Genomic DNA, 69,414 nt, shown 5'->3' with positions numbered 1-69,414 from the left:
GTCGGTTAAGCGGCCAACTTCAGCTCAGGTCATGATCTCGCGGTCTGTGAGTTCGAGCCCCGTGTCGGGCTCTGTGCTGACAGCTCAGAGCCCGGAGCCTGTTTCAGATTCTGTGTCTCCCTCTCTCTGACCCTCCCCCGTTCATGCTCTGTGTCTCTCTCTGTCTCAAAAATAAATAAACGTTAAAAAAAAAATTATAAAGCAGAATACCAGAGAGATGGGAACAATACAGAGAATGAGATTCAGAAATCTGCATGGGAGTTTCCCTGTCTTTGGTCAAATACAAAGCTGTACAAGAGTAGAATGGGACCCTATGAGGCTGAGCAAAGAAAACCTACTGGAGAACTGCAAGCTGAACAGCCATCAGAGAGACCTTGGTATTAAGAGATCTTGTTGGGAGACTGGTGTTGAGAGACTTTGATGACCTGATGCATTCAGTAGGACTAAGTTAGACCTATAGAAAAGGCTACTCTAGAGCTATCATCACAAAGCTTACAAATAGGGGTGCCTGGGTGGCTCAGTTAAGTGACCGGCTTTTGGTTTCAGCTCAGGTCATGCTCTCACATTTTGTGAAATTTTTTTTTTAATTTTTTTTTTAACGTTTATTTATTTTTTGAGACAGAGAGAGACAGAGCATGAACGGGGAAGGGGCAGAGAGAGAGGGAGACACAGAATCGGAAGCAGGCTCCAGGTTCTGAGCCCTCAGCCCGGCTCAGCCCAGAGCCGGACCCGGGGCTCGAACTCACGGACCGCGAGATCGTGACCTGGCTGAAGTCGGTCGCCCAACCGACTGAGCCACCCAGGCTCCCCGCACATTTTGTGAATTTGAGGCCCACATCAGCGCTATGTGCTGACAGTGTGGAGCCTGCTTGGAATTCTCTCTCCCTCTCTTTCTGCCCCTCCCCTACTCGTGCCCTCTGTCTAAATAAATAAATAAACAACTAAATAAAAGAAAAAGACGAAACAAACAACAAAACCCAGAAAGCTTAAAAACAAGCCTTGAAAGGACCACTCTGATTTATACTAAATAGCCTACCAAAATAAAATTCAATATTTAAAAAAAAAAATTTTTAATGTTTATTTATTTTAGAGAGAGACTCACACAGAGTGTGAGTTGGGGTGGGACAGAGAGAATGAGACACAGAATCCAAGGCAGGCTCCAGGCTCTGAGCCGTCAGCACAGAGCCTGACTTGGGGCTTGAATTCATGAACCATAGTTCATAATCTGAACTGAAGTTGGATGCTTAACCAACTGAGCCACTCAGGCGCCCCTAAAACTCAGCATTTTAAAAGGAACACAACAGGGGCGCCTGGATGGCGCAGTCGGTTGGGCATCCGACTTAAGCCAGGTCACGATCTCGTGGTCCGTGAGTTCGAGCCCTCTGTGAGTTCGAGCCCCCCGTCGGGCTCTGGGCTGATGGCTCGGAGCCTGGAGCCTGTTTCCGACTCTGTGTCTCCCTCTCTCTCTGCCCCTCCCCCGTTCAGCTCTGTCTCTCTCTGTCCCAAAAATAAATAAACATTGAAAAAAAAAAAAAAAGGAACACAACAAAATCCATAAATTCAACAATGTAACAGACATAATGACCAGAATCCAATCAAAATCACTAGATAATGGCAAGAATAGGCAAATTTATGGAGATAGGAAGTAGATTTGTGGTTGCCTAGGGCTGGGGGGTAAAAGGATTGGAGAGTGACTGCTAATGGCATGGGATTTCCTTCTGGGTGAATGAAAATGTTCTAAAATTAGATTTGGTGGTTGCAAAACTTTGTGAATATACTAAAATCTATTGAATTGTCACTTCAAATGGGTGACCTTTTTAAAAAATCCTCTAGATATTGAAGAATCAAGAAAATGACCTATATTTAGGAGAAAAATTAGGAGAAACAGAAGTTTATATGAAATATATGATAGAATTAAATGACATTTAGTGTCTGTTTTTATACTTATTTATTTAAATATTTTTATCTTTTTTTTTTTAAGTAATCTCTACCCTCAATTTGGGGCTCAAACCCATGACCCCAAGATCAAGAGTCACATGTTCTACTGACTGAGCCAGCCAGGGGCCCCTAAAATCTTTTTTTAAAAGAGCTATTATAAATGTTGTCAAGGAGGGGCGCCTGGTAGCTCAGTCAGTTAAGCGTCTGACATCGGCTCAGGTCATGATCTTGTGGACAGATTTCAGCTCAAGTCATGATCTCGTGGTTCGTGCGTTCCGGCCTTATGTCAGTCTCTGTGCTGACAGCTCAGAGCCTGGAGCCTGCTTTGGATTCTGTGTCTCCCTCTCTCTCTGTCCCGCCCCCACTCACGCTCTGTCTCTCTGTCTCTTTCTCAAAAATAAATAAACATTAAAAAATTTTAATAAATAAATGTTGTCAAGGATTTAAGGAAAAGATGAACAAATAAGGACAAATGAAAACTATAAAAAAAAACTTATGAACTGAATTGTTCCCCTCAACATTCACAAATTCACGCAGTGAACCCTTAATTCCAAATGTGACAGTATTTGGAAATAGGGATTTTATTTATTAAGTTTTATTTATTTATTTTGAGAGAGAGAGAGCATGAGCAGGAGAGGGGCAGAGAGAGGGAGAAAGAGAATCCTAAGCAGGCTTGTGCTGAAGCTGACAGCATGGGGCTCTATCCCACAAACCGTGAGATCATAACCTGAGTTGAAATCAATAGTTGGACGCTTAACCAACTGAGCTACCCAGCCATCCCTCAGAGTAGGGATTTTAAAGAGGTAATTAAGGTTAAATGAAGTCATAAGGGTGGGACCCTAATCCAATATGACTACTGTCCTTATAAGAAGAAGAGACACCAGAGAGGTGAATATACAAGAGAAAAGGCTAGGTGAGGACACAGCAGGAAGGCAGATAGATGTCTGCAAGCCATGGAGGATTTCAGGAGAAATCAAACCTGCAAAACCTTAATTTCAAATCAAACCTGCAAAACCTTAATTTCGGACCTCCAGCCACCAAAACTATGAGAAGATGAAATGCCATTCAGCCTATGTGTATTCTGTCATGGTAGCCACAGAAGACTAGCACATATGGCTAAACCACATTTTACCTATTCATCAACTGATGGACAACATCTGGGTTGTTTCTACTTTTTGGTTATTGTGAATAATGCTGCTATGAATATTCATTACAAGTTTTTATGGTATATACTTTTGATCAACCATGTTGAGTGTAATTTACATAAGTAAAAATTTAAGTTTATAGCTCAGTGAGTTTTGACAAATGTTTACAACCATTTATCTGCATTACTATCATAGAACCACTATCTCTCATGATAGATTAGTTTTGTCTATTCTTAAACTTCAGGAAAATAGAATCATACAGTATAGCCCCGTTTTTGCCCTTGGTATAATGATCTTGAGATTTTCATATTTTGTTATATTTATCCATGGGATATTCAATTTTTTTTAATTTTATTTTTTATTTTTTTTAATTTACATCTAAATTAGTTAGCATATAGTGCAACAATGATTTCAGGAGTAGATTCCTTAGTGCCTCTTACCCATTTAGCCCATCCTCCCTCCCACAACCCCTCCAGTAACCCTCTGTTCTCCACATTTATGAGTCTCTTCTGTTTTGTCCCCCTCCCTGTTTTTATATTATTTTTGTTTCCCTTCCTTTATGTTCATCTGTTTTGTCTCTTAAAGTCTTCATATGAGTGAAGTCATATGATTTTTGTCTTTCTCTGACAAATTTCACTTAGCATAATACCCTCCAGTTCCATCCACATAGTTGCAAATGGCAAGATTTCATTCTTTTTGATTGCCAAGTAATACTCCATTGTATATATATACCACATCTTCTTTATCCATTCATCCACCGATGGACATTTGGGCTCTTTCCATACTTTGGCTATTGTTGATAGTGCTGCTATAAACATGGGGGTGTATGTGTCCCTTTGAAACAGCACACCTCTATCCAGTGGATAAATGCCTAGTAGTGCAATTGCTGAGTGGTAGGGTAGTTCTATTTTTAGTTTTTTGAGGAACCTCCATACTGTTTTCCAGAGTGGCTGCACCAGCTTGCATTCCCAATGGGATATTCAATTTTAATGGTGAGTAATATTCCATTGTATGAATATACCACATTTTGTCAAGCTATCCACCGATTGGTGGAAACTTAGACTTGTTTCTAGTTCAAGCTATTATGAATAAAGCTGCTGTAAACATTCATGTATATTTGTAGATATACATTTTAATTGTTCAAGGGACACATGGCATATTAATTTCTTAGGACTGCCATAATGAAGTACCATAAACTGAGTATGTCTTAAGAATTTTCTGGAGGCTAGAAGTCTACAAACAAGGTGTCATCAGGGTCTGAAGCCTGTAGGGGAGAATACTTCCTTGCATTTTGCTAGTTTAGCAATCCTTGGCATTCCATGGTTTATAGCTATAGGATTACAATCTGCCTTTGTTATCACATAAGAGTCTGCCCTTATGTGTTGTCTGTGTGTTTATCTCTTCTCTTCTTATAAAGATGCTTACTATGGTCTGAATGTGTCCCCCTAAAATTTACATGTTGAAACCTAACCCCAAAGGTATTAAGAGGTGGGGTCTTGGGAATGTGCTTAGGTCATGAGGGTGGAGGCCTTATAAATGGGATTAATACCTTATAAAAGAGACTCCAGAGAAATCCCTAGCCTCTTCCACCATATGAAGACACAAGAAGGCACCAGCTATAAACAGGAAGAGGGCCCTCACCAGAAGGCAACCATGCTGGTGCCTTGATCTTGGACTCTACAACCTCCAGAACTGTGAGAAATAAATTTCTATGTTTATAAGCTAGCCTGTCTATGGCATTTTTTTTAATAGCAGTCTGACAGGACTAAGACAATACTAGTCTTACTGGATTAAAGTCCCACCCTAGTCCAATCTCATCTGTTTTATTTGTGAATGTATTTTTATTTCACCTTCAGTTTTTAAGGTTATTTTTGCTGGATAGAGAATTGTAGGTTGGTAGGCTTTTTCCCTTTGCTTTTGTTTTGTTTTATTGTTTTCAAATGTCAATCCAATTCCCTCTGGCTTGTATTGTCCCTTATGTGAAATCAGCAGAAATATTTATTTTTGTTTCTCTGTATGTAATGCATCTTTTTTCTTTGGTGCTGGTTTTTTTTTTTTTTTAATGTTTATTTATATTTGAGAGAGAGAGAGAGACAGTGCGTGAGCAGGGGAGGGGCAGAGAGAGATGAAGACAGAATATGAAGCAGGCTCCAGGCTCCGAGCTGTCAACACAGAGCCTGATACGGGGCTCAAATTCACGAGCTGTGAGATCATGACCTGAGCCGAAGTTGGACACTTCACTGACTGAGCCACCCAGGTGCCCCTCTTTGGTGCTTTTACAATGTTCTCTCCATCACTATCTTTCAACTATTTGATTTTGATGTGCTTTGGTATGGTTTTCTTTCTTTTTTTTTTTTTTCCAGTGTTATTGACAAATAAAATCGTAAGATATTTAAAGTGCACACTATGATGGTTTGATATACGCACACATTGTCAAAGGATTCTCTCCATGTAGTTCATTATCACGTCCATGACCTTACGTATTTAACTTTTTTTCCCAATGAAAACATTTAATTTCTACTCTCTTAGCAAATTTCAATTGCACAACAGTGTCATCGACTATAGTCACCTTTGGTATGCTTTTCCTTATATATATGATGCTTGGGCTTCTTTGAACTTCTTGAAATTACCTATGTCATCAAATCTGGAAATATTTCTTTCATCAAATCTTTTTTCTACCTCCCTCCCTCTCTTGCTATAACTCTAATATAGAAATGTGAGAATTCTTGATATTGTCTCACAGATCACTGAGACTCTGTTAATTATTTTTCGGCCTTACTTCTCTGTGCTTCAGTTTAAAGAGTTGTTATTGACCTGTCTTCAGCTTCATGGATCCTTTCTTTTTCATCTCTAGCTCCTAATTTATCCAGTGCCTTTTTAATTTCAGATGTGGCACATTTCAGCTCGAGAATTTCCATTTGTTCTTGTATTAGCCTCCTAGGGCTGCCATAACAGAATACCAGAGACTGGATGGCTTAAAAAACACAAATTTATGTGTCACATTTCTGGAGGCTGGAAGCCCAATATCAAAGTGTTTGTAGGTTTGTTTCTCCCAAGTCCTCAGTCCTTGGCTTGCAGGTGGCTGCCTCCTCATTGTGTCCTCATATGGCTTTTTCTCTTGTGCATGCACATCCCTGGTGTCTCTTTTTCTTATAAGGACACTAGCCTTATTGGATTAGGCCGCTACCCTTATGACCTCATATAACCTTAATTACCTCTCTCTTAGAAGTCCCTATTTCCAAATATAGTCACATTGGGGTAAAGGTCTTAACATATGAATTTTGAGGGATACAATTTAGTCCATCACCACATAATGGGATATTATTCAGCAATAAAAAGGAACGAAGTAGATATATGCTATAGTATGGATGAACCTTGGAAACATTATGCTAAGTAAAAGAAGCAGTCACAAAAGACTACATTGTATGATTCCACTTACATGAAATGTCTAGAATAAACAAATCTACAGAGACAAAATGTAGATAAATGGTTGTTGGTGCTGGGGCAGGGATGGGGGGATTAGGAAGAAGGGAGAGTGACTGCTGATGAGTACAGGGTTTCTTTTTGTGGTGATGTAAATGTTCAAAATTGATGGTGGTGATGATTGCACAATTCTGTGAGTATGCTAAAAACTCTTGAATTCACATTTAAAATGGGTCAGTTGTATGATATATGAATTATATATCCATAAAGCTATTAAAATATGTACCATATGATTCCATTTACAAAAAGGTCAAAAATAGGCAAAACTAATGTATAATGAGACATGGTAGTTATCTTTTGGGAAGAAAAGGAGAGCAATAGTAGGGAGGGGCCGTGAGGTCCGTGCCTATTCTGGCATGTAGGTAATATTTTATTTCTCAACTTTGGTTAAAGTTACATGAGAGTGTTCACTTTGTAATAAATCATTCAAAGGAAAAACACCCAAGCTCAATACTCTGGCACCAAATGTGTGGGGTTTTCCACACCAAGCAATTCTCCAGTCCTTGGCGATACTGACGTGTCCTACAATTTAATATAATTCTAAAACTAACTCCCCAGAGTTAGCACAGATCCCAGAGGTTAAGAGCTCAGTCCGACAAGACTGCCCCCACTTCAGAAGCCAGTCATAAGTCCCAAGTTGTCGTGTGTACTTCTGACTGATGATAAATCAGGGGTTCCCATTACCGCCTCCTCAAATTTGATAATTTATTAGCATGGCTCACAGAATCCAGGGAAACAGTTTACTCATTATTGCTGATTAATTACAAAAGATATATTAAAGAATATAAATGAATAGCCAGGTGAGAGATACCTAAGGTGAGGTCCAGAAGGGTCCCGAGTATGGGAGCTTCTGTCTCTGCGGAGTTTGGGCTACACCACTCTCTTGACATATGGCTGTGTTCTTGTCCAGCAACCCAGAAGCTCTCCAAATGCTTTTGGTTAGGATTTTTATGGAGGTTTCATTAGAGTGGGCATGATAGATTAAATTGTTGGCTATTAGTGATTAACTTAAACTTCAGGGGCGCCTGGGTGGCTCAGTCAGTTAAGCCCCTGACTCTTGATTTCCGCTCAGGTCATAATCTCACAGTTTGTGAGTTTGAGCCCCATATTGGGCTTTGCGCTGACAGTGCAGAACCTGCTTGGGATTCTCCCTCCTCTCCCTCTCTCTCTGCCCCTCCCCCGTTCATGCTCTGTCTCTCTCTGTCCCAAAAATTTAAAAAAAAAAAAAAAAACGAAAAAATAAATAAATAAATAAATAAATAAACTAAAAAAAAAAAAAAAAATTAAACTCCAGCCCTCTTCCCTCTCCAGAGGTTGAGGAGTGGGGCTGAAAATTCCAACTCTCCAATCACATGGTCAGTTCACTAGCTACCAGGCCTCATCCTTAGAAGCTTTCTAAAAATTGCCTCATTACCATAAACTGAGGTGTGGTTGAAAGGGGTTTGTTATAAACAACAAAAGGCACTCCTTCACTTTTACCATTCTAGAGCTATTTCAGTAACTAGGGGTAAAAACCAAATATTATAGTGAAAGATGCTCCTTTCACCTGTTTTAGGATCTGGGAACAAAAAATGTATGTAACAGAAGATGTTCCTATGGTTCTTATCTCTTAGGAAGTTACAAGAGTTTGATTATCTCTGTGCCGAGAGCTGGGACAAAGACCAAATATAAATTTCTTATTATATCACATCATAGTCATCAAGCTTATGACATAACAGTTTTCTGTGTATATGTTATACTTCAATTTTTAAAATGTCTTATTAGGGTGCCTGGGTGGCTCAGATGGTTGAGTGTCAGACTCTTGATTTCAGCTCAGGTCATGATACCAGAGTTGTGGGATTAAGCCCCTGCTTAAGATTCTCTCTCTCCCTCTGCCTTCCTCATGTACAGGATCTTCTCTCTCAAAAATAAAATAAAATAAAACAAAATAAAATAAAACAAAATAAAATAAAATAAAATAAAATATCTTATTAATTTTAAAATATTCAGGTAAATAATTTGTATGTTTTTTTAATCAGTTCCTTAATGGAAGCTTCCATAAGAACCCCACTGTCTACAAATATGCCTACATCTGTAAAATAAAATTGAAACTAACACACATTTTGAAGTTAATAGTTGATCTAATTAATAGGGTCTGCCAAGGTTCTTTGAGATTAATGCTTGAACAAAAAACATCACACAGTCACTAGGGATGTAGTCTTAATTTGGTTTAGAGCAAGACCTAAGATGAGAATTGCACAAATTCACATAAATGAGAACTGAGGCGATTCCAGGAAGCACGTCGTACAGAAGAATGAGACAGAGAAGGGAAGGAACTCGACACAGAGCAGTACATGAACTGTAAATTCCCCCTGTGAGTAACTGAGGCTCAACGCCTCCAAAGGTTTTTTGCTACTGCTATGATCCCCATTTTATAAATCTAGAAATAGGGACTGAGAGATATTAAAGTACTCTTCAGGGGCGCCTGGGTGGCGCAGTCGGTTAAGCGTCCGACTTCAGCCAGGTCACGATCTCTCGGTCCGTGAGTTCGAGCCCCGCGTCGGGCTCTGGGCTGATGGCTCAGAGCCTGGAGCCTGTTTCCGATTCTGGGTCTCCCTCTCTCTCTGCCCCTCCCCCGTTCATGCTCTGTCTCTCTCTGTCCCAAAAATAAATAAGCGTTGAAAAAAAAATTAAAAAAAAAAAAAAGTACTCTTCAGAGGCTCACAGAGCTAAGAAGTGGTGGAACAAGAATTTGTATCAATCTGATCAGAACCAAGAATAGTTTAGTCTCCAGGAGACTAAACCAGGTTTTAGAAACTGGAATCTAGAAACAGGGGAGAAGGAAGCAAACACAAGCAGGTTGCAAGCAAATAGAGTGAGTGCCTAGAATCAGCACTGCTGTCTGGATCTTGTTTTTATATGGTGACTGGGCCGGGTGCGGTTTGAGTCTGGTGATGGAACTGATAAAATGTATGGAATTCTCTTTCTAGAAAGAAAGCTCAGACATTGTAGATGAATCCTTCTGTAGTCTGTATAAATTCACAAATTGAGGGACTCCTTTCTCTGATGTATTGGTGTAGGTAAGTATCTGGGCTGAATGCATCTTCCAGAAGATTGCACTAAGAGCAAATTGCAAAGTGGAAAAAACCAGGTTGGCAGCTTGCTGACAAAGTATCATTTTAACAAATTCTCTTTCCATCCACATGTGCTACTGTTACAAAACTCTTGGGGCAAGGTGATCATTAGTAAATTTACTAATGGCAAAAACTCCTAGATCTTTTCCCCTGAGTTGGAAGCCTTTGCAAGTAACATTACTCTATTAGTATCTGTACTTGGAGTTCAGCACTTTGAGTTTAGCACTCAAAGCATAGGACTCAAAGTATTCAATTGTTAGTACTTGATTCAGCTCTACAACAGCAGAAACCTGCTGCAGCTTTAGATGCTTTGTTTTAGCAGAGCAAAGTACTGTTTATCTCTCAGCACTGCTGCTTAGCTTTTGAATACAGCATTCTTCCAAAGATCTATACCCTGTGACAAAAAGCAGGTAGGAATCCTGGCTGCAACTTTGTTAGAAAAAAGCTTGTGAGAGAAAATATTTGATAAAGATACAAGTGATAAATATGCCAAGAACCCTTAAAACTCAACAGTAAAAAACAACCTGATTTTAAAAAGGGCAAAGCACCTGGACAGCCACTTCACCAAAGAAGATATACAAATGGCAAGTAAGCCATGATGTTCAACATCATTTGTCATCAAGGAAATGCAAATTAAAATTATAAGACACAACTATACACCTATTCAAATGGCCAAAATACAAACAGTGACAACACCAAATGCTGACAAGGATGTAAAGCAACAAAAACTATCATTCACTGCTGGTAGAAATGCAAAGTAGTACAGCCACCTTGGAAGACAGTTTGGCAATTTCTTTTTTATTTTTATTTTTATGTTTGTTTGTTTGTTTGTTTGTTTAGTGATAGAGCATGAGTCAGGGAGGGGCAGGGAGAGGTGAGAGAGAATCCCAAGCAGGCTCTGCACTGTCAGCACAGAGCCTCCAACCCATGAACTGTTGAGAGATCATGACCTGAGTTGAAATCAAGAGTCAGATGCTTAACCGACTGAGCCCCCCAGGTGCACCCAGTTTGACAGTTTTTTTTTTTTTTTAAGTTTATTTATTTTGAGAGAGAAAGAACGCGAGCCAGGGAGGGACAGAGAGGAAGACAGAGAATTCAAGCAGGCTCCGCACTGTCAGTGCAGAGCACAACATGGGGCTTGAACCCATCAATTGTGAGATCATGCCCTGAGCTAAAATCAAGAGTTAGACACTTAACCGACTGAGCCACCCAGGTGCCCCCAATTTGGCAGTTTCTTACAAAACTAAACATACTCTTACTGTGCAACCCAGCAATCATGCTCCTGGGAATTTACTCACATAAACTGAAAACTTATGCCCACACAAAAACCTGCACACAGGTTCATAGCAGTTTCATTAATGATTGCCATGACTTGAAAAGACTCATCCTCCAGTAGGTGAGTGAATAAAGAAACTATGGCACATCCAGACATCAAATATTATTCAGCACTAAAAAGAACTGAGCTATCAAGCCATGACAAGACATGGAGGAAACTTAAATGCATACTACATGTGAGAGAAGCCAATGTGAAAAGGCTACATACTGTATGATTCCAGCTATATGACATTCTGGAAAAGGCAAAACTATGGAGGCAGTAAAACGATCAATGGCTACCAGAGTTTTGGGGGTGGGAGGGAAGGACAGGCAAGTAGGCAGAGCACAGAGGGTTTTTAGGACAGTGAAACCATTCTGTATGGTACTGCAATGATGGATACACGGTATTATATATTTGTCAAAACCCATAGAATGGACGACACCAAGAGTGAACCCCTAATCTAACCTGTACACTATAGGGATCATGATGAGTCAATGTAGGTTCATCAGAAGTAATTAATGTAACCACTGTGGTGCAGGGTGTCTATAGCAGGGGGAAGTCGTGCCTGTATAAAGGTAGGGGTATACTTTCTGCTATACTTTCCGTTCTTTTGGCTGGGAACCTAAAATTGCTCTTAGTTAAGCAATATGACAGGGGACCAGGCGGGTCTGAGAGATGAGCCCGGCAGAAGAGATGAGGAAATCATAAAAGTTTGGACAGACAAAAGGCAATATAGAGAGGCAATCAAGGACAGAGTGATCAGCGGGTACTGTTCAGGTCTACACAGACAAGAGGCAGTCGATGAAAGTGGGGAGAAGAAAACAAATACTGGGTCTGGATAGGCAGGCAGCATATTAGAGGAAACAGTACCGGCGAGTGGAATTGGTAGGCTCTGATCTCAGAGCAGAACTCTACTCTTTGCCCTGTTCTAAACATTCTTCTGGGGGGCAGGGTTCCATAATGGCTTATTCTGAGTGAGAAGACAGATACCAGGTTAAATCAGAGTCTCCACTATTCTCTCCTTCTTTCTCTGTTTTATTTCCTTGTCAAGGTCCTGGCCACTGATCTACTATAAGAAAACTAGTATTAGTTCCAGGAAAATGAAGGGCTTCAGAGGAAGCCTCAGCAAAAAGGAACCTGAGAAAGTATCCTTCACTGAACTGTTCATTCCTTAAGAACAGAAGCCCAACTATAAAAGTCTTAACTGATAAAGCAAAGTTACTCCTTACGTAAGCACATTAGCAATGGAATTATCCTAGGGGAGGTTAATTCAGTGACAAGTTTTTTGTGTGTTTTCTTACCCTTTTACCAACCTCTCCCTATTTGCCCCACTCACCACCCTGGCAAACCACTTTTCTACTCTCTTGTTTCTGAGTTTGGCTTTTTATTTAGATTCCACATGTAAGTGATACCCTGCAGTATTTGTTTTTCTTTGTTGGGATGATTTCATTTAGCATAACACCCTCAAGTTCCATCCATGTTGTCATAAAAAGCAAGATTTCCTTCTTTCTGGACAATTAGGTTGTTTCCATCATTTGGCTATTGTGATTCAATGATGCAGTGAGCATGGGAGTGCAGATCCCTCAACACCCTCTTTTTATTTTCTTTGAACATATCCCCTGAAGTGGGATTGCTGGACCACAGTTTGGTTCTAGTTTTTTGAGGATCTTTCATGCTATTTTCCATTGTGACAGATTCTTTTCATCTGTCTGCTCTGTTGTCCTGGCTTGCTCTCTGTGGCCGGTTCCCCTCATGTCATAAAAGGGTGAGCGCTGCAGTATCAGGCATTACAGGAAGACTCAGTAATATGAGGGATGAAGAGAAACTATTTCTACTGTGTGTGTTTTTCATCATTAGAAAAACTTTCCTTCCAGTCACGAAAGGACAAATATTGTACAATTCCACTGATAGGAAGTAAGGACTTAGAGGAGTTAAATTCATAGAGACAAAAAGCAGGATGGTGGTTTCAGGGCGGAGGAGAGGGGAGAATGTGCAGTACAGGGTTTCAATGGGTACATGGTTTCAGTTGGGGAAGATGAAAATGTTCTGGAGGTGGATGGTGGTGATGACTGGGCAACAGTATAAATGTGCTTAATGCCACAGAGATGTACACTTAAAAAAGGTTAAACAATGGTTACATTTTAAAAATTAAGATTTAATTGACATATAACATTAGTTTCAAGTGTACAGCCTAATCATTCAATATAAATATATATTGTGAAATAATCACCACAATAAGTCTAGTTAACATCCATTAACACACATAGTTACAAACTTTTTCTTTCTTTTCTTTCTTTCTTTCTTTCTTTCTTTCTTTCTTTTTGTTTTTAAAAAGTTTTGTTTATTTAAGTAATCTCTACACCCAACGTGGGGCTCAAACCCATGACCCCAAGATCGAGTCACATGCTCTTCTGACTGAGCCAACCAGGCACCCCCAAACTCTCTTCTTGATATGAGAACTTTTAAGAGCTACTTTCTTAGCAACATTCACATATACAATACAATATTGTTAACTATAGTCTGTATGCTGCTTATTACATCCCCAGGACTTATTTATTTTACAGCTAGAAGTTTGTACCTTTTTGTACAAAAAGGGGGTATACTACCTTCACCCAATTTGTCCATCCCCACCAAAAATGGTAAATTTTGTTATATGTTTTATAACAAGTAAAAATAAGCTTTTCTCAGAAATCCCATAGTAGACTTTCTCTCACATTTCGTAGGCCAGAATTCTGCCACCTGCCTATTCGTAAACTAATGATAACGGCAACAATAGTGAAATTACTATGATTGACTTAATCTAATCAAGATTCACCCCCCCTTGTGACTGGGGAGGGGTCCAGCCTCCCCAGAAGCACATGGCTGCCCAATACTTGAACAATATTTGAATTCTGTCGAGATAAGTGAACAAATTATTCATCGAATAAGTAAATCCATGACCTGGGTCTTATTAGTTTAAATGTTATGGTTTTTTTTTTTAATTGTTGTTTTTCTTTTCCTCACATGACTTTTGCTTAAGGCATATCCACTCATTATTTCCTGACCACATCATGTACCTTGCCTCTCTGATTTTGCTCATGTAATTTCTCGTTTTAAAATACCCTTTCTCTCTTCTCTGATAATCAGACACCTACATTTCCTTTAAGGCTAAGCCCAAATCCTACCTTCATTGTGACCATTTCTCAATTATCCAAGACTTCGGTGACTTAGTCTCTCATCTATGATTTTTATGGTCTGTACCTATTAAGTGCACATTTTATATACATTTTCTTTTTAAGTATATGTCCTTTATTCCCAATTGGAATGTAAACATGTTGAATTCAGGAATCCTGTTTGATGTCTGTTTCCATTTTCAACACTTAATCTAATACTAGAAGCTCTCAATGAATATTTATTAGTTTCTAAGGATGATTAGATTTTTAGCATTGGTATATCATAAATGGTCTGGGGCTCTCTTTAAACCTCATTTAGATTATAACTAATTAAGCTGTTAAAATTTGAGAGTAATATTTCCATCAAATTTAATCCTAGTATATGTACATATTTGTATACCCATATATACATTTATCAGAATATACATAGAGCCACAATTACATCTGATGGTTGTGCTATGTTGATGTACTACAGCTCACTTTACAAAGACAAACATTATAGTGGGTTCTAGGACACCTGTGTTCACAAGATCAGTTCTCTGAAACTATATTTGGATGTACAAGCTATTAAAAGCTTCTTGTACTGAGTGACCTTTGAGGCAGAATTCAGATCAAATAGTCACACAAGCTGCTGCTTGTTGCTGAGTGGAAGACAGCAGAAAACCCTCCATTAGGTTTTTATTTTCCTTGTTTTGTTTCCTTTCATTTTGCCTTAAGAAGATGAACAATGAAACCACAACCCTGATATCCTTGAAGGAGGCAATGAAAAGGTTGCTAAGGGCTACAGGGCGGGAACAAGCATAGGTCTGCTTTTCTGGGAAGATGGGTAAGAGAAGAATAAGGAATAAAAATAGGCAAAGAAGTATAGACATGCTAATTAAAATTCTGTCTCTGTTTAAAGTGGTTTAAGTCTTCCAGGTTAAAATATATATATTTACTATATATATTTAACATATATATTTAAACACATAAATTTAACATATATATTAAATATATATTTAACTTCCATATATATGTGTAAACAATAAAGAAAAATACACTCCCAGGTGAATTCCATTCAATTAATGTATGTGCTATATTCTAGGTATACAAAATAAGTAAAATGTGGTTTCTATCCTCAAGAATCTCAAAGCCTATAGAGAGAATTATTCAAAAATACTTAGAATTTAATGTGATTGACCTTGTAACGGTGATGTTCATAAAGGGCTATGAGGACAGAAGAGAGGATCAATTTATTTGCCTTTGACACCAGAAAAAGGAACCCTTCATAGAGGGACATTTATTATTTTTTTAATTTTTTTTTTAACGTTTATTTATTTTTGAGACAGGGAGAGACAGAGCATGAACAGGGGAGGGTCAGAGAGAGGGAGACACAGAATCCAAAACAGGCTCCAGGCTTGGAGCTGTCAGCACAGAGCCCGATGCAGGGCTAGAACTCACGGACTGCAAGATCATGACCTGAGCTGAAGTCAGCCACTTAACCGACTGAGCCACCCAGGCGCCCCTCATAGAGGGATATTTAAACTGGATCTTAAAGTGTGAGTAAAAGGCTATGAGAAAAAAAAAATATGGGAAGGAATTCTAGGCTGAGGAAACAGTACATGGAACACATAATGGAACATGGAGGCCGCAGAAGCCTGGAATCACATACTGTGTTCGTCAGCTTCTAGATGTCTCGTGTGATTACCGACTAGGGTATGAGAGGATTGGCAGAAGAGGGGAGCAAAGGGTTAAGGGCTTTATGTTTCCTCCTGAGAATAGCCAATTTGGCTATAATTGTGTCTTTGGACAAGTCAGGGCAGCACAAAGCATACATAATCAGTTGAGTCACATGATCAGAATTGTATTTTAGAATCACATTTCTGGAAGGATGGATTCAAGGTGGCAGAAATCGAAAGCAGGGATCCAGTTAGGCTACTGTAATCCTAAGTCAAAGTGAAAGACAGTTATTAACCGGTTTAGTGGTGATGGAGAGGAGGGTATAGTTCAGAGGCATTAGTGGAGAGGAAGAAAAAAAAGGTAAGAATTATTCTGAAATTTCTAGTTTAAGCACTTGAATAGATGGTGATGTCACTAACTGAGCTGGGGAATTATAGTAAAAAACAGACTTGGATTTGCAGACATGTTGTTCAGCATTTATTTCAAATGGTGTGGGAATGCCTTTTTGTGAGAGGCTTCCAAAAAGCTATTAACAACTGTGAACTTTTATACTGACTGACAAGCTAGAGTTCAAGCTAGAGAGGACCTATAAGCAATATAGTCTCAAAGGTGTCAAAGTTACTACAGAGAGTACGCCAGATGACATTGTTTTCATATGTAGACAGAGATTGCTGGCATATTAGGTCACGCAGGCTTACACTCCTATGAAACACATTTTGTAGTGGGCCTTATCTATATGTAAGTAAAATATCCAAAGCAGTGAGAAAATTCTAACCATAGTAATTTCCGAAGATGAGGGAGAGGGATAGTGAATAGGTTCAGTTTAGGACGGTTGGGTTTGGAGATGCACAAAACATAAAGATACAGCTCTAGAGGGGCACCTGGGTGGCTTGGTCAGTTAAGCGTCCGACTTCGGCTCAGGTCATGATGTCACGGCCCATGAGTTCGAGCCCCGCGTCGGGCTCTGTGCTGACCGCTCAGAGCCTGCAGCCTGTTTCAGATTCTGTGTCTCCCTCTCTCTCTGCCCCTCCCCTGTTCATGCTCTGTCTCTCTCTGTCTCAAAAATAAATAAGCATTGAAAAAAAAAAAAAGATACAGCTCTAGAGCTTAGGAGGTGGAAGCTGAATTAGCCTTGAGATAAACTGAGCACCAAGAAGAGAACATGGTCAAGGACGGAACCTGGGCAACCACAAAGTATTCAGGTCACTGAGGACATAGAAGTGGTACCTGAATTTGTGTATCACTTCTTTCATGAAAATGTGGGTGCCTTCAGGCAAGTGAGTTGTGTGGTTCCAGTTCTGTGTGATTCAGTTTGACATAATTCTGGTGCCACAGTGCCCTCTGATGATTAAGGTTGTTCAGAGCTACTCAAATGCCCTTGAGTAGGCTCAGCCCACGGCTCAGAGTCTCATTCACATTATTGATGTCGATAATATGAGACATATTTTCTTACTTCTGTGTAAGGCCTTTGCTAGGTATTGGGGGACAGGCATAAAGATGTCCAAGAAAGAGTCTCTGATTCCCCCTCTCCAACAGTTTACAATTTTGTTCATGAAATCCTAACTCTAAAAATAAAGCAGGAGGTGAGGAGTGACAGGTAATAGAGGTAGTCCCTATGAAAATGAAGTAGGCAAGGCGATCTCCAGGCAGAAAGGCTAGGGGATATAAGTGAGGTAGGATACAATTTGGGTAGTCAGAATAGAGAAAGGCACCTTTTTAAATAGTGGTCCCAGCACTAAGTAGCTATGACATTAGATCTCAATCTTTGTGAGACTCGATTTATCTGTAAAATAATAAAAATGACTGCTTCGCTTCTTATGGTTGTTGTGAGAATCAAAGTTATGCTTATGTTTAAAATACTTTTGGGGGCAGGCACCTGGGTGGCTCAGTTGGTTAAATGTCTGACTCTTGATTTTGGCTCAGGTCATGATCTCATGGTTCAGAGTTCAAGCCCTGTGTCGGGCTCTGAGCTGGCAACATGGAGCCTGCTTAGGATTTTCTCCCTCTCCTTTCTCTCTGCCCCACCCCCACTCTCTCGCGAACACGTGCTCTCTCTCAAAATAAATAAACTTAAAAAAATTAAAAATAAATTAAAAATAAAAACTTTTTTTTTTAAGTAGGCTCCATACCCAATGTGCAGCTTGAACTCACAGCCCTGAAACTGAGAGTCACATGCTCCACTGACTCAGGCAGCCAGGCACCCCTAAAATACTTTATTTAAAGTATAAAGTTCAATACAAAAACATGATATGTTAGATAATCCAAGTAATTAGACAATTCAGAAGTTTGGCAATATAAGGAATATAAGAACTGGGATGATGGCTAGAGAGAATAGCAAATGGAAACATCTGTTCGTAAGCTTAAATTTAGATAGCTACCCAAATTAATAGTGGTTATAAACAATGTAATAGAGCCTTATCTTAAGGCAAAACCTTAGTACTGTCTCTTGACCTAAAGTGCCCCTTGATTCTTTTATCCTGTAGAGTAGACCACAAACTCCAAGTTTTAGAAGCACAGTTTAAAGAACTGGACTTCACCAAGGATAGCCTGACACAGAAATTTGAACATCATAGCAAGGCTTTGGCAAACCAGGCAGCCCACGATGAACTGTGGACAGCAGTGCTGGCACTCAAGTGAGTATCCAATGAGAAATCAGTGGAATGTCATGGCTTTGTGAGAGCTTGCAGGGGACATTCTAAACTTGAACTTAATATGGTTCTAACATGGATTGTGAAGAAATCGTATTTTCTTAGGTTAATTGATTCAAAAGAGATTAATTTGAGCACCTGTTGATATGCCAGCACTGCCATACACATCTCATCACAGAGTCTCTTGCTTGCCAATGTCTTACTAATACAGAGATGGCTGACGTAACTCCCCTGCCATTGAGAAATGTGTAGTAAGAGTGGCCTGAGAACTAAGCTATCCAGTATAGTGCAGGCCCTATTTCTAAAGTAAGTATTTTCTAAAATACAGCAGCTGGTTCTTCTAGTGGGTTTGTATTCTAATACAATTCATTTTATGTTTGTACATAGAGTTCCACTGCTCACAAAGCTCTCCACATTTTTTGTAGATTCACTTCAATGGAACTGAGTATTTTATATAGCTACGTCATGGAAGTACTCATCTGCTTGCACACTCGTGTGCTTGAGAAGCTGCCAGACCTGGTGAGAGGTCTTCCCACCTTAGCCTCTGTCCTAAGACGAAAAGTCAAGAACCAGCGTATTAGAGGTGTTTGGGAGTCTGTCCTGGAGGAAAGTGGGCTGGAAGAAGGAGATATCACAGCACTTTGTACCTTCTTTATTGCATATGGTAACAAGGCAGAATACTATGTTGCTAAAGTGAGGCAGATGTATATCAAGGATGTCACTTTCCTGATCACTAACATGGTAAAGAACCAGGCTTTGCAGGATGGTTTGCTCAGGGCTGTGCAGGTCATTGAGAAGGGAAAAGCAGTGAAGGCCCCTGAAAACCAAAAGTCCCCCCTAAAAGAGTTGATGCCATTAGCCAGAAACTAACTTTACTCTATGACCAAGGGATTCTACTTCTAGTAGTTTATCTCACAAAAATGGGGGGGTGGGGTGGGGTAGGAAACGTATGTACAATTTATTATACACCTATTTTTATAGCAAAAGTGAGGGGAACCTTAAACAAAATATGATAAATTGATACAATGGATACTTTTTGTGTAAGAGCATGAAGAAGCTCTTTGTGTAACTGTACAATGATACAGAGCTATCACCAAGATGTGTTGTTTTAAAAGATTTCCTATATATTGTTAAGTGGAGGGAAAAAAGGGCAAAAATTAATATGTACACACACACATATACAAGCTAATATACCCATAAACTTCATAAGCTTCTTCTGGAGAGATAGAAAGTGGTAACTTTGGCTGTCTCAGGGAAAAAACAAAGAGGTTAGGGGTCAAAGGTAGGAGGAATTCTTTTCACTGTTAAAGAATGTACTGTTTTGTACATTTTGAATTTTGAACCATATGAATGCACAGTATATTAAAAGACAAACCAATACAAACACCTAATATATATTATATGTTGTACATTTTCTCTCTGGTACAGAACCACAGTTATTTTACACTAGAAAGGGAACTCTAATACATTGACTATATATTAAAATATTTATTGAACATCAAATGCCATGTGCTAGGTGCTGTGAATTAACAGAAACATTTAAAAATGTGGAGTCTGTCTTCCAGGTAAAGGTTGAGTGCTTATGCTTTATTTGGAAGGTACAAATTCAAACTTTTTTTTCTAGTGTTTAATTTTTTTACACTTATTTATTTATTTAAAAAAATTTTTTTAACGTTTTATTTATTTTTGAAACAGGGAGAGACAGAGCATGAACAGGGGAAGGTCAGAGAGAGGGAGATACAGAATCTGAAACAGGCTGAGCTGAATCTGAGCTGTCAGCACAGAGCCTGACACGGGGCTCGAACCCATGAACTGTGAGATTATGACCTAAGCTAAAGTCAGACGCCTAACAGACTGAGCCACCCAGGCACCCTGGGAGATACAAATTAGGCAGAGGATTCGAAATAATACAAAATGATGTTACCTTGCTGACCCCTCCTTGAAAATGGGCCATGAGACACAGAAGCTTCCTTGGTAGATAAATGCACTCAGTGTTGGGGTGCCTGGCTGGCTTAGTTGGTAGAGCATGAGACTCTTGATCTCAAGGTTGTAAGTTTGAGCCCCACGTTGGGTGTAGAGATTACTTAAAATCTTTTAAAAAAATGCCCTCAGTCTTGTCCTTCTCCAGACACATTGTTTGGAGAAACCATGCCTTGGAAGAAAGATGGAAAGGGAATTTCTCTGTCATGCTCACTTAGTCTATTGTTTTCAGTTGGTCAAAGTTTGTTCCATGGGGAATGACCTCCCCCACCCCCGCCGCTGCCCATACTTCCAGGATGCACCATCTAAGCCCTCCCAGCAGGCATTTGGAAGCCGGTGCCTGCATTGTTGAGTGCAGTGTTTCACTAGAGTCCAGAAGTGATAGGAAGAGCCAGAGACTCTAGAAATGTAACTGCTCAGCTCCAGACAGAGCAAGGGACTGTGACTGTGGGCCCAGAAAGTAGACAAGAACAAGGAAATCTGAAGAAGCACATAAAATATATCCATTATACCTGACATAAGTACCTGAACATAGAAATCAAAATGCAGGGGTGCCTGGGTGGCTCAGTCCAGTTGGTTGGGCATCTGACTTTTGATTTTGGCTCAGGTCATGATCCTGGAGTTGTGGGATCGATCATGGAGGATGCTTGAGATTTTCCCTCCCTCTCTCTCTCTCTCTGCTCGCTCCCCTCCTCGCTGTCTAAAAATAACCAAAAAGGGGCGCCTGGGTGGCTCAGTCAGTTAAGCGTCCGACTTCAGCTCAGGTCACGATCTCGCGGTCCGTGGGTTCGAGCCCCGTGTCGGGCTCTGGGCTGATGGCTCAGAGCCTGGAGCCTGCTTCCGATTCTGTGTCTCCCTCTCTCTCTGCCCCTCTCCCATTCATGCTCTGTCTCTCTTTGTCTCAAAAATAAATAAACGTTAAAAAAAATTTAAAAAATGAAAATAAAAATAACCAAAAAAATCAAAGTGCAAGAGTTAAATAATAAGACTACAATAAAAACCACTATTACTAGGCAATATATGATTGGGTGAGTTTGGGACGGTTATCACTATGTGATTGAGAAATACTATGGGTATTTCCTGGGGGAAGTACATTGAAGTGATCCTTCAAGTAGGCAAAGCAACAAAGTAACTCATTAGGATGAATTATGATTTCAAACAATGGCCTGAAAGCACAAGATTTGGATGACAGGGAATATAGACCATGGTTTAATGTTTAAGAGAATAATGGGAGATTCCACAGGACCTATCAGAGAGCCTGGAATTGCAGGCTAAGGTGTTGATACCATGAACAACTGGATGACAAACAAAAGTTTCTGAATTCTCATTAAAACAAAACAAAAGCTCCCAAAGCTCTCTACCAAGGACCTACAACCTCCTTGCTTTGGCTCCATCCAGAAACCATGTCGCCATCTGAATGACCTCAGCAAACCCAAAAGACCTTAAAGACTACATTCATGCACAGTGATTTTTTTTTTCTCTTTCTCCACATCTATGTAACATTTCCTCAAAAAACTCAGGCCTTGTTTTGGTTGGTTTTCAAAATTTTTCTTATTGTGGTAAAACACATAGAATTTACCATCTGAACCGTTTTTAAGTGTACAGTTCAGTGTATCATACACATTCATAATTTTGTGCAACCATCACCACCATCCATCTGAAAACAAACTCTGTACCCATTAAACAAGAACTCTCCCAGCCCTTGGCAACCATCATATTTTCTGTCTCTAGACTTGGTTCTTAGATAACAGGTATCAGTCTATTTAATCCCCCTCATTTTCCTAGCCAAAATTTACTTTTTGCATAGAATTCAATACAGTAGGATTCAATAAAATAAGCACAAGAACTTAATACCAGCGTGGAAAAACTTATTTTAAAATGCATAAAATATTATTTTTTACCTCCTTTGTCATTTTGATTGTTCTAGATTGAAATTTAATAATACGGGAATATATCATAAATGATGCACATGACAGCTAAGCCCCAGGATCGAGGCCGCCCTGCAGTGTTTTCCAAGCCCTTATGAAACCGCTATAGAAATGTCAAAGTGGATGGAAGTGAAGATGGACACACTAATGCAAGACTTGACTTTAAACGGAACACATTTTTCTCTTCCTCATTCTTGAAGACCCCCCCCCCCCACTTCACTTGTTTTTCTGTAGAATCTTTTGTTCCAAGAAGTGGATATCGATGTGTTGACACTTAGTAAGGAGCCTTGGATGGCCGATGGCAGCACTAGTTATGAGACGACCTTCAACACCTGTGGAACGTGGCAGGCAGCACGGATCAGATTCCTTTAGCTACTGCTTAGATTCTGTATTTTCTTGTCGAACCCCCTCAGCCTCTTGCCCTGGGCAGGCTTGCAGTCTTGGAGGCATTAGCCTGCTGCCTCCTTTCCTAGGCAAAGTAATCATATACAAACATAATTCGGCCCCAGAGCACAGAAGTCGGTTTTGGACAATACTTAGAAGGGAAGGCAATCTTAAAACAACCTCTCTGGGCCTCAGACTGAAGAAGGGGTGGGTTAGAGAAGGAAGTGTCAGTGCGTGTTAAATTGGAGCAAATCTGCGGATTCTCTGACCACAATCTTTCTAGGAGATCAACCTCCGAGATGCCTTCCTCAGAACTCTAGAAAGCGACCTAAGAGGCTTGGTACAAGGTAGAAACAGACAAGTAGTCTGAGAAGTAAAATTTTAAAAAGAAGAGGGAAGAATTTTTAAAATTACTGTTGGGTCTTTCATTTGTCTTGAGGTTTCCCTTTTTCTGCCAGGGACCAACTCGCGACCCTCCCGGTTTCCGCAGCCTCCGGGCGCACACAGCCCAAGGGGATGGTAGGTCGTCGCTCCAGCTGGAGCGAAAGGGACGGCAACGCAAGGGGCGGACCCTCGGCGGGGCCGAAGGGAGCGGGACTGGGCGGGAGGCGCGCACAGGACCCGGAAGTCCCACCCAGTCGAACGTCAGATGTGTCCGCTCTAGGGCTGTTCCCTGGGTGGGAGGGCCCGTTTGGGTGAGCAGTTGTGACGTCACCAGCCCTCGTCGGGTTGCTACAGCCCGACTGCAAAGATTAGGCTTTTTGGCTGACCGAGGAAAGGGGAGTGTGGGTTCAGAGCGCTGGGAAACCGCTCCCGGTGCACGAAAGCTGGAACGTGGGGTCTCGCGTGTTGCCCCCACAGCAACGGTAAAACGGAAGTCCTACTCCCGCGCAGCCCGGCGTCTGGGCGGAAACGGCGTTCCTCGGAGCTGAGGCCCCGTACCTTCGCGCCTGGGCGGTCTCGGGCTTGGCTGTGCTGAGCTAAGGGAGCATCCTCAGCTGGTAAGAGGGAGGAGGGCATTTGGGCGCGTACCTCTCGCCGCGCGGGAGAGCTGGAGCCCACAGTCAGCCCTCCCAAAGGTTGGGTTAATGTCTAGGTCTCCCGACGAAAACGTTCCTTTCCTTACCCGACGTTTGTCTGAAACATGGACAAATACGCCGCCTTCCAGGGTAGTACTGTTTACCTGGATCACAGGGTGCCTTTTTATTTCGGGACGCTGTGTGATGTTCCCAGTCTCTGAATTCTGATACGCAGCTGGGCAAAATGTTTAAACACAAAACTGTTAATTCTCTTTCTCCGTAGTTGGGACGGAAATGAGACTCTTTCTCTTTCAGGTACTGATGCTGAATATGCCTTGTTAGCATATTAAAATGGCTGTGACTCAAAACGCCATCCCTTCCTTGTCGGAATGTCAGTGCCGCATCTGCGTGGAAATCCTAATTGAGCCCATAACACTGCCTTGTAACCACACGCTCTGTAATCCCTGCTTCCAATCGACTGTCGAAAAGGCAAGTTTATGCTGTCCTTTCTGTCGCCGCCGGGTCTCTTCGTGGACCCGGTATCACACCCGAAGAAATTCTCTTGTCAACATGGAACTGTGGGAGATAATCCAAAAACACTATCCAAAGGAATGCAAGCTTAGAGTCTCTGGGCAGGAATCAGAGGAGATCGGTGAGTAAAACCCAGCCTGTTTGTTGTGTGAAACTCAAAATTCTTTAAGTAAATTACCACTAATCCATTTGAGAAAAGGATTAAAAAGAAACCGACTAATATTTGTCTAATTTTTTTCTCCCCGGTTTGGGTTGCATGGGCCCCAAAATGTTGATTGAAGTCGATAGCAAGATTGTGTTCATTGTAATAATGCCCAGGCTGCGTTCAATTGGTGTTAAAAATGAAAACAAAGAAACAAACAAACCCACAGGAATGGCCCACATAGAGCCTTCAGTCGTGTGAAAGTTACATAAATATCCACAGATCAGCAGTAGTCAGTACAGCAACATGAGAAGTATAGAAGGTACTGGATTGCTGTAGTGCTGATTCTTTTACTTTCATGTATTTTCTTTAGCCTGCTTGACTGTACATCTCCATTTATTTAATTCCTCTCTTAAGCATGCAACCTAATAAAATAGCTTTCAGTGACCAGTTCCATCTAGATCAGTCATTTTTGTTTAAAGCTCTCCACCCTGTAGACTCAGCAGCTGTGTGCCCCAAGCTGAACATTTGACTCTAGCACACTTAGGTGATCAATAAGCCATGCAGTTTCTTGTCTAGGCTTTGAATAAGGTGCCTGTGCTCTGGTGTACTTGCCTTGTTTGGGGGGAGTTAACCTTTATTGTGGTAAATATGTATAACAAATTTGCCATTTTAATGATGTTTTCAACAGTAGTTACACTTTATTAAAACAGCTTTATTGAGATATTCACATAGAATTGATACATTTACATTGTACAGTTCTGGGGCATCTGGCTGGCTCAGTGGGAAGAGGGTGCGACTCTCGAGGTCATGAGTTCAAGCCCCTTGTTGGGTATAGAGATTGCGGCTGTGACTCTCAACTCTTGAGGTCATGAGTTCGAGCCCCTTGTTGGGTGTAGAGATTACAAAACAAAAAACAAAAAAACCCAGACAATAAACACTTAAAAACAAAGTGTACAGTGAAGTGGTTTTGGTATTTTATTATCAGTTTTTTCAAAGTTGTGGTAAAATATATATAGCATAAAATTTGCCATTTTAACCATTTTAAGTTACAGGTCAATGGCATAAATTGTCTTCACAGTGTATAACCATCACCACTATGTTTCCAGTTTTTCATCACCCAGATTCTTTTTTTTTTAATTTATTGTTTAATTTACATTCGAGTTAGCATCTAGTGCAATAATGATTTCAGGACTAGATTCCTTAATGCCCCTTACCCGTTTAGCCCATCCCCCCCTCCCACAACCCCTCCAGTAACCCTCTGTTTGTTCTCTATATTTAAGAGTCTCTTATGTTTTGTCCCCCTCCCTGTTTTTATATTATTTTTGCTTCCCTTCCTTTATGTTCATCTGTTTTGTATCTTAAATTCCTCATATGAGTGAAGTCATATGATATTTGTCTTTCTCTGACTGGCTAATTTCACTTAGCATAATACCCTCTAGTTCCATCCACATAGTTGCAAATGACAAGATTTCATTCTTTTTGATTGCTGAGTAATACTCCACTGTGTATATATACCACATCTTCTTTATCCATTCATCCATCAATGGACGTTTGGGCTCTTTCCATACTTAGGCTGTTGTTGATAGTGCTGCTATAAACATTGTCATCACCTAGATTCTTTAACCATTAAGCAAAAACCCTACATTCTTCTCCTTCCCCACCCCTCCACCCCCAGTTTTTATTTACTCTGTCTCTATGAATTTGCTTGTTCTAGATATTTCATATAAATGCATTCATACAATATATGGTCTGTTGTGCCTGGCTTCTTTCAGTTAAATGTTTCCAAGGTTATTCACAGTTGTGACATATATCAGTATTTCATTCCTTTTTAGATCTGAATAATTTTTCATTTTATGGATTATATTTTGTTTATCCCTTCATCCACTGATGGACATTTGAGTTGTTTTCACTTTTTGTCTATTTGAAGTAGTGCTGATATGAATATTCATGTATAAGTATTTGAATCTCTTTCCAGTTCTTTTGTGTACGTACCAAGGAGTGGAAGTGCTGGATCATATAGTAATTCTAGGTTTAGCTTTTTGATGAACTGCTAAACTTTTCCCTGGTGCTGTGCCAGTTTGCATTCCCACCTGCAATGTATAATGGTTCCAATTTCTCCACATCCTCACCAACACTTATTTTCTGGTTTTTTGGTTGTTTTTTTAAATAGCCATCCTAGTAGGTGTGAAGTGGTATCTTAGTATCTGTGTCTTTTTAATTGTGGTAAAGTATGCATAACAAAATTTACAATTCCCATTTTTTTTTTTTTAAGATTTATTTTTGAGGGAACACAAGCAGAGGAGGGGCCGAGAGAGGGGAACAGGATCTGAAGTGGGCTCTGCGCTGACAGGCTGACAGCAGTAAGCCTGATGTGGGGCTCAAACTCACCAACTGTGAGATCATGACCTGAGCCAAAGTCAGACACCCAACCAGCTGAGCCACCCAAGTGCTCCCGATTCCTGTTGTTTTTAAGTGTACACTTCAGTGCCGTTAAGTACAGTCACACTGGTTTACAACCATCACCACCATCCATCTCCAGACCAGTTTCATCTTCCCAAACTGAAACTCCATACCCATTAAACAATAACTCCCCAGTTCCTTCTCCTTCCAGTCCTTTTAACCATAATTCTACTTTCTGTCTCTGAATTTGACCATTTTAGATATCATAGTAAGTATTTGTCCTTTTGTATCTGGTTTATTTCACTTAAATGTCTTCAAGGTTCATCCATGTTGTAGCATGTGTTAGAATTTCAGTCCTTTCTATGGCTAAATAATATTCCATTGAATGTATTTACCACATTTTGTTTATTCATCAGTGGACACTTGGGTTACTTCTACCTTTTGGCTGTTGTGAGTAATGCTGCTGTGAACATTGGATACAAATATTTTTTAAGTTCTTGCTTTCGACTCCTTTGAGTGTGTACCCAGAAAGGAATTGCTGGGTCATATGCTAACTATATGGATTTTTTTTGAGGAACTGCCATACTCTTTTCCATAGCAACTGCACTGTTTTACATTCCCACCAGCAGTATGCAAGGACTCTTTCGTTTTTCCACATTCTTTTTTTTTTTTTAAATCCCCCCCCCTCGTTTTTCCCATTCTTGTCAACACTTTGTTACTCTTACTTTCTGTTTGTTTGTTTGTTTGTTTGTTTGTTTTAGATAAAGCCATCCTAATGAGTATGAGATGCTATCTCATTGTGGTTTTGATTTTCATTTCCCTAATGACTGATGATGTTGAACATCTTTTCATGTGTTTATTGGCCATTTGTATATCTTCTGTGGAGAGATGTTTATTCTAGTCCTTTGCTTATTTTTAATTGGTTTATTTATTTTTTGTTGTTGAGTTGATGGTGTTCTTTATTTATTCTGGATGTTAACTCCTTATCAGGTATGATTTGCAAATATTTTCTCCCATTCCATAGGTTGCCATTTCACTCTGATTATGTAGTTTGATATAGTCCTATATGTCTATTTTTGCTTTTGTTGTTTGTGGTTTGGTGTCATATCCAACAAATCATTGCTAAATTTCAATATCATGGAGTTTTTTCCCTGTTTTCTTCTAGGAACTTTATAGTTTTAGGTCTTTAATCTGCTTTGAGTTAAGTTTTTTTATATGATACAGGGTAAGAGTTTAATTTCATTTTTTTTACATGTGGATATCCAGCATTCCTAGTGCCATTTGTTGATAAGATGGCTGTTTTAAAGTTTTTAACTAGTAAGTCTGATGTCTGGACTTCCCCAAGAATGGTTTCTGTTAATTTATTTTGTTCCTATGAATCATCCATACTCTTTCTTGTTTCCTTGTATGCCTTGTGTTTTTTGTTTGTTTGTTTGTTTATTTGTTTTAGAATATTGGACATTTGAATATTACAGTATGGTGACCCTGAAAGTCAGATTCTTCCCTTTCCCCAGAGTTTACCTTTTTTTTTTTTTTTTTTTTATTGTTGAAAGCTGTAACAGTTCATTGGTTTGCTAACTTTCCCAAACTATTTTTGCAAGGACTATACCTCCTTGTGTATGGTCACCTAAGTCTCTGTGCCTTAACTTGTGCTCAGTGTTTTGACAGATTACCTTGAATTTCAGGAGCTAAAAAACAACAACAAAAAGAAATGAAACAAAAAAGTGCCTTTTTGTCTTGGAACATGGGCTCAGTGCCAAGATCGTCCTTCAGCACTTAGCCAGGCTTGCACTGAGCCTAGGGATCAGACCAAGATGAAGTTTGGACCTTCAACACTTAGCCAGCCTTATACTGAGCCTAGGGATCAGCCCAAGGTGAAAGTTTGGAGTCTTCTCACATGTCTTCCAAACATGTGTCTTGCCTTGGGTCTGCTGCACCCCCTCCAGAACCAGGGACCAGTGTCCCATTCTGGGAATGTGGATTTCCTTCTTCAAGACTGCCACTGTACTGAGGAGGAGGTGGGGAGAGAGTAAAACTGCCACAAAGCTTTCCTACTATTTTGAAGTTGCCTTTTTCTTGGTTCATCATTTTCTTGGCTGCTGTTAACCTTTGATTGTTTTCCAGAGTTCTGACAATATTGGCGCTGATAGTTTCTGCTTGTTTTTTAATGTTTTTGTGGAGGGATGAGAGCTTGGAACTGCCTGTTCTGCCATTTTGTTGGCAGCACTCCATCAGCCTTAAGTGCTTTACCACTAAAACTGATGTTATTTTCAAGAATGCCCTTATGCTTGAAATTCTTCACATTCTCTTCTATATAAAGTCATTTTCTTTGAGGGAGATCTTTGGAGCTCTCGGTTCTTATGGCCTGCCTCTTTCCCTGGGCAAAAATCTGAGTCACTGCTCTAGGGCAGGAAGCAGAGACGATGGCTTACTTCTCTCTTTGTGAATAAGCTAGTAGGCAGACATAGTAGCCTCCAGTCTTCTTGGCTTGCCTGCCCTAGAACCTTTGCCCTATGAGTGAGTTGTGATGAGGGTGATGGGGCCCTAGTATTCTCTACCTGCTGTGCCTGGGGTCATGTTTCCCTTCTGTGAGTGGGAAGTGAATAGAGGGAGGTAGCCCACAGTCTCTCAGGTCCACTCACCTGGAATTCAGTCTCTGCAACAGTGAGCTGGAAAGGATAAATGCTGGCAGTTTTGTTCCTCCTGCAGGGTTGCTGTGGCTCTTCACCAGGAGCTGGGGAGACTGGGAGCCCTGCCTTGGCACAGCCTCCCTCTTATATGGCTCAAGGGCCACAGATTCTCACTTTTCTTACTGAGATATAGTAAAAAATTTTTGGAAGTATTTCTTTGCTGTATGCTCGTAGGGCAATTTCAAGGCATTTTATATGACTAGTGATTTATACCTGTCTCCGATTGAAAAACAGGTCTGCAGATCTCCTCACTTTACTTTTCTGGAAGCTGATCCTTCTTTGTTTTTCATGTAAATTTTTTTGAAATGTAATGTATATACAAAAGTATATAAATCACAAATTTGCAGTTCAGTGAATTTTCAAAGTGAAAATGTATATGTAACCAGCATTCCGGTCAAGACCTAGAACTTTCCCAAAACTCCTAAGTCCTCCTTGTGGCCCCCTTGCAGTCTCTGTTCGCTCACCATTCCTGTAAATACTATTGTGATGTGTAACACCGTAGATTGCTTTTACCTATTTCTGAGCCTTTTAAAAAATGGTATCTTGTGGGGTGCCTGGGTGGCTCAGTCAGTTAAGCATCCGACTTTGGCTCAGGTCATGATCTCGTGTTCGTGAGTTACAGCCCTGCATCGAGCTCTGTGCCGACAGCTCAGAGCCGGGAGCCTGCTTTGAATTCTATGTCCCCCTCTCATGCTCTCTTTGTCTCTCAAAAATAAATGTTAAAAAAATTTTGGGGGGGGGGCGCCTGGGTGGCTCAGTCGGTTAAGCGTCCGACTTTGGCTCAGGTCATGATCTCACGGTCTGTGAGTTCGAGCCCGGTCCGTGAGTTCGAGCCCCGCGTCGGGCTCTGTGCTGACAGCTCAGAGCCTGGAGCCCATTTCAGATTCCGAGTCTCCCTCTCTCTCTGCCCCTCCCCTGTTCATACTCTGTCTCTCTCTGTCTCAAAAATAAAATAAAATGTTAAAAAAAATTTTTTTTTAATAAAAATTAAAAAAAAATTTTTTTTAAAAAAAGAATCTTGTATCTTTAGCTCACCATTATATTGGTGAGATTGGTCCATGTGATTGGGGTTTCTTTATTTTCTTTGCTGTATGGTACTATGTTGTGTGAATATTAAATAGTAAAAGCAATGAAAAATTTTATGTCCATTTACATTAGGCATTTTAGGCTGTTATGAATAGTGCTACCATGAATATTTTTATACTTACATATTTTTTTAATATTTATTTTTGGGAGAGTGCAAAAGAATGGAATTCGGGGGCCACAGAGTATGAGTGAAAATAAATTCTTTCCATGCTAGATGAGAATCCATCCTTTGATTAAATTTCTAGTTTTGTTTCCCCTAAACCTGAGGATAAGAATGTTAATGTTTACTAGGCAACGTTGCTTAATGAGAAAAATTATCCCCAATTGACAAATTGCTTCCCTGTTGGAGGGAATTATAAATACTGATTGGGATATTGTGCTTTGTGCTCCTCTAGCATAGTGACCATTGTAACTGAGCATGTTCCTTGTGGGGAGCCTGTGCCTGTATTGTTGCCATAAGAAATGTTTGCGGCTGTGGAGAAAGGATATCTGGCTTCCTTGCTCTCATGTTCTTAGATTGATGCCAAATGTCGTCCTGTGGTCATTTTTGGAGTCTGAATGTTTAGTAAAGCCTAAGACTACCCTTTGGTGGGTGCTACAGGTAGGGTAAGCCTTAGGAGATATTGCCGGTTTTCCAAAGTGGCTTTTACCAATTTATACTCCTGCCAGTAGTGTATGAGAGTTGTAGTTGCACCACATTCTTGCCAACATTTGGTCTTTCTTCCTTTTATTTTTTCTCAAAGAAATTTTGGTAGTATACTTACTATTTTCAGCATTTTATTATGAAAGATTTTAAACATATAGAAAAGTTGAAAGCATTTTATAGTGAACTTTCATGTACCCGTAACCAGATATGAGAATATTTTACTGTGTCACAGCTCTTTCATCTATTCATGTCAGTCTTTTTTATTTTTTCATTTATTTCACTTTCTCTTAAATATGTAAGCATCCATATTTTGAAGATCAATGTTAGTTTGTAACTTTTCTTTTAATATTAATTTACATATAATATGCAAGTCTTTTTTTTTTTTAAGTTCATTTATTTATTTTGAGAGAGAGAGAGAGAGCAGGGGAGGGGCAGAGAGAGAGAGAGAGAGAGGGAAAGAGAGAATCCCAAGCAGGCTCTGCACTGTCAGCACAGAGCCTGATGTAGGGCTTGAATTCATGAACCGTGAGATCATGACCTGAGCTGAAACCAAGAGTGGGATCCTTAACCGACTGAGCCACCCAGGTGCCCTTATAATGTGCAAATCTTAATCGTGCCTTCATTGAGTGTTCACATAGGTATAACCTTTTGTAACATGAACTCTTATAAAAATACAGAATATTACCATTACCCTTGAAAGTACTGTCATGTCCTTTCCAGTTAATCTTTCCCCTACCCTCAAGTCAACCAGTGTTTTTATTTTTCCCCACCATAGATGAGTTTTGCCTTTTCCAGAACTTCATATAAATGGAATTCTGTTAATGTACAAGAGTTGACATAACAAAGTACCACAAACTGGGTGGCTTAACAGAAATTTATTTTCCCACAGTTCTGGAGGCTAAAAGGCCCAAAATCAAGATGTCAACAGGAACGTGTTCTCTTGAAGGTTCTAGAGGGGAATCTGTTACATGCCTTTCTTTTAGTTTCTGGGTGTTGTTGACAGTCTGTGGTATTCCTTGGCTTACTGCTGCACAACTCCAATCTCTGCCTCCATAGCCATATGGCATTCTCCTGCTGTGTCTGTCTTCACATTGCTGTCTCTTCTCTGTGTTCCTCTCCTTTATTAAGGGCCCACCCTACTCCAGTATGAACTCAATTATGTTTACAAGTATTTCCCAATAAGCTCCCATTCTGAGTACAGGGATTAGAATTTCAATGTATCTTTTTGGGGGATACAGTTCAACCCACAGTAGTAATCATGCCGTGTATATTCTTTAGTGTAAGATTCTTTTACTTAGTATAATAATGTTTGAGATTCATCTTTGTTGTGGGTACTAAAAATTTATTTCTTTTTATTTAAAAAAAATTTTTTTTAATGTTTGCTTATTTTTGAGAGAGACAGAGACAGTGTGTGAGCGGGATTGGGGCAAAGAGAGAGGGAGACACAGAATCCAAAGCAGGCTCCAGGCTCTGAGCTGCCAGCACAGAGCCTGATGTGGGGCTCGAACTCACGAGCTATGAGATCACAACCTGAGCTAAAGTCAGACGTTTAACCAACTGAGCCACCCAGACACCCCAATTTCTTTTTATTTTTAAATATCATTCTATTTCCCTGATAAGGAGCGACGCTGAACATCTTTTCATGTGCCTGTTGGCCATCCGGATGTCTTCTTTAGAGAAGTGTCTATTCATGTTTTCTGCCCATTTCTTCACTGGGTTATTTGTTTTTTGGGTGTGGAGTTTGGGGAGCTCTTTATAGATTTTGGATACTAGCCCTTTGTCCGATATGTCATTTGCAAATATCTTTTCCCATTCCGTTGGTTGCCTTTTAGTTTTGTTGGTTGTTTCCTTTGCTGTGCAGAAGCTTTTTATCTTCATAAGGTCCCAGTAATTCACTTTTGCTTTTAATTCCCTTGCCTTTGGGGATGTGTCGAGTAAGAGATTGCTACGGCTGAGGTCAGAGAGGTCTTTTCCTGCTTTCTCCTCTAAGGTTTTGATGGTTTCCTGTCTCACATTTAGGTCCTTTATCCATTTTGAGTTTATTTTTGTGAATGGTGTGAGAAAGTGGTCTAGTTTCAACCTTCTGCATGTTGCTGTCCAGTTCTCCCAGCACCATTTGTTAAAGAGCTGTCTTTTTTCCATTGGATGTTCTTTCCTGCTTTGTCAAAGATGAGTTGGCCATACGTTTGTGGGTCTAGTTCTGGGGTTTCTATTCTATTCCATTGGTCTATGTGTCTGTTTTTGTGCCAATACCATGCTGTCTTGATGACAGCTTTGTAGTAGAGGCTAAAGTCTGGGATTGTGATGCCTCCTGCTTTGGTCTTCTTCAAAATTCCTTTGGCTATTCGGGGCCTTTTGTGGTTCCATATGAATTTTAGGATGGCTTGTTCTAGTTTTGAGAAGAATGCTGGTGCAATTTTGATTGGGATTGCATTGAATGTGTAGATAGCTTTGGGTAGTATTGACATTTTGACAATATTTATTTTTCCAATCCATGAGCAGGGAATGTCTTTCCATTTCTTTAAATCTTCTTCAATTTCCTTCATAAGCTTTCTATAGTTTTCAGCATACAGATCCTTTACATCTTTGGTTAGATTTATTCCTAGGTATTTTATGCGTCTTGGTGCAATTGTGAATGGGATCAGTTTCTTTATTTGTCTTTCTGTTGCTTCATTGTTAGTGTATAAGAATGCAACTGATTTCTGTACATTGATTTTGTATCCTGCAACTTTGCTGAATTCATGGATCAGTTCTAGCAGACTTTTGGTGGAGTCTATCGGATTTTCCATGTATAATATCATGTCATCTGCAAAAAGTGAAAGCTTGACTTCATCTTTGCCAATTTTGATGCCTTTGATTTCCTTTTGTCGTCTGATTGCTGATGCTAGAATACAAATCAAAACCACACTCAGGTATCACCTTACGCCAGTCAGAGTGGCCAAAATGAACAAATCAGGAGACTATAGATGCTGGAGAGGATGTGGAGAAACGGGAACCCTCTTGCACTGTTGGTGGGAATGCAAATTGGTGCAGCCGCTCTGGAAAACAGTGTGGAGGTTCCTCAGAAAAATAAAAATAGACCTACCCTATGACCCAGCAATAGCACTGCTAGGAATTTATCCAAGGGATACAGGAGTACTGATGCATAGGGCCACTTGTACCCCAATGTTCATAGCAGCACTCTCAACAATAGCCAAATTATGGAAAGAGCCTAAATGTCCATCAACTGATGAATGGATAAAGAAATTGTGGTTTATATACACAATGGAATATTACGTGGCAATGAGAAAAAATGAAATATGGCCTTTTGTAGCAACGTGGATGGAACTGGAGAGTGTGATGCTAAGTGAAATAAGCCATACAGAGAAAGACAGATACCATATGGGATCCTGAGAAACTGAACAGGAACCCATGGGGGAGGGGAAGGAAAAAAAAAAAAAGAGGTTAGAATGGGAGAGAGCCAAAGCATAAGAGACTGTTAAAAACTGAGAACAAACTGAGGGTTGATGGGGGGTGGGAGGGAGGAGAGGGTGGGTGATGGGTATTGAGGAGGGCACCTTTTGGGATGAGCACTGGGTGTTGTATGGAAACCAATTTGTCAATAAATTTCATAAAAATAAATAAATAAATAAATAGTAATGGTGAGAAAAAAATAAAATAAAATAAAAAATAAAAAAAATAAACTGAAATTCTTTGAAGACAAAAATAAATAAATAAATAAATAATAAATATCATTCTACCATTTGACTGTATTATACTTTGTTGGCGGTTCTCCAGTTTATGGTGTCCCAGCTATTTCCAGGTTTTGGCTCTTATGAATAAAGTTGCTGTTATTAAAAAAAAATTAAAAAGAAAAAAAAAGGGGCGCTTGCTTGGCTCAGTCAGTTGAACGTCCGACATCGGCTCAGGTCATGATCTTGCGGTTGATGAGTTGGAGCCCCGCGTCAGGCTCTGTGCTGATAGCTTGGAGCCTAGAACCTGCTTTGGATTCTGTGTCTGCCTCTCTCTCCGCCCACCCCTGCTTGTGCTGTGTCTCTCTCTGTCTTCCAAAAATGAATAAATATTTTTTAAAAATTAAAAAAAAAAGTTGCTGTGAAGATTCTTATAATAGTTTTTTTTTTTTTGTGGTCATATGTTTTCATTTTTTCTTGGGTAAATACTTAGGAGTAGAATTGCTTAGAGTAGGTATATGCTTAGTTATATAAAAAACTGTCATTTTCCAGAATGGTTGTATTATTGTCTAATACCAGCAACAATGTTTGCAAATTCTGGTTTCTGCACATCTGTCTTAGTCTGGGCTGCTATAACGAAGTATATAGACGAGGTGGCTTAAACAGAAATCTATTTTTTTACAGTTCTGGAAGCTAGGAAGTCTAAGATCAAGTTACTGTCTGAGTTCTTTGTGGGAGCCCTCTTCCTGGTCATGGCTTTACCTGGTGGAAAGCTAGCTAAGTTTATTAGCCTCCTGTAAGGGCACTATTCCCAGTCAGGAGGGGTCTACCCTTCTGACCTAATTACTTCCCAAAGTTTCTACCTCCAAATACTATCTAGTTGGATTAAAGTTTCAACATGGAATTTAGGAGGTGACACGTTTAGTTCATTTACAACATGCTTATCAATATTTGGTGTTACCTATCTAACCGTACTGATAGATTTGTAGTCGTATCTCATTGTAGTTTTAATTAGCATTTTCCTGGTGACTAGTGATGTTGAATCTTCATTGTTTATTGATGATTTATATATCTTCCATTATTAAGTGTCTGTCTGAATTTTTCCCTCAGGTTTATCTTTGTATTATTAAGTTGTAGGAGTTCTTTATATATTTTGGATACCAGTACTTTGCAAGTTGTTTTGTGAATATTTTCTTACAAGCTGTGTCTTGCTTATTCATTTTCTTAATGGTGTCTTCTTGATGAGCTGAAAAAAATTTTTAAAGATTTTATTTATCTATTTTTTAAGGTAAACTCTACACCTAATGTGGGGCTCCACTCACAGCCTTGAGATCAAGAGTTGCATACTGCACTGAATCAACCAGCTAGGTGCCCTGTTGAGCTAAAATTTTTAATTTTCATGAAGTCTAATTAATAAACTTTTCCTTTTATGATTATTACTTTCTGTGTTCTGAAAAACTTTATCTTCTGTAGTAATATAAAAATATTTCTATGTTTTTTCTAAAAGCTTTATAGTTTTAGGGACACCTGGGTGGCTCAGTTGGTTAAGTGTCCAGCTTTGGCTCAGGTCATGATCTCACAGTTCGTGGCCTCAAACCCCACATAGGACTCTGTGCTGACAGCTCAGAGCCTAGAGCCTACTTTGGATTCTGTATCTCCCTCTCTCTGCCCCTCCACCGCTCCTGCTCTGTTTCTCTCTGTCTCTCAAAAATAAATAAACGTTAATAAATAAATAAAAGCTTTATAGTTTTAGCTTTTCTGTTTAGGTCTATGGACCATTCTAAATGTTGTGAATATTGTGTGAGATAGGGGTTGAGGTTAATTTTTTCCTGTGTGAATTTCACTTACTCCTGTACCTTTGTTGAAAAGACTTTTCTTACAAGCCTGTTTGGTTGATTTGTTGATTTTAATGTTAAAATTACACTGTTGAGGGGCACCTAGGTGCTCAGTCAGTCGGTTAAGGGTCCAACTTCAGCACCAGGTCATGATCTCACGATTCATGAGTTCAAGCCCTGGATTGGACTCTGCTGTCAGCGCAGAGCCTGCTTCGGATCCTGTGTCTCCCTCTCTCTCTGCCCCTCTCCCTCTCTATCTCTCTCCCTCTTGCTTTCTCTCTCTCAAAAATAAATAAACATTAGAAAAGTTTTAGAAAAGACTTTATAAGAAAAAAAAATCTCACACTGTTGATTACTGTGGCTATATAGAAAGTCTTGAAGTCACGTAGTGATAATTCTCCAACTTTATAATTATTTTTCATGTTTGGATATTCTAGCTCCTTTCTATTTTCATGTAGATTTTAATCAACCTGTCAGTTTCTACCAAAAGCATAGTGGGAGTTGATTTGGGTTGTGTTGAATTTTTAGATCAGTTTGGGGAGAATTGCAATCTTAACGTAGAGCCCTTGCACCCATGAAAATAGTCTCTTTCTCCCTTTATTTGGGTCTTCTTTAATTTCTCTCAGTAATGTTTTATAGTTTTTCAGTGAGGACAATTTACACATTGTTATAATGTTGAATTGTGTCTCCTCAAAAGATGTGTTGAAGTCCTGGCCCCTAATACTTCAGACCTTATTTGGAAATAGCGTCTATAGAGGTAGTCAAGTTAAGGTCGTTAGTGTGGGTCCTAATCCATTATGACTGGTGTCCTCTCTAAAAGGGGAAATTTGCACACAGAGACAGACACACAGTAAACCCACAGTGAGAACACTGTGTGAAGACAGAGAGTTGGAATGACGCATCTACAAGCCAGTGAACACTGGAGATTGCTGGTAAACCACTAGAAACTAGGAAGAGTCAAGGAACTCTACAGGCTTCAGAGGAAGATTGGCTGAGCAAATTTAATTAGGAGAAGAAAACTTTATTTCCATGAAGATGTAAGCAGAGTCAAATAGAGTGATGAAAAAATATTTGTATAAACAGCTTAATTAATTGTTCGTTAGGTTTATTATGATTTTTGGGTTTGGTCCAGTATTGGACATTCAGTTCTTTGATTAATGTGGATTTTTCTTTCAAAATAAAGAGTATGGGGATAAAATTCCTTTAATGAATCTTGGCTGCTCAGGAAGAACACTCACTGTAAAACAACAATATTAAGTGCAGTGGGAACATTTGAGTGCGTCACAACAGAAATTTGAGTTAACCAAAATTGCATAGTGTTGATAAGTTGGCAAAAATTGACTGTCATAGTCTACTTTTAGCTCATAAAACTGATTTTTTTTCAAATTCGTCATATACTTAGAAACTAAGAAACAGTAAGTAATTGCACCTGGACATTAGAAGCCTATTTTGACAATTTTAATTTGTTGTGTCTTTGGTTGAGAAAGTTACTGATCTCAGTTTAGATTTACCTTGTATACAAATAAGTAAACTTTAAAAGTCTCAGTAGTTCCCTGTTTTTTTTTCCCTCTTTTTGAGAGAGGGAGCATGCACAAGTTGGGGAGGGGCAGAGAGAGCTGACAGCAGACAGCCTGATGTGGGGTTCGAACCTGCAAACCGTGAGATCATGCATGACCTGAGCTGAAGTCAGACACCTAATCGACTGAGCCACCCAGGCACCTCTGTTTTGTTTTGTTTTTTAAATTACAGTTCTCTCTGCTTACTATAGAGTAGTTAAGCATCTTTTGTAAATTGTATGTTTCTTTGTCCATTAATGTAGTGTTTTTTCTTAGTCTGTAAAAGTTCTTGTTATATTCTGGACATTAAATCTCTATTGATTTATGTATTTGCAAATAACTTCTCCCAGTTTGTTGTTTGTTTTTAATTTTGTGATGTTTGTCATCATACAGAAGCATTTAAAAAAATTTAACCAAGTAAATTTGAAGATCTAATTGACTTTATTAAATGATTCATGAATCAGGCAGCATCTCATCTAACCACAGTAGAGAGCTCCACTGAGCTGCAGGAAAGGAAAGGCAGAGAAGAGGCATTAAACAAACAAACAAAAAAACCAGGGATGCCTGGGTGGCTCAGTCGGTTAAGCGTCTGAAATCTGCTTAGGTCATGATTTCACCGTCTATGAGTTCAAGCCCTGTATTGGGCTCTATGCTGACAGCTCAGAGCCTGGAGCCTGCTTCAGATTCTGTGTCTCCCTCTCTCTCTCTGCCCCTCCCCTGCGCGATCTCACGCATGTGCACTCTCTCTCTCTCTCTCTCAATAAAAAATAAACATTAAAAAAATTTTAAAGAACACCACAATTTATTAGCAAGGACTGCAGTGTTTAGGCAAAGTTGTCCTCCTAAGAAGGAAGGGGTCTCTCAGGATACTGCTTACAGGAAATTACAGTTTGGGTAGTTAAAGGTTACTTTTGAGGGGGTTGAAGCTGAAGTTAGGTTAGATATTAAATCTTGATTTACTGATGTGGGGCCTTTAGTGGCTCCATTATGGCTCCTCTGTGTTTTTCTTTTTTCTTTTCTTTTCTTTTTTTTGTGTTTATTCCAAAGCCATTTTACTATTATTTATTTATTTATTATTTATTTATTATTTTATTTTAGAGGAGGGAGAGAGCACACAAGCAGGGAAGAGGGGGAAGAGGGAGAGAGAGAGAGAATCTCAAGCAAGCTCCACACTCAGCGCAGAGCCCCACATGGGTCTTGATCCCACCACCCTGGGATTATGACCTGAGCCAAAGTCGAGTTGGACACTCTACCGACTGAGCCATCCAGGTGCTCTCTGAAAAGCCATTTTAAATCTTTAAGTAAAAATCCAATGTTGCCACACAAGATTAACAATGGATGATTATCCAAGATGGTCTTTATTCTACAAAATGACCACAAAGAGCATGCGACTCTCTAAGCGGAAGGAAACAAGCCATCATTCCGTGGTTTTCTTTTTAACAGAAGTTTTGCTTCTTCTTGTTACTGGGTTTTGTTTTTTTTTTCTTGTTGTTGTTGTAAAATACAGATAACAAAATTTACCATTTTAATTATTTTTAAGTGTACAGTTCAGCAGCATTGAGTACAGTCACATTGGTGTGCAACCATCACCACCATCCATCTCTAGAACTTTTTCATCTTCTCCAATTGAAACTGTACCCATTAAACAATAATTCCCCAATTCCCCCTTCCTCTAACCCCTGGCATCCACCATTCTACTTATGTCAGATTTGAGTACTCCAGGTATCTTGTGTAAGTAACATTATAGTGGGTGTTTGTCCTATTGTGTCTGAGTTATTTCACTTAGCATAGTATCTTCATGGTTCATCCTTGTTATAGCATGTATCAGAATTGGCTTCCATTTTATGACAGTAATATTCTACTGTATGTATTTACCACATTTTATTTATCCATTTATCTGTTGATAAATGCTTGGATTACTTCCACTTTTGGCTGTTGAGAATAATGTTGCCGTGAACATTGGTGTACAAGTATCTGTTCGAGTTCCTGCTTTCAACCGTTTTGACTGTGTACCCAGAAAGGAATTCCTCGGTCCTATGGTAATTCTGTTTAATTCTTTTGAGCAACCACCATATTGTTTTCCATAGGGGCTGTACCATTTTACATTTCCACCAGCAGTGCACCAGGATTTCAGTTTCCCCATCTGCTTGTCAACACTTACTATTTTGTTTTATAATAGCCACCCTACTGGGTATGAAGTGGTATCTCTTTGTGGTTTTGATTTGCATTTCCCTAATGACTAGTGATATTGAGCATCTTTTAATGTGCTTGTTGGCCATTTGCATATTTTTTGGAAAAAAAAATCTGTTGAAGTCCTTTGCCCATGTTTTTAACTGAGCTTGTTTTGTGTTGTTCAGTTGTTGGAGTTCTTTGTATATTCTCTATATTAATGCCTTATCAGATCTATGATTTGCAAATATTTTCCTCCATTCTATGGGTTGTCTTTTAATTTTCATAATATTCTGGCTATTTTTATTCTTTATTAAGTGAACTTCTTTAATGATAAAAGGAAACAGTTTTCCTTTTCCAGTTGCCTACACTTGTTTAATGTTCACCACACCACCGCACATGTGCGCTTATGTGCGCGCATACACACACACACAATTTCTGAGAACTTTGTCATCCACAGGCCAAATTTGGCCCACATCTCTTTTTGTGAATGAAGTGTTTTTAGAACAGAGGCACTGTACTCATCTATGTCAATGATTCCTTTTGCGCTTACAGTGGCAAGAGTTGAATTACTGCAACAAAGGCTGCATTGCCCACAAAGCATAAAATATTTATTATCTTGCCCTTTACAGAAAAAGTGTGCCCACCACCTAAGCTGTCACATCTGATATTACACTACCTCTCTACACATACCGTGTCTCCTTTATTAGAAATGCTATAATTAAAGTGCTGTCCCTCCTGGCTTCTTGCGCTTTGTCTATAACCCCTACTAATTTTTCAGGAGCCTTACACTTCTCTCTCCTGTATTTCCCACTGTATTGTCTCAGATGAATCCTCGTCAGCAGCTAAAATAAGAATTTAGTATATTCTTTGCTACTGGTAATGGAGTTGCATTACTGTTTTTAGTTCCTCTGTTGCAGAATTTGCAAACTACTGGCCTGCAAGCCATGTAAAGGCTACAGACATGTTTTCTGTTACCCATTCAGTGCCAACATGTAAAATTTAGAGATTTTACACTAACATATAGATTTCTGGATTGTCTTGAAAAAATCAGAAAATATAACAAAGACAGACCTAAGTTTCCTGGTGGCAGTAGTCAGCTGGAGTTGAGTAACAGCTGCCCCTGTAAATAAGCAGTTGTGTTCTCTTTTTCTGGATTCAACTCAAGATTATTTTTTCCTTCTTTGCATCTTAGTGTTTCTGTAGTCCTGTAGATTAGTTTGAAATGTCTGATGATTCTTGGTTTTGCTTTCATATTTAAAAATGAGGCCCTAGAATAAAACTCCTTGTGCATACATTGGCATTGGTGACTGGCAGATAATGTTTGAGGTTAAACCTGGCCATTATGCTTTGCTGTCCCTGAGTGCCAAATTTTAGAGGGCTTTGCTCTTGGTCATCACCTCTCATATTAGCTGCACTGGCTCTGTCCAGACAATTTAGTTTCTTTAAAAAATAACTTTTGTTTGTGATATGTACACTTAATATCTAGGAAGAAATGCCTACCAACCAAGTATTCTGATTTAACAGATTATAAACTTTGAATTTCCTGTCCTACACTCATTCATTCTGGTCTCTATTATACGTTGTGGTTTTGAGCCTGAGCTGCCTTTCAGGTATATGGGGCAGGTCTCGCACTTCCAAGGGTTGCATTTTTCTTCATTCTTCTATATAAGTCACCTCTTTTATATCGGCCTCTCATTTTGTAGAAATTTATTAAAGTTTCTTTTTTACTGATGGACCCTTCCCCTAATCTCTTTGATGTTGTAGGATTACTTTTGAAAACTGCTTTCACTGTTATTTTAACAGATTCTAGGACAAGAGTTAAGTATATGTACTTATGTGCCATTTTGAACCAGAAAATCTATGGACTTTTCATATCACATTTTCAGGTTAATATAGGTTTAATGAAAGACCAAAGCTAGCCATAAAGTTCTTTGTTGCCTATAACATTGTTTTCTTCCTTGATCTCTAACAGTTGATGACTATCAGCCAGTTCGCTTATTAAGTAAACCTGGGGAATTGAGAAGAGAATATGAAGAGGAGATAAGCAAGGTAGGTGCTAAATAGTTACCTTTTTTGTTTTTAAGTTTATTTATTTACTTTGAGAGAGAGGGAGGAGCAGAGAGAGAGAATATCCCACACAGGCTCTAGGCTGTCAGCGTGGAGCCCAACATGTGGCTCGATCTTAACAAACCATGAGATCATGACCTGAGCCCAAACCAAGAGTCGGGCATTTAACCAACTGAGCCACCCAGGTGCCCTAAATGGTTATTCTTTTTTGGAAAAATTCTCTGCTGTGTTTTCAAGTTTAGATTTTACATACAGTTTTATGTGCCTATGTAAATAATATATATTGTAATAAAATTAATTTTAGTGTACTTTAAAAGCTTTATTTTTTACATGTTTAAAATAGGTAGAAAGTAGCTTTTATTTATATATAATTGGTACTCTTATGTGATAGTGATTTTTTTTTCATTTTCCCTTCCTTATCTTAAAAATAATTTTTTTTAATATTTATTTTTGTGAAAGAGAGAGCACGTGCGCGTGAGCAGGAGGGGGCAGAGAAAGAGGGAGACACAGAATCTGAAGCAGGCTCCAGGCTCTGAGCTGTCAGCATAGAGCCTGACACGGGGCTTGAACCCATGAACTGCAAGATCCTGACCTGAACCGAAGTCAGATGCTTAACTGACTGAGCCACCCAGGTGCCCCTGAATGTGTAGAATATTAACATGCACCCAAACATAAAAATTACATAAAAGTTACTCTCAGAATAACTCCCTCCTGTATCTTATCCACCCTGTGTCCACCCACCTTGTAGATAACTAATTTTATCACTGGGTAGTTTATCCTTCCTTTGGTATCTTTTATAAGAGTAAACATATATATAACCGCTCATTTATTAAATATTGCATACTATATATTTTCTAATTACATATAGTACTGCAATACTGTGCATGTATATTTTAATATTATTAGAAGTATATCTTCAGGGCAAATTTCTAGATATGAGATTGCCAGGTTAAAAGGTAAATGATATATAGATTTGTTAGAACTGTCAAATTCTCTTTGATTGGGGTACATTTTGTATTCCCAATGAGAGTACCTGTTTAGAAACACACTTGTCAACAGAGTACTGTCAGGCTTTCTTTGGCTCAGGTCATGATCTCACAGTTCATGAGTTTGAGACCCGCATTGGGCTCTGTGCTGAGAGCTCAGAGCCTGTAGCCTGCTTCAGATTCTGTGTCTCCCTTTCTCTTTCTGCCCCTCCCCCACTCTCGTGTGGGCTCTCTCTCTCTCAAAAATAAATAAACGTTAAAAATTGAAAGAATAATAGAGTACTTCAGGCTTTTGAATTTTTGCTAATCTGATGTATGAGAATGGTATTGGCATAGTGTTTCTTTAAAAAAAAGCTTTGTTGAGGTAGAATTTATCTATGGTAAATTTCAGTATAGGAAAATTTATTTATTTTAGGTATGTAGCTCGATAACTTTGCTTAACCCAAGGTCACAAAAATTTCTTCTGGAATTTGTTTTAGTTCTTATGTTTTGATATATAATCAATTCCATTAGTTTTTGAGTATGACATGAGGTGGAGTTGAGATTCATTTTTTACTCATACAGATATTGTATATTCTACCCCCATGTATTGTAACGAGCATCTTTTCCCCAGTAGATTCTCTCTGAACCTTTTAGAATATCAAGTGACTCTAAGTGTGGGGTCAGTTTCCACCAGTGTCAGATTATGTCAGCTCTAGGCTTGAAGCCAGGAGGAGCCGTTTGTCTGATTATGTTCACTCTCCAGTTCCTTCGGTAATTGCTTATCATGCCCAGGTTTTTTGTTTTTCGTTTTTAATGTTTGTTTATTTTTGAGAGAGGAAGGGAAACAAAGCACAAGTGGGGAAGGGCCAGAGAGAGAGGGGAGACACAGAATCCAAAGCAGGCTCCAGGCTCTGAGCTTTCAGCACAGAGCCTGATGCAGGGCTTAAACTCATGAACTGTGAGATCATGACCTGAGCTGAAGTTGACACTTAACCAGCTGAGCCACCCAGGTGCCCCAGTATAATGTCCAGGTCTTAAAGTCGGTTTTTGTTGGAAGATATCTTCTACCAGTGTTTTGCTCTATCATTACTGGAAGCTGGAAGTCCTATTTCAGTGTAGATTTAATTGTTATTTCTCTTATTATGAGAAAGATTATCTTTTCATATAATTAAGGGACATTTTTATAATTTTGGGGGAGTGAAATGTCTGTTCTTGTCTTTTGCCATGCTCTGAGACTGGAGCTTGCTCAAGATTCTCTCCCTCTCTCTGCCCCTCTCCCCAGCTTGTACTCTCTCTCTCTAGAAAAGAAAAAAAGAATTGCTGTTAAGAAGAGAAATATTGCAAGTATAATCAAAAGTTCAGAGAAGTGTTCTTTATTAATTATTTTTTTAAGGTGGAAGCAGAGCGACGAGCCAGTGAGGAAGAAGAAAACAAAGCCAGCGAAGCATACATACAGAGATTATTGGCAGAGGAAGAAGAGGAGGAAAAACAACAGGCAGAAAAGAGGCGAAGAGAGATGGAAGAACAACTGAAAAGTGATGAAGAACTAGCAAGAAAGCTAAGCATTAATATTGTAAGTTTTAGGAGAGTACTTTGAAGTACGTTCCTGTTGCTTTGCGTGGTTTTCAAAGATCTGAGGGAGTTTTTCTGACATTTGCTCTACTTAAAAACAAAACACGTTTTTTTTGTTTTTGTTTTTTTGCATGTTGTTATATATTTGCTCTGATTGAAGTATTCTTCCTGGTATGTTAGTAAATTCAGAATATATAGGAAAGCTTGCTCTCTCCCCTTCCACATCTATATTCCCATTCCTGTTCCATCAGTCTCTTTCCCCAGAGGTTAGCACTATTAACAGTTTATTATTTTTTCTTATTCACCTAAAAAGGATGTATCAAGCACACTGTTCTTTTTGTCTTTTTTCACTTGATATGTCTTAGAGATTTTCTGTAACTACACAGTCTTTTTATTTTTAATTTTTTTAATGTTTATTTTTGAGAAAGAGACACACAGAGTGCAAGTGAGGGAGGGGCAAAGAGAGAGGGAAACAGAATCTGAAGCAGGCTCCAGACTCTGAGCTGTCAGCACAGAGCCCGATGTGGGGCTCAAACTCATGAACTGTGAGATCATGACCTGAAATGAAGTCAGACACTTAACCAACTGACACTGGGGCACCCAGGCGCCCCAGTGTAACTACACAGTCTTATGTAATTTTTTTTTTTAAGAGTGGCAGAATATTCCATTCTATGGATGTAAATCACTTTTTGGGAGTGAAGCACATTAAAGCTTTAAATACTACAGTAGACATGAATTTTATTACCTTGCTGTAGTTAAATTATTGCCTTAGGAAAAATGCATAGAAGAAAAGATGATAAAACCATACTGTAAGACCTGAGGGTACAGTGAGATCTAGTGATTTGAAAGAAGGTGGCAGAATTCATTTGGGGTTCTTTTAAAATACAAATTCCCATACCGTTTCTAAATCTACGGAATCAGAATCTCTGGGGATAGGATTTAGGGAGTACCATTCCCAGAGGCATCTAGGGAAGTCGGATGTGCCTTTGGGTTTCAGAGCCTCTAAAAACAATTCTTCTGCTTTCAAACAACAAATATCCTAAAATATAATTACCAAAAAGAAGTATATCCAGAACTGCGATTTTTTTTTTGAGGCCCACTATTCATAATAATGTACCCAAGTTTTATTTTATTTTTTAAAATGTTTATTAATTTTTGAGAGAGAGCGTGAGTGGAGGAGGGGCAGAGGGTGGGGGACAGAGGATCTGAAGCAGGCTCTGCTGTGACAGCAGAAAGCCTAATGCGGGCCTCAAACTCAGCCGAAGTCAGATACTTCCTGGGCTGAGCCACCCAGGTGCCCTATTAGTGTATCCAAGTTTTAGATTATATACTCTTTTTAATATATTTTTTCTTTTAAAATTATAGTAGAATAGTTTTAAAAATGTACATAATTAGGAAATTAAATAAAAGACATTGACCAGGAGAATAACAAATGAGATCAGTAAGAAAATACATCAAAGAGGAGAATCTGGGGTTATCTTTACCTGTCTTTTAAGAATCTTGTTCTGATCCCTCTTGTTTTTAACAGGGATTGTAAGAGTGGAACTGTCGATATTTTAGAAGAATTCTTGGGGTGCCTGAGTGGCTCTGTCGGTTAAGAATCTGACTTTGGGGGCACCTGGGTGGCTTATTCTGTTAAGCGTCCGACTTCGGCTCAGGTCATGATCTCACGGTTTGTGAGTTCGAGCCCCGCGTCGGGCTCTGTGCTGGCAGCTCAGAGCCTGCTTCAGATTCTGTGTCTCCGTCTCTCTCTGCCCCTCCCCCACTTGTGCTCTGTCTCTCTCTCTCTTTCTCTCTCTCTCTCTCTCTCTGTCTATCAAAAAAATAAATAAAACGTAAAAAAAAAAAAAAAAAGAATCTGACTTCGGCTCAGGTCATGATCTCATGGTTTGGGGGTTCAAGCCCCACATCAGGCTCTGTGCTGATAGCTCAGAGCCTGGAACCTGCTTCAGATTCTGTGTCTCCCTCTGTATCCTTCCCCTGCTCACGCCCTGTCTCTCTGTCTCAAAAATAACATTAAAAAAAATTAAAAAATTCTTGGGTTTACTTGGAAAAGTTTGTGGTCCAAAACCAAATGTCTACCACCACCAATTATATTAATTTTTACAGTAGTGTAGTAAGAATATTATGAGACTGGTAACAGCAAGTAAATATTTATGATATTGGTATGTTCTTAAATCCCCAATGAAATTATCTTTACATAAAATTAGCTTATATTCCAGGCATAGCCACAATTTTCCCCTGTAGATTAAGGTAGCTATAATTATATGAAGCCATTCATTAGAAAAATGGATATTAGTAATATCATGCCCTTTGTGCTTTTAATGTAGAGTAAAAATGCAATTAATGTAGACCAACTTGGATGGATTGAATCTTATTTATACTAATTTTTGCATGGTCACTATTCGAAGGATATGTAGAATTTAAATGTGTGCATAATTCCTGAAAAATTTTGTTGTGGAGTCTGAAGTAGTCAAAATAATAGCTTATTTTATTATAATTTTAAAAATAATATCTGTTATGCTTTTTCTCTTGTTGAAGAACAATTTCTGTGATGGAAGTGTCTTGACTTCTCCCTTGAATTCCAGAAAATCTGATACAGTCACAACCAAGTCTCAAAAGAAGAGTAAGAACAAACAAGCAAACACTGGAGATATTCAGAAGTAAGTGAACATGACTATTTATCAACTATTTATTGATCACTTACTGTATGCTGGTGTTTTTGTTCATATAGTCCACTGATAAATAAAATTCAGTCCATGAAATCTGTGAAAACTCTCCAGATGGTCTCAGATGGTCTGAGATTGATGTAAAGTGAAAATAAGGCTGCTACTCACATAGCTTAGACACCTGGCTAGCACGAAGGGAGGTACGAAGTCTTCTTTATCTTGATTCTTCAGGATTTTCATGTTCCCATTTTCTCAAAATTAACCAGTTGGATTCCCTTTTCTCCTGGTCTAGATTCAGATAAGAAAAAGCTGGTCTTATATAAGGTCATCCTTACTGAAGGAGGTTGTAACTTGGCATCTAGGTCATTCCCCTACCCTCTTTTCCCCAGTCTATGTATTATATTTCTTCCCTGTTATACAAAAAGCATGAGTCAGGTAGTCAGTAGTAGAGTGATTTAGTCTCCTCACAGTGCCCCTCCAGCAGTAGGTAGAGTTGATGATTTTATGAGGATATAAGCTTTCCCATAGTAGTTAACAATTGGAAGAGTTAAAGAACCACAATCTAGACTTTAAAAATAGGGGCACCTGGCTGGCTCAGTTAGTAGAGCATGCAAGTCTTTTGTTTGTTTGTTTTTAGTATTTATTTATTTTTGAGAGAGACAGACAGAGAGCGAGCAGGGGAGGGGCAGAGAGAGAGGGAGACACAGAATCTGAAGCAGGCTCCAGGCTCTGAACTGTCAGCACAGAGCCCGACATAGGGCTCAAACTCACGAACTGTGAGATCATAAACCGAGCCGAAGTCAGACGCTTAACCCACTGAGCCACCCAGGCACCCCTAGAATATGTAAAGAATTCTTAATATAACTTAACAAAAGACAAACATTCCCATTTCAAAATGAGCAAAGGACATGAATGGACATTATTCCAGTGATGTGCATATGGCCAATAAGCATATGAAAAGATGCCCAAGATCGTAAGTCATGCAAATCAAACCACAGTGAGATACCATCTCACATTCACTAGGATGTCTGTAAACCAAAAAAATGAAAATAGTAAGTGTTGGCAAGGATTAGAGAAATTGGAATCGTGTACATTATTGGTGGGAATATAAAATGGTGCGATTTGGCAGTTGCTCAGAAAATTAAACAGAATTACCATATGACCCAGCAGTTCCACTCCTACCCATGTACTCAAAAGAATTGAAAACAGGAATTCAAACAAATACTTATACACAAATGTTTGAGTCAGTACTTCAAACAGCCAAAGGATGGAAACAACACAAATGTCCACTGAGGGATGAATGGATAAACAAAATGTGGTATAATCCATGCAGTGGAATATTATTCAGCCCTTTAAAAGGAGTGACCTACTGATACATGCTGTGACATGAATAAACCTCAGAAACATGCTACATGAAAGAAGCCAGACAAAAAGGGCTGCCTGTTATATGACTTTATTTATATGAAATAGCTAGAGTAGGTAAATCTGTAGAGACAGCAGGTTAAAAGTTGCCAGGGCCTGGGGAAAGCTGGGAATGGGGAGTTACTGCTTAACATATATATGATTTCCTTTGGGGATGATGAAAATGTTTTGGAACTAAATAGAGGTGATGGTTGTAGAACTTTGTGAACATACTAAAACGCCACTGAATTGTATACTTCAAAATGATTAATTTTAGGGGCACCTAGGTGGCTCAGTCGGTTAAGTGTCTGACTTTGACTCGGGTCATGATCTCTCAGTTTGTGGGTTAGAGCCCCACATCGGGCTCTGTGCTGACAGTTTGGAGCCTGGAGCCTGCTTCAGATTCTGTGTCTCCCTCTCTCTCTGCCCCTCCCCTGATCCCTCCCTCTCTCCCTCTCTCTCACCAAAAATAAATGAACACTAAAAAACATTTTTTTAAAGGAAAAAAATGGTTAATTTTATGTTATATGGATTTCATCTCAGATGTCAAATGATTAACAAAAAAGCTACACAAGTGTGAAAATTAAGAAAAACTGCTAAGTAACTCGTTTTAGTTAAAGAATAAATTTTGATGGGAGGTGCCTGGGTGGCTTGGTTGGTTAAACATCCAAGTCTTGATCTCAGGGTTGTGAGTTCAAGCCCTGTGCTGGGCTCTGCACAAGGCATGAAGCCTACTTAGAAAAAAAGAATAAATCTTGGTGGAAATAATAGGACTGAAAGTATTATATACATCAAAACTTTTGGGAGGTGGCTAAAGTAATATTTAGAAAACTTTAAATGCCATATCAGAAAATAAGAAGAAAGGCTGAAAATATACTCAAAATGATAACGCCAGGAATACATTGCTGGCCTAATATTAGAACATGAATTAATGGGGATGGGCAGGGACCACCTTCATAGCTGGCCGCTGGCAGTACCATGGTGACCCGGAACCCCCATTCCCAAGGTATGCAAGACTTTTGTTCCAGAAAGTTGGAAAGCTTGCAGCAGCTGTAGTACGTGGTAGCCGCCTTCTTCAGATTGCCGGTCACAGTGGCTATGTGCAGATTGACTGGAAGAGAGTTGAAAAAGATGTAAACAAAGTGAAAAGATTAAGAAATGAGCAAATACGGCAGCACCTGGAAGCAACAGAATTTTTCAAACAGAACATTGTGACATCCAGTGGATTTGTGGGAGGCTTTTTGCTAGGCCTTGCATCTTAAGGAGATGAATATTCTGTCACAGTGGAGTCACCTGTAAGAGGGGAAATGGTAGCAACAAGATGATTTCTTAACATTACCCACCAACAGAATCTCCAGGGCAGTAAGAAACAACTAGGTGGACACTACCAAACTCATGACTTAAAGAGTTTTGCCATTGAAGTTTGACAAACTAGTATTTGCTGTAAAAACAACCTATGTGGTATGTGTATAATAGTATTCCTGAGAAGAACATGGCTCTCATTTATCTTTTTAAAATTAGCATTTGTTTTTAAATTAGCCTATAAAATACCACTGTTGGATGTAGATATATGGAGAAAAAATGTGTTGGATATATTCCCCAGTGAAATATTATCCTTGTTTTATTTAAATAAGATGTTCTTTACTTTGCTTTGTAGTATAGTGCCAGTAATTAAAAATTTGTATTACAGCTTCAACATTAAGGTTGGTTTTTTTTTTTTTTTTTTAAGGTACATTTGCAATAAACTGAAGAACTACAATGCCCTTTTGTGGAAGATTTAGAAGTAATAGAATTATTAAAGATATTAAACATATTTAATACCAAGAAAAAGAAAATGAATTAATGTTAAGCTGTTAACTTTAAATATGAAAAGCATGGGAATGATCATTTTTTTAATGTTTATTTTTTAGAGAGAAAGGGAATGATATTTCTTAATGAAGTAGGAATAGGAAGAAACTTAACCTGTTACAGGATATCTACTAGAAAATTTATATCAGATATCATACTTCATGGTAGAAAATTGAAATCATATCCTATTAAGACTGGGAAAACACAAGGGTGGCCTGCTGTTTACCACTTCTGTTCAGTGTGTGTTAGAGATTTCAGTCTGCACAGTGAGATGATAAAAAGAAACAAAAGATAAGAGCTTGAAAAAGAAGCCATTGTTAATTAGGAGAGTTTGGGTAGCTCAGTCGGTTGAGCGTCCGACTTCGGCTCAGGTCATGATCTCACGGTTTGTGAGTTCAAGCCCCACGGCTGGCTCTCTGTTGCTTGCACAGAGCCTGCTTCGGATCCTCTGTCCCACCCCCACTCGTGCTTGCTCTCTCTCTCTCTCAAAAAATAAACAAACATTTAAAAAATAAGTAAATTACCATTGTGGATTTAAAAAAAGAAGAAGAAGAAGCCATTGTTATTAGATGTGGAATGTAGAAAATACATTGAAAAATCCAAGAGTTCAGAGATACATTTTTTAAATTAATAAGAGTTTGGGGCGCCTGGGTGGCTCAGTTGGTTAATCATCTGACTCTAAAAATTTGTATGGAAGTGGGGCGCCTGGGTGGCTCAGTCGGTTAAGCATCCGACTTCGGCTCAGGTCATGATCTCACAGTCTGTGAGTTCGAGCCCCACGTCAGGCTCTGTGCTGACAGTTCAGAGCCTGGAGCCTGCTTCGGATTCTGTGTCTCCCTCTCTCTCTGCCCCTCCCTGGCTCATGCTGTGTCTCTCTCTGTCTGAAAAATAAATAAAAACATTAAAAAAAAATTTATATGGAAGAGAAAGGACTTTCAGATACCACCAAAGAGAAATAAAATGTGTGGTGGAGAGTTGGGTGCTTTTAATTTATAAGTAAATATATGTGATATTTTTGCACAAAGATAGATAAAATGATTAAGGCAGTGTAATCGCTTAGAAATAACAGTTTATAGTGCCTTCATGATGGCTTTCGTATTTTTAAAATATGTCCACAAATTCTTTGATATTCATCCCTTAAAAAGACAGAGCCCAATTCCCTTCCCCTTGAATGTGGGCTGGACTTAAGTATACAAATAGAATTACCCAAAGGGATGTTGTGTACTTGGGAGATTAAGTCCTGAGAGGCACTGTGACTTTTCTCTTTTTTGGGTTACCTGCTCTGGGAAGTTTAGCTGCTCTGTTGTGAGCAGCCCTGTGGAGAGGCCCACATGGTAAGGAACTAAGGCCTTCTGCCAGCAGCCAATAACGAAATGGGACTTCCAGAATAGCCTTTTACATAAGTGAGCCTTCGTGGAAGGTGATCCTCTAAGCCCAGTCAAGACTTCAGATGACTAACATCTTCCCTAGACCCTAATGAGAGATCCTGAGCTCGAACCACCCAGCTGAGCTGCTCTTGGATTCCTGACCCTCAGAAACTGTTAGATAATGTTTGTTGTTTTAAGCCACTACGTTTTGGGGTACTTTGGGTAATACAGTAGTAGTCATTTTAATCAGTGGGAAAAGGATGAACTTGTCCATAAGTGCCACAGGGACAGTTGATTATAGGAGGAAAAAATGAGCTTGGACCTCTACTCATGCCATATATAAAAATTAAGGTGGATTGGGGCGCCTGGGTGGCTCAGTCAGTTGAGCATCTGACTTCGGCTCAGGTCATGATCTCACAGTTTGTGGGTTAGAGCCCTGCATCAGGCTCTGTGCTGACAGCTTGCTCAGAGCCTACAGCCTGCTTCAGATTCTGTCTCCTCTCTCTCTGCCCCTACCCTGCTCATGCTCTGTCTCTCTCTGTCTCTCAAAAATAAATAAATGTTAAAAAAAATTAAGGTGGATTAAAGGTCCATTAAAAAGACAACCAATAAAACTTTAAGACGATAATGAAGGAGATTATCTTTGGGGAAGGATATTGTAGAGGCAAAACATGATTAGATTATAAGATTAAGAATGCCTTTATCAAAATACCTTTAGAGAATAAAATGATAATCTTCTGTTTTTAAGAAGATATTTTAAGGTATTTAACTGAAAAAAAAATGTGTGCTGTTAAAAAAATACCCACCTATGAGGAAGAAAAGATCAGTAGAAAAAGAGGCAAAAAATTTTGACTTTACACAAAATGAAACCCTGAAAGTTAATATATATTTGAAAAGAAGGAAACACAAAGTCACAGTGAGGTAGCATTTCATACTCTTCCTATTGGAAAAATTAAGGTTTCCGGCAATATAAAATGTTGTAGATGATAAGAAACACTTATGTGTTTAGTGGGAATATAAAAGGTTGATACTCTAGGACTCTGGGATACAAACACTAAAGAACCCCGGGAGGGGCACATGGGTGGCTCAGTTAGTTAAGTGTCCAACTTGCTGCTCAGGTCACGATCTCATAGTTAATGACTTTGGGCCCTGCGTCAGGCTCTGTGCTGTCAGCATAGAGCCTGCTTCAGATCCCCTCCCCTCTGTGTCTGCCCCTCCCCCCACTCATTCTCTCCCTCTCTCTCTCTCTCTCTCTCAAAATAAATGAACTTTAAAAAAAAAGTTAAAAAAAAAAAAACCTAGAAGACATGTACAGAAACATTCCCAGCAGTACTATTTGTAACAGCAAAAAGCAAAAGCACCCAGATGTCCAAAAGTAGAACTGAATACTGTCCAACAGTCAAAATGAATCTAGCTGAGGACAACAGGCATGAGTCAGGAAAATGGGTGAAGAAAAAAACTGTAGAATGCATGTAGTACGATTCCATTCAGAATCACGCAGTGCTAAGCAATACATGTTAAGGATACAAATGTGTGGTAAAACTATTTTTAAAAGCAAGAGATAAGAAACACTCTGAGGTGGAGGACAAAGAGGAGGCTACATAAAGGATATTTCTTTGTTTATTTAAATGTGGTCTAAGACCCTGAGATAAGGAACACGACAGGGATGTCCACTCTCACCACTGTTGTTTAACATAGTGTTGGAAGTGCTAGCATCAGCAATCTGACAACAAAAGGAAATCAAAGGCATCAAAATTGGCAAAGATGAAGTCAAGCTTTCACTTTTTGCAGATGACATGATATTATACACGGAAAATCCGATAGACTCCACCAAAAGTCTGCTAGAACTGATCCATGAATTCAGCAAAGTTGCAGGATACAAAATCAATGTACAGAAATCAGTTGCATTCTTATACACTAACAATGAAGCAACAGAAAGACAAATAAAGAAACTGATCCCATTCACAATTGCACCAAGACGCATAAAATACCTAGGAATAAATCTAACCAAAGATGTACAAGATCCGTATGCTGAAAACTACAGAAAGCTTATGAAGGAAATTGAAGAAGATATAAAGAAATGGAAAAACATTCCGTGCTCATGGGTTGGAAGAATAAATATTGTCAAAATGTCAATACTACCCAAAGCTATCTACACATTCAGTGCAATCCCAGTCCAAATTGCACCAGCATCCTTACCGAAGCTAGAACAAGCAATCCTAAAATTCATATGGAACCACAAAAGGCCCCGAATGGCCAAAGTAATTTTGAAGAAGAAGACCAAAGCAGGAGGCATCACAATCCCAGACTTCAGCCTCTACTACAAAGCTGTAATCATCAAGACAGCATGGTATTGGCACAAAAACAGACACATAGACCAATGGAATAGAATAGAAACCCCAGAACTAGACCCACAAACGTATGGCCAACTAATCTTTGACACAGCAGGAAAGAATATCCAATGGAAAAAAGTCTCTTTAACAAATGGTGCTGGGAGAACTGGACAGCAACATGCAGAAGAATGAAACTAGACCACTTTCTTACACCATTCACAAAAATAAACTCAAAATGGATAAAGGACCTGAATGTGAGACAGGAAACCATCAAAACCCTAGAGGAGAAAGCGGGAAAAGACCTCTCTGACCTCAGCCGTAGCAATTTCTTACTTGACACATCCCCAAAGGCAAGGGAGTTAAAAGCAAACATGAACTATTGGGACCTCATGAAGATAAAAATCTTCTGCACTGCAAAGGAAACAATCGACAAAACTAAAAGGCAACCAACGGAATGGGAAAAGGTATTTGCAAATGACATACCGGACAGAGGGCTGGTATCCAAAGTCTATAAAGAGCTCACCAGACTCCACACCCAAAAAACAAATAATCCGGTGAAGAAATGGGCAGAAAACATGAATAGACACTTCTCTAAAGAAGAAATCCAGATGGCCAACAGGCACATGAAAAGATGCTCAACGTCGCTCCTCCTCAGGGAAATACAAATCAAAACCACACTCAGGTATCACCTCACGCCAGTCAGAGTGGCCAAAATGAACAAATCAGGAGACTGTAGATGCTGGCGAGGATGTGGAGAAACGGGAACCTTCTTGCACTGTTGGTGGGAATGCAAACTGGTGCAGCCACTCTGGAAAACAGTGTGGAGGTTCCTCAAAAAATTAAAAATAGACCTACCCTATGACCCAGCAGTAGCACTGCTAGGAATTTACCCAAGGGATACAGGAGTACTGATGCATAGGGGCACTTGTACCCCAATGTTTACAGCAGCACTCTCAACAATAGCCAAATTGTGGAAAGAGCCTAAATGTCCATCAACTGATGAATGGATAAAGAAATTGTGGTTTATATACACAATGGAGTACTACGTGGCAATGAGAAAGAATGAAGTATGGCCCTTTGTAGCAACATGTATGGAACTGGAGAGTGTGATGTTAAGTGAAATAAGCCATACAGAGAAAGACAGATACCATATGTTTTCACTGTTACATGGATCCTGAGAAACTTAACAGAAACCCATGGGGGAGGGGAGGGGAAAAAAAAAAAAAAGATTAGAGTGGGAGAGAGCCAAAGCATAAGAGACTCTTAAAAACTGAGAACAAACTGAGGGTTGATGGGGGGTGGGAGGGAGAGGAGGGTGGGTGATGGGTATTGAAGAGGGCATCTTTTGGGATGAGCACTGGGTGTTGTATGGAAACCAATTTGACAATAAATTTCATATATTAAAAAAATAATAAAATAAAAAAATAAATGTGGTTTAAGACTTTAAAAATTGTAACATACATATATTAAAGTGCACTAATCTTAAGTATACTTTTGGCGAATTTTTACTTATGGATAAACTACTTTCCAGGTTTAGCTACAGAATATTTCCAAAACGTTCACTGGTGCCCTTTCCCTCAGTATTTCTCTCCCTGAACCACAATGTGTTGTGATTCTTAGGATTCTTTCATATATTTGTAACTGTCCTCTTGTAAACTATTTGTTTTTTATGAAATAGGCACACGCACATACACTCTCTTAGATCTTTAAGACATAAGTGAAGAAAGGAAATCAGAAGGATGTGATTGTTTTAAAAAAGATAGCACTGTATCGAAATCATGCTTTTTTAAAAAATTGGTTACATGTGAGGAAACAAAGAAGAATGGAAAAGGGTGTATGTCTAACATTTCTATTTACTTTTTTTTTTAATGTTTATTTTTTATTTTTGAGAGAGAGAGAGTGAGTGGAGGAGCAGCAGGGCGGATACAGAGGATCTGAAGCAGGCTCTGCACTAAGAGCAGTGAGCCCGATGCGTGGCTTGAACTCGTGAACTGTGAGATCATGACCTGAGCTGAAGTCGGGTGTTCAACGGACTGAGCCGCCCAGGTGCCCCTGTTTACTTTTTTACAATGAGCACATATTTATACATTACCTGGTTATTATAAAGAATACTCACTGGGGCACCTCGGTGGCTCAGCCGGTTGAGCATCTGACTTCAGCTCAGGTCATGATCTCACAGTCTGTGAGTTCGAGCCCCTCGTTGGGCTCTGTGCTGACAGCTCAGAGCCTGGAGCCTGCTTCAGATTCTGTGTCTCCCTCTTGCTCTGCCCCTCCCCTGCTCATGCTCTGTCTCTCTCTTTCTCAAAAATAAAAACATTAAAAAAAAAAAAATACTCAGGACAAGCTCATAAATCTTTCCTGATGATGTTGAATAAGTGGTCACATTTTGTTCTCTACATGTGGATTTCAAAAAAACTGTTATGCTATAATAATTCTATCTTGGTAACTAATATCCAGCATTGACAGAAGAGTTTCTTCAGCTATGAAAAAAAAAATTTAAATGAGACTAAACTGGGCTCCTGTTTTCTCTTATCAGTTGAAAAGGTAGTTCTTGTACTTATAAGTTTGCAGAGTGTTTAGAAATGATTCAACTAAATACGTGGTTTATATATTCTAGTTTATAAGGGATGTTATTTGTTCTTTATATGAGATCTGGGACTAGATTTTATTTTACTGTTTCACACACTATTTATGGTGTTTTAGACACAATGGAACTTACATATTATTTGCAATCAGATGTTTTTCCATTGTTTTCTTTAACTCTAAAAACAATAGCTAGCTACTCTTTGAAAATCACCCGATGTTACCGTTGCTTGAAGACAGCCAGCATTTTAGGAGATTTTAAGCATAGTTGTGTATGTATTTGGATTTTTTCCACTTTTAAAAATATACTTAACCATCTCATAACCTGTCCTTTTATTCCCATTTCTTTTACAGCATTTTTCATCATATTAGAAACTTCATGTTTTCAGTGACAAACAGCCTATTAAAGATGCTTAGAAATTTAGAGAAATGCTCTTATACTGATAAATTGATAGATGTGTATTTTTGTAGGCAGATAGTTTATATAAAATGTGTATCTAACAAAATCTCTATGCCAGAATACTAAAGAATCTAATCATGGATACTTTCTCAATAGTAACAATTCAAAATGTAGTAAACAGGGGCACCTGGGTGGCTCAGTCGGTTAAACGTCCGGCTTCAGCTCAGGTCATGACCTCATGGTTCGCAAGTTCGAGCCCCGTGTCAAGCTCTGTGCTGACATCTCAGCTTCGGAGACTGCTTCAGTTTCTATGTCTTCCCTCTTTCTCTGCCCCTCCCCTGCTCATATTCTGTCTCTCTCTAAGAGAAGTAAATATTAAAAAAACTGCTTTTTAATGTAGTAAACAGCCATAATTTCTGGCATTAAAAAGAAACTAACATATCCTTTCTCCTGATTTAAAATTTAATTTCCATTACTTTTGGGAAGACTATATAGTCTTGAGTTGTTTTGATGCTGTGTACCTTTTGAATTTCTTTTGAGAATTAAGAAATGTTTAGATTTTACTTCCTTTTCTGTTTTTCACTAAAATATCAATATTCGGCCTTTTAAGTTTTGCTCTGGAATTAGGCCAAAATACCTGAGACAGGGAGATGGACTATACTCTTTCTGACAAATCAGCCAAGCAGCAAACAGACAACCTTCACCTTCACATAAATAGCTAATGTGATGTATTATATTGGTTACATACCACTTGTCTGTCAAAGCATTCAAACTTTGGTAAAGCTTTTTTTTTTTTTTTTTTTTTTTTTTTTTGTTAAGGTATTTGTCACCTAAATCTCAATTTGGATCAGCATCGCAGTGTGAAGTTGTACAAGAAAGCAAGAAAAACTCCATATCCAAGGTATGTCGGTACTAAAGATGTGCTTAGTTTGGCAAGTTTACTAATGCTATAGATTACTAATACTTGTAGTTTCCTCGTTTTTTTTTTTAAATCACTGTTGTATATGGAACCCCCTTTCTTAGTCATCTTAGGCTTACCTACACTGGGAGTCTGCAAACTTCTCTAAAGGGCAAGTTGGTAAATATCTTTGTGGCCTGTATGGTCTTTTTCACAACTATTCAACTGTGCTGTTTCGTGTGAAAACATCCATAGACAATACATAAACAACTGGACTTCTCTTTGATCAACAAAAAGTATTCATAAAAATAAGCAGCAGCTGAATTTGGTCCATGGGCCATGGTTTATGGATCCCTGACTTAAACAATCAAACTCACAAAATTAAACAGCCTGTGCCTGGTACTAACTTCACTTTCAGTGAAGATTACAGGATGGGAAACAAAGCATGTTGGCAGGGCAGCATCAGCCATATCTCTGCAGCAAAAGTCTTCACTGCAGAGCTCCTAAGGGACAGCCTACAAATGAGACAATGCAAATGAGTTTGGAAACCACCCTGGCTTAGAAGCCCCGTGCCCCATAAAAGTCCATTATTTGTTGTAACAGCCCATGGGTGTAGCTTCCAGGGGTCCTGGTAAGGAATACACCAAAAGAGTTGTAAGTCACTTATAGAAGCCCTAAGATTTGGCTTCCCGCTAAGTGCTTATAGATCATTCACACTTCTTCCAGTATAGATGCAGTTCACAAGTAAGTTCATTTTTATCATAAGCTCTGTAGCCTAGTAACACAGGTGACATTTCACTTTTATCAGGTTTCTAGGAAAATAGAACCAGGAAAAAAAAAAGTGAGCTGACACCAAAGTTGATTTCCTACAGAGAAGTTTTGTTAACACTTTATTAAGAGGTTCCTAAAATTTTTTAAACTCACCTATCATTTAATTGGCATTTACCATGTGCCAGATAATGTATGTATTATTTTCTTCAGTCTCCATCACAAGCACCAGCTCTGTAAGGTAGGTATTCGTTCTTGTTCCATTTTACAGTTAAGAAAAACCAAGGCACACAGAGATATGAGACTTGTACCAAGTCCCTTAAGTAGAGATGATAGAGGGAGGATTCAGGTCCACATGGTCTGGCTCATAATGGAACTGAGGATGGAATAAGCACTGTAGGGTGGGATATTTTTCCTGTTCATACCCACAGCAAAACTAGGTAAGCAACCTGGAATTTGTCCAGTCCAACCACATTGGTTCATAAGAAATGTTATAAGGAATGCAAAGCAGAGTAGGTAAAAAATTTAAGGTCAAAACTAATCCTAGGTCTTTACTTACCTCAGACCTGTAGGTGAGAAGAAATATACTGGCAAAAACAAAGTTTCTTAACCTGATAAGGTCTACAGTTAGAATCCAGGGAGTACCTACGAACCTCAATGGAAGAAAAGGTTTATCTTTATTTTCACCTAACCTCTCATTCCTTTAATTATGAATGTAGACTGGAAACCATAATACTATTAGCAAAAGCTGTACCTTTGATCATCAGTGGAAAGCACAGGTTTTTATCACTTTACATTTATAGCAGGTTTCTTGAAATACTGTTATTCATCCCTACTTCAATATTACAAGTTATTAGACTTGCCACTAGGTCTTAATATTTAGTGTATTGATGGGTATGCATTATTACATCAGAAAGTAAAACATTTTTAATAATTGTGTTGCAATACAGGTTGTTCCCTTTGTAATCCTAGGTGTTTATTTTTATATTGAAAAATACTCAGTAGACACCTGTAAACTTTACCAAAATGCTGAAAGGTAGAGAGTCCATAGCACAAAAAGGGGCTAAAAACCTCTGGGCTAAAGGAAGTTTGTAAGGTGAAAGAGAGGTCAGGTCCTAGTGCCAGTTTATTGGCCATATATAGAATCTAGTTTGTACATTTTAATCTGTAGGTATTCATGGGAGTGAAAATGAGGGGATGCCTTAATCTAAACTGGCACACAGAATAAAAATATTTCAAAAATTTTTTTTGAAGTTTTTATTTATGTTGAGAGAGGGAACTCATGCACACAAGCAGGGGAGAGGCAGATAGGGAGAGAGACAATGCCAGGTGGGCCCTGTGCTGTCAGTGCAGAGCCTCATGCAGGGCTCAGTCTCAGAAACTGTGAGATCAAGACCTGAGCCAAAGTCAAGAGTCAGATGCTTAACTGACTGAGCCACCCAGGCACCCCCAGAATAAAAATACTATTAACAATTAATGTATATCATTAGTAGTAACGCTATGTTTTTTTTGTTTTTTTTTGTTTTCTTTTTAAGAGAGAGTACAAGCATGGGGCACCTGGGTGGCTCAGTCGGTTAAGCGTCCGACTTCAGCTCAGGTCACGATCTCACAGTCCATGAGTTCGAGGCCCGCGTCGGGCTCTGGGCTGATGGCTCAGAGCCTGGAGCCTGCTTCAGATTCTGTGTCTCCCTCTCTCTCTGCCCCTCCCCCGTTCATGCTCTGTCTCTCTCTGTCTCAAAAATAAATAAACGTTAAAAAAAATTTTTTTTTAAAAAGAGAGTACAAGCAGAGGAGAAGGGCAGAGAGAAGGAGAGAATCTTTTTCTTTTTTTTAAGTTTGTTTATTTTGAGAGAGTGAGTGAGCAGGGGAGGGGCAGAGAGAGGGAGAGAGAATCCCAAGCAGACTCTGCACCATCAACACGGAGCCTGATGTGGGCTTGAACCCACGAACCACGAGATCATGACCTGAGTGGAAACAGTCAGGTGCTTAACTGACTGAGCCACGCAGATGCCCCAAGAAAGGGAATCTTAAGCAGGCTCCACGCTCAGAGATCCTGACACGGGGCTCGATTCCACAACCCTGGGATCATGACTTGAGCTGAAATCAAGAATTGAACAATCAACTGACTGAGCCACCCAGGCACCCTTAATGCTAACTATCTTATAGTTACAATTAAGCTAGAGTATCAGTATAATTAGACTTCTATATTATGACTAGATGTTTTCCCCTGGTTCACTTAGTCTTTTTCTGTTTTCTACAGGAAACTGACGGTACTATTGTAAATAGCCCAACAAGGCAAGATACAGAAATTGAAGAAGATATGCCAACACTTTCTCCGCAAATAGGCATGGACGTTCAAGAACAAGGTGCAAAGTCTTCAGTAGAGTCACCTATGCCTCAGTTATATGCCAGTGGTAGAGAGTGGTGCCTTGAAGCAGAAGTCAAAATGAGACCAAGCAATCATGATAAAGAGTTATGTGTCCTAAATCATGAGGGACCTGAAGCCAGAGTTCCATGCTCTAGAGAAACAGAGAGCGCATGCACTATATCAGGTATGACACAGATAATTGAAAGTAACACAGTTGAGACAGAAAATGAAGACTCTTGCCTCCTGACCAGTAAAGATATTTCCAAAAGAAAAAACCAGGAATCTTCATTCGAAGCAGTCAGGGATCCCTGCATTTCTGCAAAAAGAAGGAAAATGTTCCCCAGAGCTTCCTCAGACCAAGAGGAAACAGAAACCAACTTTACCCAAAAACTGATAGATTTAGAACGCTTACTTTTTGAGAGACATAAACAGGAAGAACAGGACAGGTTGTTAGCATTACAGCTTCAGAAACAAGTAGATAAAGAACAAATGAAGCCAAACCGGCAAAAAGGATCCCCAGATGAGTATCAGTTACGTCCTACATCTTCACCACCAGACAAGTTGCTAAATGGACAGAGGAAGAATTCCAAAGACAGGAACTTCAAAAGACAGACTGATATAGAGCATTCAGAATCTCGGAGAGGCTCAAAAAATGAAAACTGGCAGCCATCTTTTAAGATCCAGTTGAAACATTCAGTTAATGTTAATGGGAGAAAGGTGCCAAATTCTTCTAGAGATAATTGTAATGTATCTAAAAGTGCTCATTCCCTACAACCTAGTAAGTCACAGAAAAGTATTTTTCAGATGTTTCAGAGGTATACGAAGTAATGTGTGGGTAAAGGGAGTGTTTCATAATCTAGTAAAGCTGGATTGTGAAGCTCTCTTCTGTCATAGAATCTTTATAAATTTTTTCATTAATTTTGCTCTGTGGTCACACTCATTGTCCTTAATTAAAGGACTGGTGATTACAAGAGAGAAATATATAAATGTGTTTCTGCCAAACTCAGTGGTAAGCAGGAGTCCCAATCCTTTCCTTTTTTAATAACTGTGATATACTGTTGGACAATCCTTATGGATATAAGAATGCCTTGGTGAACTCCCAAGAAATTTTCAAGTGCCATTCTCTTTCCAAAAAATGCATGTTTTATGGCCTTTGCCTCCTTCCCTTTTTGTCCTAACTAGTAACCAAAGTAAGATTATACTATACCAGGTAGTTAGGAGTTTTCTTACAACTTTCCCATATATTTGCAGAGCACATGACATGCATCTTCCATAACACTAAAGTAATCTAGTTTTCATCTTCACTTTAATTATTTTAAGCATTATAGCATTTTCTTCCATTTAAAATGGTTTATGATCAATGTGAAATCAGAAAAATCAGAGTTTCTTGGAAAATTAGGAATTAGTTGACAAAGGAAACTAGACTCTTGTTGCAAAAGGAGTTAAGAGTTGGGGTGAGGCTCAGTGGGGTGGATTGACAATTTGGAAACGCTAGAACTGAGTGAATAATTAGAAACAAGGTCTAGGATGGAGTAGCAGGTGAGGTTTGGCAGAGGATTCCCCCTCCTCCTTTCTCTGCTTAATGACATGGAAAACATTTGGGTTTAGGCTTTTCACACCACAGTATCTGGTGTCAAAATAAAAATCAGTTACTAAATTGCCTGAAATTTGGGGAATTCACATTTCTATTATTCTGGTATTCTAGGGGAATAAATGGGAATTAATATCATCTCATATTATGGGACTTGAGACATAACCATGTGTTTATTTCCTTCTATTATCATTTATATTGATGCTGACTTTTATTTGTGTTTATGGACAGAAAAAGTCTGATGCTTGAGTTTTGCCATCTTACCCTGAAAGTTAAATCAGAAGGCAGGGATTTCATTTTGTGAAATTTAACTTAGAGTTGTAATCTCTTGTTCATTAATATGAACAGCTTTAAGCAAATAACAGTTTTAACAGCATTTCTGCTGATCTCTAGTTATTCATCCTTTTAAAATAAAAGTATAATAAAATGTCCTGGAGCTAATTCTAGCTTAAATTTGTCAGTATTTTTATACCCTTATTATTTTTCCCTCCAAATTTTGTAACTGAAATTCTGTTAATCTTTGCATATTTGGTGGCATCTACTTCAGTATTGATTGGGTAATTATGGGTAGACTTCTGAATCTAATTTGAAATTTAGTTTGCCCTTTCTCAACAAAAGAATGATTGCCCTCTGAGTAATGATCGTGCTGAAATGAAGTCTAGTCAGAAGCTAACCAGATTTCTCTAAAATATGCTAAAATCTATTTTCATCAAACCAGTATTTTTCTAAGCAATTTCACTTTACATTTTAGGTTGAATACTCTTGGAACTCCTCAAAAATTATATAATTAAATTTTCCTGGAATAGTCCATGACCAAAAAGGGAAATAGTGTGACATCTTTAGGATTTATACATTTAACCACTTAATTGTCAGTGAAGAAGTCTTCCTGACCTTAAGATAAGTTTTAATTTCTCTGTTAGTTTTTCGGATAATCTGACCTTATATGTCTTTTTGTTAGAAACTACTAAATGTTATGTCAGTCATTAGAGTATATCGCTACTTCTCTCCTTTTTGTGGAAGGGATGTGAGAGTTATTAACTTCTCAGAGAGCACCTAGGACCGCAGAAGTGGAGAATCTGAAAATAAAATAATTAAAAATGGACTATTACATGTATTTTACCACAATTAAAAAAATAAAAATTAACTACATAAAAATTAAAAGTTCTGCATAACTGAAACTATTACCATAATGAAAACTGGAAAACATGGCAAACTGGGGAAGAAATAGATACAATTCATCACAAAGAGGTCATTTCCTTTATATGAAGTGTCTGCCAATACATTATGAAAGTGACTAATAATTCAGAGGGAAAATTAGAAATAATCCCAAGAAATATCCTTCCCAGGAAAGGAAATACAAATGACTCTTAAATATGTGAAATTCATAATATCACTTACACTAATGTGCATACATTTTTATTTTTCTACCCTTCAAATTAATTAAGATAAAGGTGTTTCTTGTTTTGTATTTGTGTCTGTATGTGTATTTTGGGTTTTTTTTATTTTTTATTTTTTTATTAATTTTTAAAAATGTTTTTATTTATTTTTGAGACAGAGAGAGACAGAGCATGAACAGGGGAGGGGCAGAGAGAGAGGGAGACACAGAATCTGAAGCAGGCTCCAGGCTCTGAGCTGTCAGCACAGAGCCTGACGTGGGGCTCAAGCTCACGGACTGTGAGATCATGACCTGAGCCGAAGTCAGACGCTTAATGGGCTGAGCCACCCAGGCGCCCTTGTGTGTTTTTTAATCTTGTCAAGAGTATGGGAAAGTAGGCACTCTTATCCTGTTGCTTGGTATCAATAGAAAATTTAAAATCCCAATTCTGAGCTTAGCAATTCAACCTCTAGGAATTTCCTAAAACTATCTTCACATGTATGTAGAACGACCTGCACAAAACATTTTTGTATGGCATTGTTTATAATAATAAGCTTAGAAACAGACTTAATGTCACATCAATAGATACTAAATAAATGATGGTACAATGAAATACTATATAGCAATCAACAGCAACAACAGAATCACTTTACTGATGTGAAAAGATATATACATATATTTGCATACAATGTCTAGAAAGAGACGCAGTAAATGTTGCCAGCAGGAAGAGAAACTGGGTGGCTGGGGGAAAGGGGGGAGGGGGGGAAGAATAACTTTTTTTGATCAATCATGTTGAATATATCATCTAGTCAGAATTTTAATGTTATTAAAATATTGCAAGATGGGGGCATCTGGCAGGCACATTTGGAAGAGCATGTGACTCTTGATCTCGGGGTTGTCAGTTTGAGCCTTACGTTGGATATAGAGATTACTAAAAAAATAAGTAAACTTAAAAAACATTGCAAGATAAAGGAAGTTTATTCATCTCAGCCTGCACCACTCTAAATGGTCTTTTTTGCCTTTAAATTTTAAAAATCGTAATTCCGGAAGATTTTTTCAGTGTGGAAAAAATACAGCATTGTGAATGAATTTGAACGTATTTAGCTTTAAGGTACTATTTTAAAATCATTTGAAAAGCAAGACTTGGGGCACTTGCATGGCTCAGTCCATTAAGCGTCCGACTTCAGCTCAGGTCATGATCTTGCGGTCTGTGAGTTCGAGCCCCGTGTCGGGCTCTGTGCTGACAGCTCAGAGCCTGGAGCCTGCTTCAGATTCTGTGTCTCCCTCTCTCTTTGCCTCTCCCCTGCTCATGCTCTGTCTCTCTCTGTCTCAAAAATAAATAAAAACATTAAAAAATAAAAAAAGCAAGACTTCTGCTTTCCAGGTAACATTGCAGCAGACCTAGAATCCTGCTGAGAGCAATGAGAAAAGCCAGGTAAAAATGTAAAGGGGTAACTGGGTGGCTCAGTTGTTTAAGCATCAGTTAAGCATCTGACTCTTGACTTTGGCTCAGGTCACGATCTCAGTGTGAGATCAAGCCCCGAGTCAGTCTTGCTTTGCACTGACAGCATGGTGCCTGCTTGGGATTCTCTCTAGAGCTCCCTCTCTCTCTGCCCCTCCCCTGTTCACTTGTGCATGAACTCTCTCAAAATAAATAAACATGAAAAAAAGTTAAAAGTGTAAAATTGCCTACTTTTTGAAAAGCAGACAGCTACTGAAACAATGAGGACTAAATTGGGGGCTAAGATTCTAGAGAAGGGAGACTTCAGAAAAGTGAACTGATGTTTGCAACCAAAAAGTGGTTTTGCTGGTCGCGGGTGCCTGTTTTGAATGCAGGACAAGAATCAGGGCTGGTGCTGGTGAACAGAAACTAACAGCTCTTGGCTTTCTGATGAAGCTGGAATGAAGATAGTGGAGTCCTCAAACACAATGCCAGTTTTCCCATCAAGGTGTAATTGCAGAATTTTGAAACTGCTTGGGGCAGAGGCTAAAAGGCTGAAAATGGCTGAAAAGCAGAGAGAATTGTCATCAGGCTCACACTGCTGATGAGACCAAAGAAAAAGCATTCATGACCTACCAGGGGAAAGAAGCCTGTTAAACACACCAGGGGTTCAATTGGAAGCCCTGGCACAGGAGTCTGGTAAAGTACATCCCAGGGGCCAAATCTGCATACTCTTTGTTTTTTAGGGCCTGTGGGCTAAGAATGGTTTTAATTTAGCTTTTAGATTCCTTAGTTCACAAATATTTAATCCATAAGGAATTTAACTATGGGGCTAGTAATTTGGGCATGTTTTGGACTGCAAAAACAAGGACGTATGTAGTGCAGGAAAGAAGAAAAGAATTCCCTTCTTAATTTGGTCACTACCTGTATGACTTAGGTGAACTACTTGCCTTTCATTATCTCACTTTCTTAATTTCTATATGGGAATCATAATGTAACTAACCCAGTTGCTATCAAGTGGTAAGCAACTAGCACAGGCCTTGACTCAAAAAAGAACCAGAATAAGTGATGGTCTCTTCCCCCCTGACTGTTCTCTGCCCATTTCCTGGAAGGGTCTCACTTCATGCAGTGACTTTGTGCTCCCATCAATTTCCAAACGTGGCATCCAACAAATTGCAATCATCTTCTGTCTACTGAGGAAGACTCCACTCACCTCTCCTCTGCCAGGCGTGTGTGACAGCTCCCAGGTCACAAGAGACCTTGGCCCCAGAGGGAACTAATTCCCAGAAATCCTAAGTGGCTTCCGCAGATGCCGAAACTAATTCATAGTTGGTGTGCATAAAGGTGTGAGAAACACTAACCCATTTTGAGATTAAAAAGATGGGAGTTGAGCCACTACTGTATGTTTACCCATTTCTTATTCCTTGCATAGACATCTTAATAAACAATTACGACTTTGAATTTTGAGTTTGATTTGTTTTTTTCCAAATGTTACCTTGATGTTGGCAGGACTTGAGGCAACTTGAACCTTGAGTTCAACTGAGGGGACTCTACATTCTACTGACTTTACATTTCTCTTCAACATGTCTTTTGTAGCTCCAGGCTCTCCACTGTTAGGCTCTTGTCCCCTGGAACTAGTTCAGTTCAGAAGGCTTTCAGTTGGAGGTCATACACTGAGTGTCCATTTTTTGTATCCTTCCGTTCCATCTTTGACTTACCATGGACTTTTCTTGAGGATGAGAACCCACCCCACTCCCTATTCAGTTTGTACTAGATATATTTAGTGTATTGATCAGGATCCAGTTAAGAAAAGAAAAACCACAATCAATACTTCAACAGAGGGTATACAGTATAGGGAATTGGTTAGACAGGTGCTCGCGCAAAAGAGAACACTGAGATAATTCAGAGATGATAACCGCAGGAAGTGGCTACCGCCCTCAAAGCTGGGAAACAAAAAGAAAGGGTTTCAGTTACTAGAATGAGGCGCTTAAGAGTTGGAGGAGGGCCGATGGTACGGAGTTGGTGTTTAGAGCTCTGAGAAAGACCCCTCTCAGATATTACTAGTGCTGTGAAAGGGTCCAGTGAATCTAGTTCTAGAAAAGTTAAAGGAAGGGGCGCCTGGGTGGCGCAGTCGGTTAAGCGTCCGACTTCAGCCAGGTCACGATCTCACGGTCCGTGAGTTCGAGCCCCACGTCAGGCTCTGGGCTGATGGCTCAGAGCCTGGAGCCTGTTTCCAATTCTGTGTCTCCCTCTCTCTCTGCCCCTCCCCCATTCATGCTCTGTCTCTCTCTGTCCCAAAAATAAATAAACGTTGAAAAAAAAATTTTTTTTAAAGAAAAGTTAAAGGAATTTGGTAGTTGGAGTCAACTGCTGCTGCTGGGGTAACATTGAGAGGAACAGCAAAAAGCAAGACACCCCCTTTTTCCCTTTTGTCACTTGTTAATAGAACTGAGCAGGGAGCTTGCTGATGGAGGAGTGTGGGAGAGTCTGGGAAAGTGTCTTTTACATCACAACTGAGTTTGGAATGGCAGGCTTAGGAGCTGAAAGAGAAGGTGGGGGAGGGGAACCACACCAGAGATGATTTCCTTCAATAGATTCTGGGTCTAGGATGTCCTGAAATTTTTAAACTTTTTTTATGTTTACTTATTTTTTTATTAAAAAAAATGTTTATTATTTTTGAGAGAGACAGAGTACAAGCAGGGGAGGTGCAGAGAGAGAGGGAGACACAGAATCTGAAGCAGGTTCCAGGTTCTGAGCTGTCAGCAGAGAGCCTGTTATGGGGCTTGAACTCATGAGCCGTGAAATCATGACCTGAGCCACCCGGGTCCCCCTATTTATTATTATTCTTTTAATATTTATTTTTGAGAGAGAGAGGGAGCATGAGTGGGGTAAGGGGCAGAGAGAAAGGGAGACACAGAATCTGAAGCAAGCTCCAGGCTCTGAGCTGTCAGCCCAGAGCCCGATGCCTGGCTCAAACCCAGGAACCATGAGATCCTGACCTGAGCCAAATTCGGATGCTTAACCGACTGAGCCAGCCTTGATGTTTTGAATTTTCTAAGGCAAAATTGTGGAAAGTTCTTATCCTGACAAGATGGAGTAAACTGTGTGGGAAAATGATGCTTACATGCAAATGTGCAGAAGTGAAACTTCGTTAAGGATCTATGGAAGACAACTACGGACAACCTTCCCAAGTACCTGAGGAAAGCCCTCCCAATTATTCAGTTTCTATCACCCTGATGATATCTGAATGTCCCCATGTTAATTCAAAA

The 69,414-nt window shown here is 39.2% G+C and overlaps 2 protein-coding genes across 3 annotated transcripts; both read left to right on the top strand.

Moving 5' to 3' along the window:
• Positions 1-8,703: 8,703 nt before the first annotated feature.
• On the top strand, positions 8,704-19,844 carry SMCO1 (single-pass membrane protein with coiled-coil domains 1). 2 transcript variants are annotated; one of them, XM_043594476.1, is made up of 3 exons: positions 8,704-8,919; positions 18,289-18,438; positions 18,879-19,844. In XM_043594476.1, exons 1-3 carry the CDS (start codon positions 8,900-8,902, stop codon positions 19,321-19,323), a joined length of 615 nt encoding a protein of 204 aa, XP_043450411.1. In that variant the 5' UTR covers positions 8,704-8,899; the 3' UTR covers positions 19,324-19,844. The 2 variants fall into 2 exon arrangements, with proteins under 2 accessions (XP_043450411.1, XP_043450410.1); XM_043594475.1 differs by lacking the exon at positions 8,704-8,919 and adding an exon at positions 14,743-14,916.
• A 3,543-nt stretch (positions 19,845-23,387) lies between these two features.
• On the top strand, positions 23,388-64,797 carry RNF168 (ring finger protein 168). The gene is made up of 7 exons (XM_043594473.1): positions 23,388-23,746; positions 24,080-24,416; positions 42,469-42,545; positions 44,925-45,104; positions 47,645-47,766; positions 58,524-58,605; positions 61,631-64,797. The coding sequence occupies exons 2-7, from the start codon at positions 24,116-24,118 to the stop codon at positions 62,564-62,566; spliced, it is 1,698 nt and encodes a 565-aa protein (XP_043450408.1). The 5' UTR covers positions 23,388-23,746; positions 24,080-24,115; the 3' UTR covers positions 62,567-64,797.
• Positions 64,798-69,414: the final 4,617 nt, after the last annotated feature.

The sequence above is a fragment of the Prionailurus bengalensis genome, chromosome C2 (assembly GCF_016509475.1).
Source record: "Prionailurus bengalensis isolate Pbe53 chromosome C2, Fcat_Pben_1.1_paternal_pri, whole genome shotgun sequence".
Classification (NCBI taxonomy): domain Eukaryota; kingdom Metazoa; phylum Chordata; class Mammalia; order Carnivora; family Felidae; genus Prionailurus; species Prionailurus bengalensis.
Note: the sequence above shows the minus strand (reverse complement) of the source record. Positions and strands in the feature narration are given on the sequence as shown.

What these genes read in the sequence shown, in the direction of transcription:
- RNF168 (XM_043594473.1), top strand. Translation starts at nt 24,116, where the DNA reads ATGGCTGTGACTCAAAACGCCATCCCTTCCTTGTCGGAATGTCAGTGC. An exon ending in ATGAAGAGGAGATAAGCAAG is followed by an intron (nt 42,546 to 44,924) that starts GTAGGTGCTAAA and finishes TATTTTTTTAAG; the next exon opens with GTGGAAGCAGAGCGACGAGC. An exon ending in GAAAGCTAAGCATTAATATT is followed by an intron (nt 45,105 to 47,644) that starts GTAAGTTTTAGG and finishes CTCTTGTTGAAG; the next exon opens with AACAATTTCTGTGATGGAAG.
- SMCO1 (XM_043594475.1), top strand. Translation starts at nt 14,867, where the DNA reads ATGAACAATGAAACCACAACCCTGATATCCTTGAAGGAGGCAATGAAA. An exon ending in TTGAAGGAGGCAATGAAAAG is followed by an intron (nt 14,917 to 18,288) that starts GTTGCTAAGGGC and finishes TTTATCCTGTAG; the next exon opens with AGTAGACCACAAACTCCAAG. An exon ending in ACAGCAGTGCTGGCACTCAA is followed by an intron (nt 18,439 to 18,878) that starts GTGAGTATCCAA and finishes CATTTTTTGTAG; the next exon opens with ATTCACTTCAATGGAACTGA.